This window comes from Equus quagga, chromosome 6 (assembly GCF_021613505.1).
Source record: "Equus quagga isolate Etosha38 chromosome 6, UCLA_HA_Equagga_1.0, whole genome shotgun sequence".
Lineage (NCBI taxonomy): Eukaryota > Metazoa > Chordata > Mammalia > Perissodactyla > Equidae > Equus > Equus quagga.
In genome coordinates, this window is record NC_060272.1 from 51,485,096 (window position 1) to 51,557,184 (window position 72,089).

Consider the following 72,089-nt stretch of genomic DNA (forward strand, 5'->3'; position numbering starts at 1 on the left):
TTCATAGGTATATCCGTGTGAAGGGAGGCAAAGAAATATAGTCTTCTAGCATTTCAGCTATTAGCCCACATAAAAGGGGGGTTGGAATTCTATTACTATAGGTAAAAAGGAGAAAATAGATACTTGAGAGACAATTAGGAATATAGATTCAAATCTTAGTCCTTTTCATTCCATCAGCTCCTGACAAGAAAACAGGATAAAATACAAACTGCACAGCATGGCATATTAATGTCTCCATGACTGTTCTTTTAAATCATAAAGCTGGGAGAGTGAAATAGTTTGCTACGTATTTCATTATATCAAATCACAGTACTGTTAATTTGTCTGATTCTTCTGATATAACAACCAAAATAAAAACAATAACTTAAGGTTCTGTAAAGTCCACAAACAATTGCTAACTACACAATATCTTGATTGGTAATAATTGTCATTTAAATGGAAATTTCTCCAGCTGAGTTTGTAGAGGAACTATGGTGGAGAAAAAAATATCAAAAATCATCATTCTAGGTAGGATGACTTCTAGGAAATATATTTCTCTGAGTAATTTATTAAGGCAATTTGCCATCCAGAATTATCCTTTTTCTCTGTCACACACGTGAGGAAATAAGCCATTATTTTTTAAGCAATGCTGAGATATGAGAAGCCACTTATTCTATTATTAAATATTTTACTCTGAAAGCAGAGAGTCACAAGTTTGGGAGTTGAAACAGGAGAGAGTAGATTCAACTTCTTCTTTGATAATACAGGTAGATGCAATGGGGAAAGCTGAAAATTTGTTTGGTTTGAGTGAATTTGCCTCAAGATGTCAGACTTTTTTTTTTGCTGAGGAAGATTCACCCTGAGTTAACTTTTGTGTCAATCTTCCTCTATTTTGTATGTGAGTCACCGTCAAAGCATGGCCGCCAGCAAACGGTGTAGATCCACGTCCAGGAACTGAACCCAGGCTGCTGAAGCAGAGTGTGCTGAACTTAACCACTAGGCCACAGGGCCAGCCCCAAGATCTTAGATGTTTTTACGTTGCAATTTCAGACAAGGAATCCTGAAGTGTATGTGGCACAGTTCTACTACAGAGTGGTTCTTTGTTGTAAAAGAAGGGGTCATTCTACCTTCTTGTTAGGAACATTATAAATACTCCTCCAGGAGCTAACGAGGATGCTGCTCAACATTTAGCTTGTTTCATAAGCCATAATTTGTGTTCCTTATTTACAGTGTTGTTTATTTTTAAATTATCTTCACTATGCTCTGTTTTAAGTCATTGGGGTTAGCATAAAAGCTTTAGATTTTTATGCATAATTAACAGATGAAAATTCAACATTTTTTGCTATATTTAAAATCCATTCAATACATAGTTCCAAGTTTGATCCAAATTTAAATCTTTACAGAATTCAATGGAATTCTCATATCAAAAGTACAATATTTGATTCTTTGATTCAAAGGAAATTTTATTAGTAAGTTTAAGTAAAGAAGGCTTTATAAAACAACGTAACCTCAAAAAAACCCAACTTTCACCTAGTAATCACACATTTAAAAAAGAATCAGGGCTGGGGCCAGCCGGTGGCGTATCGGTTAAGTGTGCTCATTCCTCTTTGGTGGCGCAGGGTTCCCCGGTTTGGCTCCTGGGTGTGGACATGGCACTGCTTGGCACACCATGCTGTGGTAGGCATCCCACATATAAAGTAGAGGAAGATGGGGACGGATGTTAGCTCAGGGCCAGTCTTCCTCAGCAAAAAGAGGAGGATTGGCAGCAGTTAGCTCAGGGTTAATCTTCCTCAAAAATAAATAAATAAATAAATAATCAGGGTTATTTCCAAAGATTTAACTACACTAGTTTTCTTCTTTTTTAAATAAAAAATCAAAATGTAAACAATGTCATTTCAAATAATGGGGATTGTTTAAATGCATTGATACATCTAGCTAATAGAAAATTACACAATTATTAAAACATGCTGAAGAATAGAAATATAGTTAATATTATAGATATGATCTTGATTATGTCAGTAAAAATACTATATGATGCATATGCATGGAAAAACATCTAAAAGGATATTTACCAAAATATAAACAGTGATTATCTCAAAAAAAAAAACAAGAAGGCATATAAGTTCCATCAGTCAACTAGTGCATCAGAGAAAACTGCATTCTGGCAAACTTAACTTTTATTATTTGTTAACATGTTGTGTTTCGAGGTATGGAGTATTTGGACTCTAATTACTTGCATGGATTTTGAGGTTCTCTTTTGAAAGCATTGTGTCCTTCCATCACTTCTGACTTCTTTGAATAGAAAATGGAAAATGACAAGGATAGTTTTGTTCTTAATTGATTTTTATATTTTTACATTAATAATTGTACATATTAAACACAAACTGATGTTGAAAATGCTTATAATAGAAAACAGCATTACCCTGGCTCTCTATAGCCCTGTTCCATCCCCAAAAATATATTTTGACCTTTGACTCTACTGCTTTCAACACTTTATAAAAACTATTTGGAGAGGATCTGTCTTTTGCTTCCCTATTTATTAACATTTTCAATGTGCTGACAACTATTCACTCATTATATTTTTATATTGTCAGTTGACGTTATCATTATGGTATATGCATATATCATATATATGTACTTGTGTGCATTATTTTTGAGACCCCCAATATTTCTATTTATTGGTTTACTTTCTTGCTTTGGTCAAACACATCTTTTAATAGCTTCCCTAGAAAGGGTGAATGGAGAAGAAAATTTTGATATTTTATTTGTGTGAAGTTATCTTTTTCTCTTTTCCTTGATTTGTGGTTTTTGTAATTTGAAGATTTTAAGATAAGAATTATTTGACCACAGACTTTTGAAGGCAGTGCTGTACTCAAACTTCACTCCTAATGTTTTTGAGTAATTTAATGCTATTCTTGAATATTTTACCGTTACCTTATTTTTACCCTGCAAAATTCTAAAATTGACTACTTAGCCTCAATGATCTGAAATTTCAAAATTGTGTTAAATGATCCATTTACTTTTCATTCATTGTGTTTGGACTTGGTAGGCTATTTCTGTCTGGAGTTTTATGCCCTTGAGTTCTAATAAAGGTTCTTCCAATATTTCATTGGAAATTTCCTCCTCACTAAGTTCTTTGGAACTTCTATTAGTCATATGTTGTGATTACTTCTTCAATTTTCCAACTTTTCTTCCACACTGTTAACTCTTTCTTTTCTTTTACCGTTTGGAGGATCAACTTTCACTTCCAATCTCTCTAGCTAATGAATTTTTATAAAGTTTAAGCTTTCATAATTTTAATTGCCAATTGATATTTCTTGTTTTCTCTTATTTCTTTTTATAGCGGCTGATTCTTGTTTTACAACGCAATATCTTATCCCTCTCATAAGTAATTTAATTTTCTCTGAAATTTTTCTCTGCTGAATGACTCACATGGTTTTCTTTTTCCCCCTTCATTTTAGAAGTTTTATTGTTTTTTGAAAAAAATCCATTTGTAAGATTAAATATCTGAAAATCTGATTGAAAATTTCCCGTGGGTGGATCCAGTTTGTCACGTTGTGAGATCATTTGTACTGTGTGTTTTCTATCGGGACTCCTCTCTCCACATTGTGGTTCCAGTAAGCCAGTCTTCCGAAGTCATTCTCTCTCCAGAGAGGGATGCTCTCCTCTGTTGTGACAAGATTGAGGGAGGGAATGAGTGGAAAAGAAGGAGAATGAGGGGAACGGGAAAGAATCCCATCTGCAATCTGGGTCTTTGTGAGGGCTAGGGCCACACAATTCATTATGCAGACTCAGTTATTCTCTCTTTCCCCATCCTTTACTTCTGCTCTTCTCTGAAACCTCTCACTCCAAGTTCTCAAACACATTGCTTAGGGCTGGTGGTGCAGGGGAATGTATCCAGGTCACATTCAGTGTCTTTGGGGACCTGGCCCCATTCTCCTTCTTGAATAGGCACTTGAACAATCCCTTTCTTTTCAGCACCTCTTTCTACCTCACTCTTGTCTTCCGCAGAAGTGGTCCCCTCCAATTTCTGAGATTTTCTTAATTTTTGTATTGTGAAACAATTTGTTTCTTATCTGTGTTATCCTCTGCAAGCTTCATTCACCCACTCTTGCTCTTCACGTAGGTTAAAGTTACAAATATCGTCTAGTTTCATCAAATTTGAGAAATGTGTTAGAATTATGCTTCTGGTTTATTTTATTACTTATGAACGACTTTTGAGCCTAGGAATTACATTCATATAAACAAGAATAGTTGAGTCATTTGTAAGAAGCATAATCAATAAAGTGATATTTATCTACTCCTACATTGTCTTATAGAAATTAAAACATAAAAATCACATTCCCATTCAAGAATTTTCCTCTCACTTCAAAATAAGCAAACTAAAAGTCACTTCATGAATGTACTCATACATTCTATGGCTATGTTTTTTTTTTTGAGAAAGATTAGCCCTGAGTTAACATCTGCTGCCAATCTTCCTTTTTTTTGCAGAGGAAGACTGGCCCTGAGCTAACATCCATGCCCATCTTCCTCTACTTTATATGTTGGACACCTGCCACAGCATGGCTTGACAAGTGGTGCGTAGGTCCACACTCAGGATCCGAACTGCCAAACCCTGGGCCACCAAAGTGGAATGTGTGAACTTAACTGCTGCACAACTGGGCCAGCCCCCATTCCAGGGCTATGTTTCGGTTAATGTGCCAGGCATTGTGCTGTTGGCTGGGGATTCAAGGGTGAAGAAGGTTCTTTACCATCTGGTAAGGGGTACAAACATTGAGATAGACAGTTACACACTAGTATGGACTTAGAACAGTGCCTTACGGGAACTCTTAAGAACAACATCTGTCTCAGAATTATGGGAGCAAGAAGGGGTTACCACCTATTGTAGCAAAGTATGTCTAAGATGCCATTTGAATGGTGAGTAGGAGTCAGCCCGGTTAGTTTTGGAGGGAAAAAATGTCACAGCAGAAGTGTGGAGAGACCTGAAGGAGAGAGATAGCAGAGCACATATAAGATATTAAAGTTTACTAAGGCTTGTGGGAACTGGGACTCAGAGATGAGGTGTGGAGAGAAACCTGAAGAGGTAAGCAGAGGTCAGGCTTCCAACACCTTAAAGTTAATGTGAACGTGTTTGAATAGTTACTAATGAGAATGGGGCGTTCCTCTGATTGAAGCAGATGATGTCGAGTGGAAGAAGTGTTAATAAATGTAAGGATGTTGGAATGTAATTGATGTAATCGGCCTAGGTACATTGGAGGCCTCTAATAGAATTATAACAAAGATGTTAGAAAGAATTATATAAATCAACATCATCATTTTAATAATATATGATTAGAAAATTGGGTAAAAGAAGAATATTTTTTATTTTCTCCCCATTTTTACTCTTTTTCATGTTTAATATTCAATCAATTTCTTCCTTTCACAAATTGTCAGCAGCAATTGGGGAATAACTTTGCCTGGTTAGGAGAATTTTCAGGGATCTATAGCTTAATCTATTACTTCTCTTGATCTAACTTTTAGAAAAATAATCTTGAATGGATGGTAGTGATGAGACCTCTGGAATTCACTTTCTTGTGGGTACGGTTTTCTAAGTATGCTTCCAGGAGCTTATGCTTCATTGATCATAGATCTTCTATATAAGCAGGAGTTAATGAACTATACTGTCAATAGTTATGAAACTAAAAATCAGAAGACTTTAATGATTTTAACTAATCAGAATTACCCCATTCCCTAAAATGTCATATTCAGCTTCATAATTTCGTGAAAATGCTATTTCTCTTAGTGATAATATTTAATAAAAGATGTAGAAAACAGAAATGCTTCTGACAAACAAGAAACAATTAAAAAATATTGCACCACTTAAAACACCAGACATAATCTTGATAAGGAAAATATGAATTAAGTTAAATACAGTAAATAGATTAAGTTAATATTCCATTATTATGGAATGGAACAAATTAATCCAGAAACTCTCATTTTTTATTAGGTTTGAGATCTCTGTTTCAGCATCATTTCCTTTCATGAAGTCAAGTCCATGATGAGTAGTTATAGAGGAATAGATAAATTAGTGGGAAAAAGACTTACCTTTATTTACCATCTTCTAAATGCTCAGACAGAATCAATAGGTTTTGAGAGAGTAATTGAATGTGTTTTTATGTTATCAAATTCCCAGTGGAGAAAAATGAGATCTATGGTAGTCTACATATTGTACCAATTAAAAAATTGCCAATCTCCCAAATTAGTCACTACCTATGATCACATTCTCAGCAAGCAGCAGAATCAGGTTTGGGGTCAGGTCTGACTGCCTCTTTACTCCTGTTCTTTCCACCATCCCCTGCTGCTCGAATTCTTTAAAATAATACTACAATGAGGCAGAATTTGGAAGAAAAAATTAATGGCTCTCTTTGCTTTCTGATGAACTTTCTTAATTTTGTGTGTTTTTACTGTAGTATCATTTGCACATTCGCTAACATTTGTTCTTTCATCGAAAGTATTTACTGAATAAATTAGTATAATACATTGCCCCTGCCTTAAGGAAACTTTAAGTACGACTTGAAAAGTTAATTAACAATCTGAGATGAGAATAATGTGCTATCATAAGGGTGAATATTATCAACAGCTAATGACATTGTACACATAGGAATGCTTTTGGAGCGTAGAAAAGGGCAAGGTAACTGTGCCTGATCAGGCATAAGAAAATAAATTTTAAAAAGCAGAAACTTCACAAAAGCAAATATTCTCCAACCCCTTCCGGGAACACTCTTATAGAATTAGCTGCTTAATGGTTCTGAAATACTTTTGCCTTTCATCGTTGAGCTCTCTTTGGAGTTTAATTCGTATTGCATGTGTTACAAGTTGGATTCTGACGTTTTGCACACTACTGTAATTGAAAGGTCGCCATGAACTGAAGTCCCAAAGTGTTGACACTTCAGTAAGTCTCAATGCAACACGGAGTCCACTTGCACAAACTCACCACCATCTTTAGTACAAGGATGCAGAATCACATGCTCCAATAAAATGCAACCTTCCTCACATGATCAGACAGTGGGATGCAATAGAACAGACGCAACAATTGACTGCACGTCCTAAATAGGCACATGGGGAAGCACAAACGGTAGGTGAAAGTCCAACTTTGTCAACAATATTTGCATCTATTTCACACCAAGTTTTTTTTTCAAAGATTGGCACCTGAGCTAACATCTGTTGCCAATCTTCTTTGTTTATTTTTCCTTCTTCTTCTCCCCGAAGCCCACCAGTACATCGTTGTATATTCCAGTTGTAGATCCTTCTAGTTGTGGCATGTGGGACGCCGCCTCAACATGGCCTGATGAGCGGTGCCATGTCTGCGTCCAGGATCCGAACTGACGGAACCCTGGGCCACCGAAGTGGAGTGCACGAACTTAACACCTCGGCCATGGGGCTGGCCCCTTCACGCAAATTTTATAATGCCATCAAATACTCGTAATCTTTCCCACTTCCTTTGCTAACCTATAACTTAACTTGGATAGTTAATTCACTATAAAGAATTGAATCTGGGGCAGGCCCAATGGCGCAGTGGGTTAAGTTCAAGTGCTCTGCTTCGGTGGCCTGGGATTTGCTGGTTCTGATCTTGGGCGCCGACCTATGCGCCGCTTGTCAAGCCATGCTGTGGTAGGCGTCCAATATATAAAATAGAGCAAGATGGGCACGGATGTTAGCTCAGAGCCAATCTTCCTCAGCAAAAAGAGGATTGACAGCAGATGTTAGCTCAGGGCTAATCTTCCTCAAAAAAAAAAAAAAAAGAACTGAATCTGTCAAATCATATTTTTCACACACAAAAAAGCAAATTCTATAGAAATTCAGATTTCCATGAAATAAACGACAATGAGGATAAGAAGATGAAACTGCTTTTATAAGATAGAAGAAAAGTAACTGAGATGGCTGCAGGGTGAGAATCTTTATCTATATTCTTCCCCTGATTTTTTTTTTTGTTGTTGTTCAGTTGTGTGAGTTTCTTATATACTGTGGAGATTAACCCCTTGTCAGATATATGATTTGCAAACATTGTCCCCTGATTGGTGGGTTGTCTTTTTGCTTTGATCCTAGTTTCTCTTGCCTTGCAGAAGTTCTTTAGTCTAATGAAATCCCACTTGTTTATTTTTTCTTCTGTTTCCCTTGTCTGAGAAGACATGGTATTCAAAAAGATCCTTTTAAGTTCGATGTCAAAGAGTGTACTACCTATATTATCTTCCAGGAGTTTTATGGTTTCAGGACATATCTTCAAGTCTGTGATCCATTTTGAGTGTATTTTTCTGTATGACATGAGATAGTGGTCTACTTTCATGCTTTAGCAAGTGGTTGTTCTGATTTCCCAAGACCATTTACTGAAGGGACTATCTCTTCTCCATTTTATGTTCTTGCCACCCTTGTCAAAGATTAGCTGTCCGTAGATGTGCAGTTTTATTTCTGGGCTTTCAGTTCTGTTCCATTGTTCTGTTTTGTCTGTTTTTGCACCAGTACCATGCTGTTTTGATTGCTATGACTTTGTAGTACATTTTGAAGCCAGAGATTGTGATGCCTCCAGCTTTGTTCTTTTTTCTCAGTATTGCTTTAGCAATTCAGGGTCTTTGGTTGCCCCATATGAATTTTGGGATCCTTTGTTCTATTTCCAAGAAGAATGTAACTGGGATTCTGATTGGGATTGCATTGAATCTGTATATTGCTTTGGGTAGTATGGACATTTTAACTATGTTTATTCTTCCAATCCATGTTCATGCAATCTCTTTATGTCATCATCTATTTCTTTCAATACTGTCTTAGAGTTTTCATTGTATAAGTCCTTCACCTCCTTGGTTAAATTTATTTCTAGATATTTTATCTTTTTCTTACCATTGTAAATGGAATTGTATTCTTGAGTTCTTGTTCTGTAAGTTCGTTATTAGAGTACAGAAATGCAACTGATTTTTATAAGTTGATTTTGTACGCTGCAACTGTACTATAGTTGTTAATATTTCTAATAGTTTTCCGATGGATTCTTTAGGGTTTACTATATATAAGATCATGTCATCTGCAAACAGCAAGAGTTTCACCTCTTCACTCCCTATTTAGATTCATTTTATTCCTTTCTCTTGCTTTACTGCTCTGGCCAAAACTTCCAGTACTATGTTGAATAAGAGTTGTGATAGTGGGCGTCCTTGTCTTATTCCGATTCTCGGAGGGATGGCATTCAGCTTTTCCCCACTGTGTATGATGTTGACTGTGGGTTTGTCATATATGGCCTTTATTATGTTGAGGTAATTTCCTTCTATCCCCATTTTGCTAAGAGTTTTTATCATAAATGGCTGTTGGATCTTGTTAAATGCTTTCTCTGTATCTATTGAGTTGATCATGTGGTTTTTATTGCTCACATTGTTAATGTGATGCATCATATTGATTGATTTGTGGAAGCTGAACCATCCCTGTGTCCCTGGTATAAATCCCTCTTGGTCATGATACATGATCTTTTTGATGTATTGCTGTATTCGGATTGCCAATATTTGTTGAGGATTTTTGCATCTATGTTCATCAGCAATATTGACCTGTCGTTTTCCTTTTTTGTGTTGTCCTCGTCAGGCTTTGGTATCAGAGTGATGTTGGCCTTATAGAATATGTCAGGAAGTGTTCCATCTTCCCTAATTCTTTGGAATAGCTTGAGAAGGATAGGTATTACATCCTCTCTGAAAGTTTGGTAGAATTCTTCAGGGAAGCCCTCTGGTTCTGGGCTTTTATTTTTTGGGATGCTTTTGATTACTGTTTCGATCTTTTTCCTTGTAATTGGTCTATTCAGATTATCTATTTCTTATTGATTCAGCCTGAGGAGGTTGTACGAGTCTAAGAATTTATCCATTTCCTCTAGATTGTCCATTTTCTTGGCATATAGCTTTTCTTAGTATTCTCTTGTAATCCTTTGTATTTCTGTGGTATTCACTGTGATTTCTCCTCTTTCATTTCTAATTTTATTTACCTGAGCTTTCTCTCATTTTTTCTTTGTACGTCTGGCTAGGGGGTTGTCAATTTTGTTTATCTTCTCAAAGAACTAGCTATTTGTTTCATTGACCCTTTCTACTGCTTTTTTCTTTCAATAACATTTATTTCTTCTCTGCTTTTTATTATTTCTCTCCTTCTGCTGACTTTGGGCTTTGTTTGTTCTTCTAATTCAGTTAAGTGTAGTTTGAGATTGCTTATTTGAGATTTTTCTCTTTTGTTTAGGTGAGCGTGTGTTGCAATCAATTTCCTCTTAATACAGCTTTTGCTGCATCCCATGTAGGTTGATTTGGTATGTTTTCATTTTTATTTGTCTCCAGATATTTTTTTATTTCTCCTTTAATTTCTTTAATGATCCATTGGTTGCTCAATAGCATGTTGTTTAGTCTCCAAATCTATGTCCCTTTCTCAGCTTTTTTCTTGTCATTAATTCCTAGCTTCATAGCATTGTGATCAGAAATGATGCTTGTTATTATTTCAATCTTGTTCAATTTATTGAGGCTTGCTTTGTTTCTAAACATATGGTCTATCCTTGAGAATGTTCCATGTGCACTTGAGAAAAATGTGTATTCTATTGTTTTTGGATGGAGTGTTCTATGTTTGTCTATTGAGTCCAACTGGTCTAGCTCTTCATTTAATTCGACTGTTTCCTTGTTGGTTTTCTGTCTGGATGGTCTATGCATTGATGTGAGTAGAGTGTTGATGACCCCTATTACTATTGTCTTATTATTAATATCTTCTTTAGGTTTGTTAATAGTTGCTTTATGTACTTTGGTACTCCTGAGTTGGGTGCATAGATATTTATAAGCATTACGTCTTCTTAGTGGAGTGTCCCTTTGATCATTATATGTTGCCCCTCTTTGTCTCTTTTTACCTGCCTTATATTGAAGTCTACTTTGTCTGATATAAGTATTGTGACAGCTGCTTTCTTTTGTTTGCCATTAGCTTGGAGTCTCATCTTCCATGCCTTCACTCTGAGCCTGTGTTTGTTCTAGGAACTGAGATGTGTTTTCTGGAGGCAGCATATTGTTGGGTCTTGTTCTTTAATCTATCTTGCCACTCCGTGTCTTTTTATTGGCAAATTCAATCTATTTATGTTTAAGGTGATTGTCGATAAATGAAGGCTTAATGCTGCCATTTATCACTTGTTTTCAGGTTCTCCCTCATGTCTTTTGTTTCTCCTCCTGTGTATTTTGGTCTACCAATTGAGTTATGTAGTTTGTTATGTTGTGTTTCTTTGTTTTCTCCTTATTTATTAATTGTGTCTCTGTTCTGCTTTTTTGTTTACTGGTTACCATGAGGTTCGTATTCAAAATCTTGTTGATAAATAGTCCATTTTCTGATGGCCTCTCATTTCCTTAGACTAAACTGATTCAATCCTCTTCCTCTTCCTCTCCTACGTTGTTTTTCTCACATCTTATTCCATCTTGTGTTGTGAGTTTATGATTAAAATGACAAGGTTATATTTGTTTTTGGTGTTTCTCTTCCCTTTATCTTTAATGTTATACTTAAGTATTTGTTAACCTCTTCTGATGTACAGCTACAATTTTCTGATTTTGTCTACCTATTTATCTGCTTACTCTGTGTTTTGTAACGTCTTTCTCACTTTTTTTTTTCAGGTATGAGGGCGTTCTTGAGGATTTCTTGTAAAGAGGTCTTGTGGCTACTCCCTTAGCTTTTGTTTATCTGGGAAACCTTTTATTTCTCCATCATATCTGAAGGATATTTTTGCTGGATAGAGTATTCTTTGTGGAAAGTTTTTGTCCTTCAAAGATTTGAATATGTCATTCCAGTCTCTCCTAGCCTGTAAGGTTTCTGCAGAGGAATCTGCAAAACACCTCATAGGGCTTCCTTTGTAGGTTATTTTCTTCTGTCTTACTGCACTTAGCATTTTTTCTTTGTCATTTACTTTTCCAGTTTCACTACAATATGCCTTGCATTAGATCTTTTTACATTGATATATTTAGGAGCTTTGATAGCCTCTTGCATATGGATTTCCATCTCCTTCCCCAGGTTTGGGAAGTTCTCTGTTACTATTTCCAGTCTTAATTCTTTCTCCTCCTCTATCTGGAGCATTTCAATATGTCTATCCTCGATTATGCTGACTCACTCCTCTATGATGTCTGCTCGAGCATTCAGGGAATCCGTATTTTGTTTTATCTCTTCCATTGTGTCTTTCATCTCCAATTTTTCTGATGATTCTTCTTTATAATTTCAATTTCTTTTGTCAAGTAGCTCCTGAATTAGCTGAATTGTTTCTCTACATTCTCTTTTAACTTGTTGAGTTTTTTATGATAGCTATTTTGAATTCTCTGTCATTTAGATTACATACTTCTGTGTCCTCATAACTGATTTCTGGATACTTGTCATTTTCTCTCTGATCTGGAGATGTAATATAATTGTTGATATGCTAGAAGGCATGGCTCTGTTTTTGCGCATCATAGTATTATTTGGTCACAGTTACTGCCTATTGCCATTGGGTGGGGGATCAAGAGCTGTGTAGTCTGAGCCCTCTGTGTTCCTCTGAGATCCAAGGCACTGGAGCCACCACTAGTGGGTGGGAGGGGATCAATGCTTTCTTCTGTGTGATCTTGGGGTTTTCTCACTCTGCTCTCCTAGGGGGTTGGCTTGATGAGGTCATCCCCCAAGATAGCTTTTACCCTGGTAGAGGGGTTCCCTCTAGGCTGCAAGGGCCCATGGTGATCTTTCATGTTCTGACCAACAAACGTCCCCTCCCCACTTCCTTCCTTCTTGGAGGCCATCTGATCCCAGATTGGGGCTCCTTACTTTTGGGGAGGGAGCCAAGTTTTCTCTTACCCCCTTCCACCTCCTCCAAGGGAAGGCTCCAGATTCTTCACCCTCCATCATATGACTTCATGGGTCTGTCAGACATCTTTTGTGTTGCATTTGGATGTCCTCTGTTGGAGCATGAATGTCTTTTTCATTGTATGGTGGAGGGGAGACAGTACTGGGAGAGCTCACTCCACTATGATGCTGATGTCACTCCCTATTCTCCTGTTTTTAACAGACTTTCTGGTTAGATTTCCTCATATGAAACAACCGTATCTCAGAAAAGAGAAGTGCTGAACAGAAAACAAAGATTAAGTGAGGTGGTGGACAAAAGATGAGTAAGTTTTAAAATCTTAAAAATAAAAGTTGAAAAATTTGGCCAGATAAATTCTACCAATACAGAGCTTGTCTAAATTTTTGGAAATAGACTTCATGTATTCTTCAGGCAATGACAGACATGAAGAGACTGGAGAAGTGGGGATTAGAGAGGGGGATCTGAGCCTTATTGGAAAAAAATTAGCTTCTTGGGATATATAAAAGACAGGCTGAGAAAGTTTTGAGATTCCATTGGGATGGAGTTGGTGTTATTCTTTCCTGTAATCATAAGAACTATAATTTCCACATTGAATGTTTACTCCATGCTAGGTAAAATACTAGATTATTACATTCACTATCTAATTTAATTTAGTCTTTAAAACATCCCTATGCTTAGGCATTTAACAACATTTTAGAAAGAGAGAATTGTGTCCCAGAAGGAGGAATTAACTTTTCATGCCTAACCTAAAGAGTAAACAATAGAGCTGGTATTTGAACTCAGCTCTACCCTATCCCAAATCATACACTTGCCATTCTGTGCTACAATGTTTAATAATCAATGAAATGTCAGCCAAGGCATTCTTTCCTAATGAATAGAAATTGTTCATACAATATTAAGACATACAAACATATTTGATAAATATATTATATTGCTTTCCCATTTGATTTAATTAAATGATTTTTAGTAGATATAGTTTTGGATTTTCCTTCCTGGAAATACATGCTAGTGCTTATTTTTATTCTTGATGTAAACACAAGACAGAACATGGTAGAGATGGTATAACTTTGAGACGTTTTCTTTATTCTATTAAGCTTATATTTTAAATTGTTCAATATTTCAAGGAGATTTTTTTAGGGAGACATAGATTTCACTGATTAAGTCTCTTGTTTTAATGAAAAATGCTTGTCATAAGTTCATAATTCTATATTGGAATGAACTTACAAGTTCTTTCTCATTTGAACAAAAATTAAGTGAATTTCTTCTGTCAAAATTTTGTTGTTAACTATTTATTTACATTCTCATTTTGCTTTTGCAGGACATATGCTGACACTTTGGTGTAAGCGTGGCTATCACAGGCATGAATATTGTTTGTTTCCCTTAATTTGAATCAGTTCCAGAGGCTTGGTTTAAGTTGTGCATTACTATGTTAAATATCTTCAGTTCTTGGTCTACTAAGAACACCTTCAGTCAGGACAAAGATTACTTATAACTCAGTGTAGACTGCTAGTTATCCTCATTTTGTATACCCTGCCATTTTGCCAAGCTATAGTTTGCAATTCTTGAAGAACTCCATTGGATATTAGAGAGTTTCCTGAATTGGTAAACATTCACCAACCAGATTTTAGGAATTACTGACTGGGATTACTGAGCAACTGGTGAAAATTATTCTCAAAACTACCATAATAAATAAGGAAAATTTTTCTTCTAATATGTTCAAGAGCTTAGCACCTTTATTTTCCCACTTTCTAAGACTTCATATAAATAACTAGGAGTTGCTTTCTTCATTCTTCTTTGTTTCAGTAGATTCTCTTCTACCTTCTATAGCAGTTTGTTTCCTCTATCTATATTTTGTTGTCTCCCCAGGTATCTTCCTATACTTTCAGTTGTATCTTTACCCTTTAATTTATTTTCTCTTTCATAAAATCTCTTTTCCCACATTTCCTATGATAAATTCATGTTTAACTTGTTACAAAATCTTCCTCACAATCTTATAAAATATTCAGGTTAATATGAAATCCTTTCCAATTTTCACAACACAGTGTATATTATTTAGAGGTCTAAATTGCTCTTGTCATTATTTTTTCTGGCAAAGACAGATTCTGATGCTTTAGACCCTGCCAACAAATTTTACTGCCTACTCCTAACAAAAATCCTCGACTTCTTATCTGTTGGCCTTTTTCCATATTTATTTTGAGGATTCCAATGAAACAGAAGATACTTAAATATTCTGCTTACCACCAGAGTTCTCAGAATTACTCCATTTCTTATCGATTTATTTAACTTAATTCTTCCAAATCAATCAGAAATCTCATGTTTTCGAATCAGAAAGAAGGATTCTAACATTTAATCAGAGAAATTTGTTGAAATATTTTCCAAATGTATTCCCAAAAAGGATTTTCCAACACTTTCTCATTCAATAAAGGCTTATTAGTTTTGAAACAAATATACTTAATTTCACCACTAAATATATTGTAGGATTTTACCACAGATCAATTTAGACAATTATATTCTAAAAGACACCATGATTAATAACGAACACTGTATTGCATGCTTTCTCTTTAGGCTGTTCACAGTGATGACCTATTAAGATAAGAATTTAAAATTTGACAGCATCTCCTACAGAATCTATATCCAGAGAATTAGTATCCGTTTTCTCTTCCTTAGAGCAAACATTCCGGATTTCTTTCTTTCATTTTTTTGCAGGTGGGAAGATTAGCCCTGAGCTAACATCTACTGCCAATCCTCCACTTTTTGCTGAGGAAGACTGAGCCTAAGCTAACATCTGTGCCCATCTTCCTCTATATGTGGGATGGTGACCATGGCATGGCTTGCCAAGCAGTGGCATGTCTGCACCCGGGATCTGAACCGGCGAACACCAGGTCGCCAAAGAGGAATGCATGAACTCAACTGCTGCACCACCGGGCCGGCCCAGCATCCCAGATTTCTTAACTAAGTTTTTCACATTATAATATCAGATATCATAAAAATATGACTTTTGTTTATTTTAAAATAGCATGTAAAATTATAAATTTGGAAATGGAAAAGGCATTAAATATGACCATATCCAGTTCATTATTTTATACATCATGAAACTAAGGCAGAGAGACTAAGTGATGCAAGAAAGTGAATAGCTCATTATTCAATGAACTCTGAAAATCTAGGTCACTATTTTCACACAAAACTCAATACAGTGTTCTTTCTAATTATCTTTATTTCCTTTAGCCTGTTTAAAACCAAAATTAAGTGTTTTTGTAGTTGTAAAGTATCAAGTGTTTTATTATATATCACTAGATAGAATATTGTAGTAATATTTAAAAACAGTGAATTATTAGCATGGTTTTGGGTTAATCCTTTTCAGATATGTCTTAATTGATTACCCCAAATACTTTAAATTATCAAAAAAAAATTACATGTCCTAGAAGATCATGCTTGATTTCTAAAAAGGAACTTTGAAGGATGGGTTACCTTATTTTCCATATTCCTTTTCCTATATTCCTCTTTTCAATTATTTAATGGATACTACTTGGTTATTGGCATATAAATACAGCCAATGAATACCTACCATTTACCTTGTGATGGTACCCCCTGAGAATCTCAGGAAATATGAAGCTGCCACAAGTGAACTAACAGGTGTGTTATAACTGGTATTATCTGTGATTGATATGATACTGAAGGAGGCATGCAGGGGAGAAGTGACATCAAAATCTAGTTCTGACTGAGGACTATTTATAATTAAATTTAAATTTGCACTTATAATTACATTTGTATGTATTTGTTTGCTGTCTTTAATGGGATAAAATGTGGCTAGTTAGCGCTGCCCCTTGTTTCGTTTTGGAATACACAGACCTGAGCCTTTAAGATGCTCAGCTGTCCATTGGAATCCAGATATTTAGATTCAAACTGAACATGTGTATTGAACAGATGGCACTGTGAAATTGTCCTATTTCTCTTTGCTAAACTGCCCTGAGTTTGAAGAAATAATAGATTTTAAATAGTTACACAGCTCTCACCAGAGAATGAATTCTCAATTTCAGAAGTGGTTAGTGATTATGAAATGCACTTTATTTTTTGTGGCTATGTTTTAGAGTACAAACCTCAGGAGGTGTCTCTATAAAGAATCTGCATCTTCAGGCTGTCTTAGTTTCTGAAAGAGCTGAAAATAAACTAGGTTCACTAAAAACTCACTAAAGTAGGAATTTGAGGTACAAGTGGCGGTGTTCCTGAGACTACAAGCAATATTCAAAAACTGCAATTCATATTTGGGTCCGTGTTCTGTAAATTCTCCTTCACTAAGTTTCCTTTCTTTCACATAATTTCTGTAAATAAAGCTGGGCACTGCCAGCAACAATGTAAAACTGGAGCATAATTGAGGTTTAGAGCTAACTGAAGTCACTTCTTAGCTCTTAGGATTGTTTCAGAATATGAGGATATTTGTTGATTAGAAATGATCAGTGACTAGTACTTTGACAAGACCCTGCACTCAAAGAACACAGTTTACTAAATGTTCATAAAAATACAATGACATAAAGATAACACATAGTATACACAAATATTAGATATATAATGTTTAGGTATTTTGTAGTTAGGTGAAATTCATAGTTGAAAGTGATGGTAATCTGCTTGTATGTTTTTAACCTTACCAGACACACAGACACTTCATATAATAAAGCATCTGAAAATTAAATGACAAATACGTTTGACTAAATATCTGTGCTTGAAGTATAATTCAAATTTGATAGAGACACTCTGAATTCAAGTCTTAAGGAGCTACAATATGTGTTGATTATTTTAAATATGTTGAATAAAATAAAAAGACTCTACCAGGGGTGTTAGGCTAGATTGAGATGTACAACATTGAATTATGTACGAAAAGGCTTTGGAGAAAGGAACTAAAATGGAAGCTGGAAAGGAGATAGAGAAATAAAAAAGCAGAGAGAGAAAGTGAACGGGGAGTTGGGGCTTTCTTAACGGTGTGCATGTGTGTTTGAAAAAGGAAGGGCGGTGGAACCACAGTTCCTGCTTCTCTCCGTACCAGCCCGTTTCGTAGTTCCTTCCCAAAGCTCTCTCCTGCCCAATTTATATTCTCTATGAAAAATAAGTCTCGTTAGCGTGATATGAATGCTAACAAGTACTCTGGGCACCTTACAGAAAATACCATCGAATTCAAACCTCAAGAAGAAAACCCATTTCCTATCCTCGCGTAACTCTACCAACTCTCGTCTATGTTCTTAACTGGTAGTTCACATTTTAGTTTTAATATGTGTAAAACTTTGCTGTTCTCCGACATCCCTGCAGAGCTGTTAAAGGGAAGCAAGGTTTAAATTACATGGATTTGATAGGAACTCAGGCTCAATGTATTTGGAGGCAGAATGATAAGAAAAAACTGGGAGAAGTAGAATAGGCCAGAATGCAGAAAAGATAACTACGCAATTTTTAATGACCTAGCAATAGGTCTGTATTAAATCAGTATACTCCTTTCGAATCAAGAAATGCAAAGCATGAGGAGGTGCTCCATTTCTCTCGCTTTAACAAAGATTTTTTACAGAGTAGCTCACATTTCTCAACTCCAAAATGTTTTATGTTATTTCTTGACTTCTTTTCTGGGAACATGATGAGGTAACCTAACTGTACTAGGTTATCAGAATACAAGCAAGGTATGTATATTATTGGAACATGCTAACAAAGCCATAAAACTGCAGCATAAAGCAGCAAACTGGTATTTCCTGAGTCCCTGCTTTTGCAAAGGAACCATTCCTAATTGGGAAAAAATACTCTATTCTCATATTTTTAAACAATAGAACAAATAACAAGCACAGAGACAGAATTTTTTCAATAATAACTACATGTTCTGGGTTGGTTATATGCCCTAAATCTGAAAAAAAATATATATAATTCAGCTTTGTGAACCTGGTAGGAAAAAGTCCTTGTCAAGACAAATACAGTCTCCTATTATGTGTTTGGATGCACTATTGTTATGTTTGGTTTACAGGATTAAGGAAAACTGAACAAACCTGCAAGTACCACTACTGATCCGAGAACTTGAAGATGGAATTTAATGTCGATAGGGGAATCACTGGAGGGAAAATTGGGTAAAGGCATTAAACTCTGAATTGAAGGATCCAGTGTTCTGACAGCTTTAAGAAGGTCATCTGCCAGAGCAATGAGACATCTTCCCGGCGTCTGTGGGACATGTTCCTAAAGTGTAGAGCTAATGAATAGCTGTCTTTACTTAGGACATCTGCCTACTGGGAAGATTTCAGTTTCAAGGGAAGCTGTTCAGGCTCCTTTAAAGAAGTCACTGAGCCAGGACTCCCATATGAGAGATGATACAGAGTTCAACGTCAGCCCATTTTTACAGTCCTTACACCCTTCATGCATTTATATTGCAGACTCACAATCTTCTTGCTTAAATGAGAGCACTGATTTCTTCTCTTCATGTTATAATCTTCAAATCCCAGACTCTTACAATCAGGAAAAATATTTATCCAAAATCTCCTTAATTTTTCAACTCAGATCCATGAAATTAAGATAAACTATTATGATAGTTTTCTATTGCTGCATAAAAAATTACCACAAATAGTGGTTTAAACCACACTTTTTTTTTAAAGAAGATTAGCCTTGAGCTAACATCTGCTGCCAATCCTCCTCTTTTTTTGCTGAGGAAGACTGGCCCTGAGCTAACATCCATGTACACCTTCCACTACTTTATATGTGGTACGTCTGTCACAGCATGGCTTGATGAGCGGTGCATAGGTCCTCACCTGGGATCCGAACCAGCGAACCCCGTGCCGCCAAAGCAGAACATGCAAACTTAACTGCTGCACCACTGGGCCGGCCCCTAAAACGACACATTTTTTGCATCAGTCTCTGTGGGTCAGAAGTACAAGCACAACATAGCTGGGTCCTCTGCTCAGGGTCTCACAGGCTACAATCAAGGTGTCAGTCAAGCTGGATTCTCATTTAAAAGCTACACTGGAGAAGACCTTGCTTCCAAGCTCATTCAAGTTGTTGATAGAATTCATTTTCGCACAGCTATATTCCAAGGACACCAGCTTTTTGCTGTTCCTAGAGGCTGCCTGCGGTTCTCTGCCACGTGGGACTCTCCTGCATGGCCACTTACTTTATTAAGCCACTAGGAGTGTCTCTTGCTCCAGTCTGCTAAGATCGAGTCATATATCGTAACATCCCATCACCTAGGGCAAATACTGTTAATTAGAAGAAAGTCACAGATTCTTCCCACACTCAACCAGAGAGGGTTACCCAAAGGCATAAACACATAGAGATGAAAATCCTTAGTTCTGGCATCTGGTTGGTCCTCCATAGCTGTTGAAAGTCACAGAGCAAGTTAAAGGAAAACCTTGAACAGCAGCACAGTTCTCTTGCTAAGCATATCACTATATCCTCCAGTTTTTGGCCTGTCTTCGATTTTAACTGAAAATTCTCTCATGTTACTTAGAATCAAAAGTCAAATCCCATCGCAACATATCTTAAATTATTCCCTGTTTTATGACGCTAAGGTAAATTTTTACAAATTGTTTTTTCCACCTCTAGGCTAAGGTAAAAGTATGAGACAAAGTAGGGGTAGAAAGAAAATTAAAACAAAAATAAATGTTTATTTTATGATATATATAAATATATCATATATATGTATTGTATTTCTTAACCTGTTGCAATAAACATCCTCTTTTATGGGCTCTGGAGATCACTGAAATTGCATCAGTAGAGTTTTCGCCTTGTCTCCACCAGATTTTCTCATATTCTTGTGCTATTGCAAATGAGATGCTTCATTCTAATGTTTGAATTTGAAATCTACCACCATCTAGCTGAGGGGCCTATGACAAATCCTTTAAACACTTTGAATCTCATATTTTTGTCAATAGAATGGGGCAATACTATGAATTCCATGAGGTTATTTTAAAGACTAAATAAGTTCCACTATTGAAATGTTTGTTTCATTTTTTTTTCTGCTATATTTTTCCTTGTATGTAAATTGAAATGGCTCAACTGCATTTGTACTAAATTTTCTTTTGGCTTCAGTTTTCCGTATTTCTATATGGGAATAAAGGTTGAGACCTAAGGTCTCCCCTGGGATTAATAGAGGTCTGCTGAAAGTTCTTTGACTGTACTAAGTGGCTTAAGACTTTGTTCTTACAGATTCTGGACAAAGCCAAAACAGAGGTCAGGGATTTCAGAAGTGTATCTGATAGCCTTTTCCTTTTGCAAATGGGATGACATGATTATAAGATATTCACTAATGCTTTTTTATGTTTTCAGATTCTCTTTTATTTTTGTGCAGAAATTTATTGGGTTATATATGCATTTATGTCTCTTAAGGATACATATCACTTCTAGTTCATGATCTCTTGTGTCCAAGAATACTTTAAATTATTGTGTTACATAACAGAAATTCCTTAATTTTCATTTTTAATGCTCAAAACCTTTCCTGAGTTGTTTTATTCAAATTCAATGTATTTTTCCTTAAATGTGTATCAAATATTTATATATATACATGACTTTTTTTTTGCCCACTTTCAAATTCTTTGAGCCTCTTTAGACAATTCAAATAGCCCCAATCTCAAAATCTTTGACTGATTTATCTTCCTTCTAATTTAATCTTTTATAGCCCAATCATACCTTAAGTATTTAGAGAGTTTCTTGAAATGAAAATAAAGTCTGAAGAGGTTATGGTTTAAAGTAATGAAAATTTTCTTTGAATATGATACCTCATCCCTGTTAAATCTCCTAAAAACTATTTGCTGTTTTCTGTCAACTCTGTTTTGCCTGAAAGGAAGAAAGTAATTACTATGAACAGGATTAGATTAGTTTGGGAAATATTTTCACGGCACCCCGTAAGCATTTTAGTAGACTTTGAAACTATAGCTAAAATAAATTAGCTTTATTTTCCTTCTTGATTTTGTAGCTTTCTCACTCCCAGAGAGTTATAACTTAGTGACTGGTGTTGCTTACACAAATATTGGATTTCATTGGGTGCCAGATCATACTGTTCCTTTTTAACCACGTTACTTTTCATAGATGATTTGCCCTACTATAAAATCATTAAAGGTATTCATTAAGCATGCCACTCTTTTGCAGGGGATCAATATTTCTGAAATAAAAGGCACAGTTGTTTGCATTTAATTTCAGTCCCTGTTTTCTTTTAGGATTCCGGCATTTTGTTTTTAATATGCCAGAGTAGCTCCTCGTGTAATGAGATGGCACCTTGTGTAATGAGCTCCTGTTTGTTGTTATTCCTGGCAACAGACCATACAAGGGCAAGGCCTGTTAAATACAAGTGCAGATGTGAGATGCACCTTCAACCTGCTGTGGGTGCCTATTTGAGCATAGGAAGGACAATATTTTGCCTTCTGTTAGTCTCCAGGCAGATTATAGTAGCTCCAGCTTCTCTATCTAGAGGCCTGGATCTGCTATGCTTGGTGATTCTTTCCCCTGCGGGTTGACTGATATTTTCCAATCCTCACAAACTTAAAAGCACAAAGCAGAAAACATTTACTTCTTATTATGTTAAGTCAAATAAAAAAGTAGGACCAGATTTAAGGCAGCTTAACTCAATCCAGCGTGAACTCAACTTACACCAAGCTAAAGCAGTGCAGGTTTTCCAGCCAAACAATTCACGCTTAGTCGACTGACCGATTCTTTGTTTTCACTTTAGTTAGTTTTGCCAAGTGGTATAAATAGGCTGTCTTTAATCTGAACTATCTGGAAAATGAATCCTTTTTAAAAATTTTTTTTGAACACAATTTCAATTGAGTAGATCGCAAAAATATTGAAAAAATTCAAATTACTTTAAGTTACCTATTACTAATTGACTGGCTATCATTGCCTAAGCTGAATGAGGTGCAGTATTTGGTATTTTAAAGTAAGCAGGGCAGAGGCAACAAGAGAACCTATGATGCCACAACTGAAAATGAATTTAGACAGAAAATAAAATTTCATATACGAAATAGAAATCATTTGAATTGAGAAGGAAGGAAATCCACAGGAAAATCACTATGTCATTTAAAAGTATTAAAAATGCTATTCTTTATTTTGAACATTTGACAAAATGGCAAAAAATAAAATCTGATTACAATTGGTTTTGGTCTGCTGAAAAATAGAAACAAGGAGGGAAATGGATTTTCTTTGTTCCAATAAATTTGACATCACATAGTCTCAATGCATTTTAAATATACATGCAATTTAGTAAAACACGTATTTTACTGATACTCTATTGAGGAGCGTAACATGTGAGTATTCAGCATGGATCTGAAGTAACATTTGTCACCTCTAACTCTCTGTCTCTCAAGTGGAGGCTTGGAATAGATAGATTCTAGACCCATTACAGATATGACCATAATATTATTATTACCTGTAAATATATACCCAAACACAAATAACCAAGTTGGATTCTCAATTTGATGCCATCAACGCTGCTTTCTGCATAGTAGAATGATTACATTGCTTAAAAATCCCAATGAAACCCTGAAATGAATACAACTTTATTTAATTTAGTTCTTTAACAAGCAAAACAAGCATATGCAAAAGATGCAACTTTTATAACTTTTCCCTCTAGACTTTTCCAAACTAAGGGAAAAATAGATAGCTTATTGGCTAATTTTAAACTATTGAATTTCATTCTATACACTTTAATGTTTTTGCTAACAAACGAATCAAAATAAAACTTAAGATCTTTTTGCACATGCTGCTCAAACTTCCTATTAGCATTCTTCAGGATCTTTCTGGGCTAAAAGAAGTGTTGGAAATATTGCATGGCATAGTAGCTAGCCTCTAAAAATGCAACAAATATTTTTCCATTTATTACAATATATACTTAATTATAATCTATACACAAAGTTAAAACTTGGATTATTAGAGCCTCGCATCCGATATGTGTTGAGCAATGTTCCTGAGAGGCATTATATAGACAACGGCAAATATATAAGTATATGGAATTTTGTAGAAAGGATAAGAGTGTTATTGCCAGTAATCGAAAATAAGCAATACCCTGTTCTTTTTAAAAATCTAACATTTTACAATATGAAATCATTCCTTTTCATACTATTTATTGAACGATATATAAAGTTTATCATTCCATTTTTTAAATAATTTATTTTTTTAGACTTAGAAAAATGTTAATAGAATTAGCTTTCATATTGAAAAAATATATGCAAGAATTTAATATATCTGTTAGAAGATATTTCTTTGAGAAAACCAAAGGGTTTTAGGGATTGAATAAGTAAGGTGAAGGTAAATGATATCCTACTGTTAACAATAGGGGAAACTGAGACAGAGTTCTGTTCTATTTTTGCAACTTTTCTATTAATCTAAAATTAATTCCAAAATAAGATTTCATTTTTAAAGAAGTAAATAAATAAATAAACTGAAGGTAGACAGAAGGGAAATTTACTGCATGATCACAGTGCATCAAGAATTGTGTTAGCCATCTTAAATGTATTATTTCATTTATAATATATTAACAAGACCTTTATTGAGAGATTAAAAAAAAGCATAGCAACACTAGAGATTAAAAAGAAATCGACAACATTGCAATGGCCTTGCATGACAAAAATAACAAAACAAGAACAAAACAAAAAAAAAGTCTTTTATTTTAACAAATTCAAGTATCATGATTTAGCAACATTGTTGCGTGCAAAACATCTTCCTCTGAATTCACTAATATAGCTGTTATTTTAATGTCTTCTTGATAAATTTACCATAAATGTAATGCATGGTTATGGCAGATATTTTGGAACATGCAGAAAAGAAGAAACTAAAAATCACCATAATCCTACCAGAGATAATATGTTTTCATCTTTAAGTCTTTAGTTATGCCTATGTGTACACAGAAAGAAAATGGAAATTTTACATTATATATCATTCCGTGCCCTACTTTTGTGTGTTTATTTTCTAATTACAGAAATTATACATAAAAGCATTTCATAATACTTTGTGCATTTCTCATTTCATTTTGTATAGATTTATATAATATATACATACACAGAATATTTTAACATAAACTTGATCACATAATTTTGTTTTCCAGAGTTGGAATTTTTTCATTCATTACTATAGTGGTTTATATTAATGTCTCTCTCACCCAAGAACTCTAAATTCTGTAGAGGCACACACAAAGTCTCTTTTGTTGTCATGAAATACCAAGGTCAATCCTTGCATGGCTGTAGTTTGAACACCTCTCCATAGGTCTGGAAGTTAATTTCAATTTTTCCCAGATATGTCAGTAGATTTTCTATTACATTTTTTATTTGTTTTTTTGGTTTGTTTTTCTGTTTGTTTGATACTAAAATATTTGATCTTTTCTAATCCTTTTTAAAATATATTGTAGAGTTATAATTTAGAAGAGACAGCACTGTAAGCTACTAGATGCCATCAAAGCTCATATAGATCATATCATAATCTAAAATAGAATATTCTTTTGAGAATATTCTGTATTGTTCTGTGTTCTTAGTGTTCTGTTGCAAGGAGTATTACCGAGAGAATAAATTTTAGTAGTTGTGAGAACTAAAGCAAAATATTGCTTTTTTATCTAATACCTTAAAAGAGCAATCAAGAGATATTGCTCTTGAAAGTGAAACCATATTTATCTCTATAAAAATATGCTTCTTATTGTCCTCCTGTTGTCAAGTTTCCTGTAGGAAAGCATTTGAGGCTGATCAGATTCTCCCATTGCACATTGTTAATTCTTTCTTCAGAATACTCATCACGGTTGTATTCACTTATTTATCACCTGTGTTCCCCACTAGACTGTAATTATGAAAGAACGGAGACAATGTTAAATTTTTTCAACTCTGTAAGCACTGCACCTAAAAATATGCTTGATACATAGTTATTTGTCAAGCAGAACTGAACAGAATAGTGCCATCCTTGGGTACTATACTTAATCTTCTTGATCAGTACTTCCCAGCCAGAAAAAGTAATCCCGTAAAATTGCAAAATCAGGAGGTGTAGATAGATTCGCTTACAGAATTACAACATATATCCTATAAATCTTCATATAAACCTACCATGACAGTGCCTACTGGCACACAGTTTATGCTTAATAAGTATCTATTGAGTGATGTGTGATTTATTGAATGATGATTAGATAAATAAGTAAAATACTTGAATGTGTTGGTGAATGAGACAAAACATCAATTGTGAGATATTGTCCCTTTATTGAGCCCTTTTGTCACTTGCTGGTTATGACCTTGCTCAAATTACTTAAACAAGATTTCTTCATGTGGAAAATACAAATAGTACTTGTGTCACTGGGTTGTTATGGAATTTTAATAAGATTACACCAGTGAAAGCCCCTAGCACTATGTGTGGTACATAATGAATATGAGGTAGGTATTCTGAAGATTTGGGCCACAGTAAGAAATTCTACCACTGGGGTGGATTGGAAAATTTCAGATATATTTGTTTTGTTTTCATTTGTCTTTGAGAGGAAGCAGGTTGGATTTTTTTTAAGAGTATAGAATACCTAACTTGAATAATCCCCATACATTTCATAAAGTAATATTATTCTTATGAAAACATTTAGAAAATGCTTTAAGTTACATCTTGTGGGGTTATTTTTACCTTATAAAATCTTTTTAAAAATTTGTCTTGGGGCCAGTCTCATGGCAGAGTGGTTAAGTTCACTTGCTCTGCTTTGGTGGCCTGGGGTTCGCCAGTTCTGATCCTGGGCATGGACCCAGCATCGCTCATCAGGCCATGCTGTGACAGCATCCCACATAGAAGAGCTAGAAGAACCTACAACTAGGATATAAAACTGAGTGCTGGGGGGCGTTGGGGAGAAAATCAAAATTGTCTTGCAGAGTTCTCTAATTATATGAGTTTATAATAGAATATATTATTCCTGAGTAAAGATATGTTGTTGATGCCTTTTTACTAGTAATTGAATTTTCTGCTACCTTTTCCCTCTTCAATCATCAATAATTCCTGAAGCTTACTCATTGATTTACCTATAACAGTTCGTTTAAGTGAAATTTTGAAGATCAAGGTAGGAGGGAGTATGCAGAGGTAGTATTTGACTTTAAATACATTATTTTATATTTAAAATATTTATTGTTTCAATGTCTTTTAGAGATATTTTATGCTGCTATCAATGAAAGAAAAAATATGAATTGCTGATATTTTACTATTAAGCAAGATTATTTTTAAACTTGGAAATATTTGCCTTCCTCTACCATCAAACTTCTTCAAAGAGGTGTGTGCTCACGTTCTCCACTTCTCATTCACCCCTGTGTTATTGCAATATTCCGATTTTCCTCCTAAATTTCCACTTGCTCCCTTTTTCTTCTTCATTTGGAGTTCAAATTCTGTCATTACAACCATCAAGATCCCTAGCGTCTCCAGATCACAGCGTCCTCATGCAAGAAGAGGACTTTAAGATACTTACCACATCCAGGAGTATATGATTCTATTTTATTTAAGAACCTTATTTCCTATATCACTGAAGCTTAATGTTTAACTACGTTCTCTCTTAACTAAAACCCTTCAACCTGCTGTGTCACTGAAACTCTTCAGGAGACAGAGTTGAATAAGCCACATGAAATGTCTCTCAGGTTTCTGAACATGTCTGGTATATTTTCTCTGTGCATTTAACATGAACCCAGTGAAATAAATGTGTGTGAATAAAAACCCAACCTGGCCTTCGGTCCCAGAATAAATCCACCTTTTCCTGTAAAGCTTTTGTTATTTCACTATTCAGCTAAAATAGTGCCTCATTCTTTGTAAGGTACTTGGAATACAAGGCAAATAAACTAAAGAAGGCCCCTATTCTTGTAGAACACATGGTCTGGTTCTCACTCTCAAACCCAGTTGGAAGAAACTCCTTCTCCTTTCTGTTCTCAAACTTAGTATTGGCATCTCTCTTCTGACACTTATCCATTCCTGTATTCCTTGCAGGACATTGAATATACTAGGGATTCGTGTAGCATTTGGTAAATAAAAGAAGTGTCGAATTTTATACAGTGTGTGAAATAAGAAGTAAATTGTTTAAACTGTCTGATCCTGTTAACTGTATAAACAAAACCTGAAAAAAACACAAAAGGTCACCTGTATAGACGTAGATGAGCATGATAGGATGATAAAGAGTGAGAGAGGAGGAAGACAAATTACCATGGGGCAAGCACCAGCTTATATGTGGATTTGGAGGAAGGCAGAGAAGAGAGACAGATATAGGAGTCTCCATTAGTCCCAGTATGTTTTCAAAAAGGATAATTTAGATTTGGATTTGTTAGGATCTAACATCCACAGCAGTGTGTTCCCAAGATCAGACAGAATACTTCCAGGGTGCAAAGAGACAAATCTATTTAGCTTCTAAGTAGCAAGTAACATTGAGGGAGATGTGTCAGGAGTAAGTCCTCAGGCCCATGACTGCTGTTTAGTAATGGATTTTAGTTCTTAGGAAGATTTTCGAGAATCACATAGAGTGCCAAGCCTTAGGACTAGGACACCGAGTATGTAACCGAGACAGGGACTCAGGCATTGTGAACTAAGGCAGAAACTCACCTATCAAACTCTAGTTCAAGGGTATGGATGTTTTTAGAACAAGACGTATGTCCAGCTCTGGGGTCACTGGGTGGTGTTTGGGCCCTAACAGTAGCGGGAATGGTTTGGTGCTGAGTCTGTGAAGGCTGGGCTATAGTTGCTTAAGTCCTTACTGTCAGAAGCCAAGGTTAGTGTATCAACCTGAGACTGCTGGTCGAAGTTAAGCTTTTTTTTTTAAATGATGACGTAAAAGGGATGCACATGTTACAAACAGCAGGTAAAAGAAATCTTCGATGTATATGTAATCAAAATAGGCAAATATTCCAGCTAATAACTCTTAGAAAGTGAAGCATTGTGTAAGTCCAAAGTAAAACTCATTGTCATCTAGAATAACATAGAACTATTTATATTTACAAAGTTAAACAATTTAACAAAAAAATAATTATTTTGAACAAAACATAGTTTCAATTTTGAGTATAATCATGTAAGGTAGAGTAAAACATAGTTTTGAGAAAATGGAGCAAAATGGTCCTATAGCTTAACATGTTCTAATACTTTTTCAATGATATGTGTTATGCTAGAAAATGAATAATATAGCTTTCTATTAATATCTACAACTACACCTAAGTAATTTTAAAATGATATTAATTATCATTTTCACACTCATTTTCTGTTAGTGTTTATGCTAAGAATTTTACTTACACTCTTTCACCTAATCCCTCTTATATTTATGTATTCATATATGGCAAATATTATTTTCCCTTTTAAAAAGATGAGGACTTTGAAGCTCAAACAGATTAAATAATTTGTTCAGAGTCTTGCCATTAGTGAATAGAGTTAGGTATTCACTAAGTAGCTGGTGAATTTCCAAAGTCCTGGGATTTCAAGAACGCACTACTAAAAACAGGTCATTGCGGAATACTCGCAGCATCTTAAATAGGGATGCCACAAATCTCATCAGAGGCAACAAGAGATTTTGAAAATATACCTAGAAGAACAGTTTTCAAGGTAGCACAGGCTCACTCATCAATGAAATGGTGAGGTAAAATTGGGATTTATCTTCAGAGTTGAACTATTTCAGCACATCTGCCCGGAAGCTTGAGGTTCGACTCTCATTGCAGGGGTCAACACACAGATGAGGGGATGTGTGGGTGGAGGGTAAGGCTGTTTTATAAACCTCTACCACAGGCCCCAGTAACTTACTTATACCTCTATAACTTTCCTTCAGTAGCATGGCTTAATGGTGATTTACTTTATCTACTGTGATAAAATAATTTAATCTTGCTACCTACTACGAAATTTATACTCTTTGAACAATACCTTGAAATAAGAAAGCACAAAATGTTACCTAAAAAGTGGCAAACAGTGAAGACCTTGCAAAAAATATCTAATTTGGTGAAGAACTTTTATACTTAACATAATAACTTACACTGTGACACAAAAAGCAATTTTGCACAGCTACGTACAAAATTCTGAAGACAACAGCCTATCTTCAAGTAGTAGAGAGAAACAGAAAATGCAAAAATGAACTTGTTTTAGTTTTAATTAACTTGTGGACACAGAAGAAAGGGAAAGGATAATTTTTCTACTAAATGTTAGGCTCTACTCATCAAAGGAAAATGTCCATCCTAGTCACAATGCTGGGAGTTATAGGAAGAAAAGCATTTTGTAAATATAAATAATGCTTATCTCCCTAAAATATTATTCAATGTTATGAAATATAAGCCCTTCTCCCACATGCACGTCTGGGTCCAGGAAAATAGACACTGTATTGGCTTACATACATTTCCAATTCTTTTAGTGTTTTTAAACTTCCAAGTCAAAAGATTGCTTAGAGCTGAAGACATACAAGTGTATATTTTTCAAATGACAAATGCAGTTAACTATCCTTTTCCTCAGTACTTTGAACAAAAAAAAATATTAAACAAATAAACAAAAATCCCTCTTTGCTGTTGAACATTTAATTAGATTGAGCAGCAGGCTTTCTTTAATGCTGATAACATGCATAATCATCTCCGACTCTGAATAGAAGAATTGTGGGAGTTTTATTAATTGCATAAACTATTGTTGTTTTTCTCTTCTGTCCTCATTTAACTTTACTCTCATATTGTCCAAAACACCCAAAAGTTTAGCTACATGTATCAGAATACAACAAAGTTTTCACAGTTAGCAGCCAGGTGCTTTGCTTCTGTTTTGGTTACCACGCAAGTCCAAGGAAAGTGAAAGCATTAAATTATGAATATGTATTTATAGGAAAAGGCAATTATGAGGAAGTATGCAGAACACTGACTTTGCAGTCTGAGAGAACAGGTTTGGAGGGCAAGATCTGCATTTATTAACGGTGTGGCCTCTCATAGGCTCCTTAATTTCTCTAAACCTCAGTTTCTTTATATGAAATAATGATTTAATCACACCTCAGGATTTTGGGGATTAAAAGATATGTTTAAATCACTCCACACAATGTCTGGCTTATAGAAGGCTCTCAAAATTGTTAGATTTCTTTTCCTATGATGAAGTAATATTGGAGATTACACACCGATAGATAAAACTGGGTCTCATTTTACTTCTGAAAATCGGTAGTTCATATTATGAGTAACTAATAGGAAAACCTTCTAACCAACCCTAAAAATGCTGCCAGATGATGACAGCTACCCAGCTACCATTCCTCTGTATACCCATGTGTTTTGCTTCCACTCTATTACCAAGGTTAACTCTCAAAGCAGTTATCTAAATCCGAACCCTTTTCTTGGGCACCAGATTTCAAGCTCTCTTACCCACTGAAAGTCATTCTCAGTCTCCCTTCTCTTTCTTAGCTTATCAATTCTTCTCTTACATGTTGGATCATTCCTATTGGCATACATTGTAAAACAAATTTAAAAAGTCTCCTCTTGACCCTAGTGGTGTACCTAGGACTGCAGTGGAAGCAGTTGGCTCAGAGTGCAGGCAATATTAGGTGGTGACTATATAATGTTACATATAACGTATTATACAATATGCATGTATGTGTGGTTAAAATTGGCGTATTTACTACTTATCCCTTCACAAACATTATATTTACATGGAAGTTAATTTCTAAACCTCTATGTATACAGTCTTCAGCCCACACATGAGAACTCAGGTACACACACTCGTGTTGAGGATTAATTAACAACAGTGTGGAATTATTTGAGCTTGTTTCAGATGAAATTCATGTCTGAACTCCAGTAAATTACAGTGCAAAGAAGAGAAAAAGTAATAGATTAATGCATTTCAATTACTGCAACGAATTATCTAAGAAAAGGAAAAAAGCAGATGATGTTAAGCTTCCATAAGGCTGAGAAGATGATCTGTATTTAGAATGACAGAATTGAAGTAACTGAAGTTTTAATTTTCATGTTTCTAATCATTGTGTTCTCATCGTTCACTTTGAATCTCCTGTTTATGTCAGAGCCCTGGGGTGCTCCCCTCATATTGAGAACAGGCACCAAAAGAGACTGGTATTTACTTACTTGAAGGAAGTAAATAAACAACTTTTCTTCTAGATGAGATTTAAAAGTATGGTCAAGCAAGAGGAAACAATTCACGGTTTTTTATTATACCTCTGTGGATGATCTCTTTGTTCTGTTTTTAGCTAAGCAAAGGGTTTCAAACTTCATAGAGAAAAAGCAGCTCATCTTGTTAGGCCATCTTTGAGAATTACACTTGTCAGTGATGTGAGTGGATGAGTATGAATCTTCTGAAATAGTTTTACAAGATCTGCATACAGAAAATATCTCTTGGGAGCATACTGATGATATCAAACCACACACTTAAACTTCTTCAGCTTTGCAAGAATTCATTTACTCTTAGGTTTGCTAATTGATGCATTTTTGCAAGATTGTCAGACTGTCCCAACTATTCCAAAAGAAAAATCTCTTTTTTCTCGTAAGAGTCTTAAGAATGAATTCAATATCTTATCCATAAGAGGGCCATCTTCTTCTTATCCATATTTATTATCTGGCCTTTGTACATTTTGTCACTCCAGAACATTTTGCTAGCATGATTTCATTTATCATTTATTGCCTCTCTTATCTTTTTGCTACTGGCAGGACACTCACTGAATTGTGTACCTTTTCACAGTAACACATGCTCCATGAGGCAGAGTGCCAAATATCACTCCCCAGGCTATCATCTCGTTCTCAGAATATTGATTTTCTTCTCTGAGGTTGATCCAAGAGTCCCATGATGTTGGTGGCTGTCTCCTGATCTCCCCAATGAGGAGGAGGACCCTCTAGGGTTCCAGTCATGGCAAGCTGTCCTGGCTTTAAAACCTGGCACAGGCTCTATCAGGAAAGAGAGATTAAAGTGTAACCTTGCTATTTTGTACTGTACTGCTAACACCACGGTCATCTATTTGTGGGGAAAATATGATTGTGGAAAAATCTATGCAATTTTGTAACTAGAACACTAACAGATAACTTTTAACAATAGTAAAACAAAAGACACCACTGCGGTTAACAACATATTAAATTATAACGACTTTCCCTTTAAAGCAACAACCCTTAATGATGGCTTGGTGAAAAGTGTGGAAGGAGAGGATTCAATAACTGAGCTACTTAGACAAGGACAAAATGTGCAAATACAGTGGAGAACCCCCAACAACCCTTCTAGAATAGAGTTTGTGGCAAAAGGAAGAATGGCAGATGAATAGCCTCTTAGCTAACAGGTAGAACTCCATTATTTCTGATACTCAACAGTAGTCGTCAAATGTGTGTTCAGCTGGCCTTCAGTGGGGCAAAATATGAATGCATCGGGAAAAATCACAAAGAACCAACACAGTTTCATTGCTTAAGTGTCAAAACTGACAGTTTTCCCTGATGAACCAGAGAAAGGTAAGTGGCCCTACCTTCTTTTCCACGCATCTCCCTGAAAAGAGCTGTATTTTCAGGAGTTACCATTATTGTGGGTGAGGGGATCATAATACATGTAAATATAAATTCTCCAGAAGTGAGTAAGAAACAAAGATTTGTAAGAGTTGAACTTTTACATTTTTTAATTTATATGTATTAATTCATTTAAACATTTTATATTACCTCACATATTCAACTCATGGTATTTTCAGTTTAAAGATGGCTGAATATGGGATATTTCTAAATTTTAGCAAAAGTACAAGTAGTCAGGATTATTAAGAATGATTTTATAACAAAATTAAATATGAATGAAATTTGAAATTATGGATCATTATGCTGATGTTTTCATTTTTTTGTTTTTTGAAATATTTGCAATGTTCTCTTATAATGGAAAACAAAGATTGGGAAATCAGATTTCAATAACTGATAATCCTAATTGAGAGATTTTGTGGGCCAGTAAGAATGTAATGTACTGATTTTATTTTGTTTTAAAGGTCACAACTACTCTATGCAGTGTATCCTATGATTAGCCACATTTTACAAATGAGAAAACTGAGGCTAAGAAATATCATATAAAGCTCCTATGTCTAGTCAAGGAAGTGGTAGATGCGTGATGGGAATGGCAGCAGTTTCATTCACATCCCATGCTTTTAGACAATATAACATATTAAAACGTAACTAAATACTGATTCGGAGTGTAAATAAAACACAGAGCTACAAGAACAGTTAAATGAGCTATAAAAGGCCCACAGGGAGACGATGATGACACAAAATGGCTCCAGAGAAAGAAGAAGGTACAATGCCCCAGGAAAAGAACAAACTTAGGAAGAAAAAATGTATGAAGGACACAAGGTAGAGAAACTATGTTCTCTTTCCTCTGGCACAAACAGCAAAAAATTTGGAGCCAAATGACCTTGGGATTCAGAAGAGGGGAAGGGAAAGGAAGAAAAGGAAAAGAGAGGAAAAGAAAAGAAAGGAAAGGAAAAACAAAAAGAAAAGAAAAAACAGAAGCAAAAATTATTATTGAATCATTATTGGCAGCCTTCTCCCTTTCTTCACTTTCCTCTGTTTTTCTCTGTAGGCTCCTGAGACTTTGTGATATATACCAGAATTTGGTTGATGCGTTAAACAGAAAATGCCAATCTAAGTTAAATTGATCTATGTATGAAAATGTTGAACGCAGAACATACGAGAAAGAAAAATTAAAGGGCCACTCAGACAGGGACTGGATGAACAAGAGGGAAAGTAAGAAAGAGAGATAAGAACGTCATGAGAAAAAAAGAGGCAAGATGTACCAGGTGGAATTTGGAGGAGGAAATGTGGAAGAAATATTGAGTAGACCTCTGTCAAGTTCAACGATTTTTGGCTTGAATTCTACTTGATATCGAAATCATAAAGTTACTTTCTCATTGCTTCCATTTGCCTAGTTAAAAAGAAAATCCCTTTTTTAAATGTTTAGCTTATGTCACTTTAATTTTGTTTTCTGTTTTGCTTGCGTGCGAAATATAATTGGTTCTTCATTTTGAGTGGAACTGAAATCTTGTTTTCTTTTAATAGGCAAGTTTGTTGGCTTTATTAGTTCATAACATTGATGTATTTGGTCTTAACTTTGTTTGGGTCTGCTATCATTATTATCTATATTATTTTATATTGCTGAGTTTGTGTAGCTTCCTTTGCTTTAAAAAAAAGGTTTTGGTATTTAAAAAAGTTGATATTTTTGTTCAAGTGGTTAGCTTTGTGCCTTTGCTGCATTTTTATCCACCTTTAACAGTTCCATAACCTACTATCTTTTACTAACTGGTTTGGCAGATTTTAAGCAAATCCTTTAACACTTACTTATTGCTTAATCAATGGGTTAATTCTTCCTTTCTTCTTCCTTTTCTCTACATTTTTATTTCCTCTTGATTTTTAAGCTATACCTCTTTGATTTTCTACAGATTACAATATGCATATTTAATTTATCACAGTACAAATTCTCATAATAAGAAGCTACTTCAAACAGTACAAGAACCTTTCAGGGTATAAAATTTTGACCCCCCCCCCCCCCCCCCACCAATGTGCTATCTTTAACAATGTATTTTCATTATTTTATTTTAAATGGGCAATCATATTTTAAAATAGTCAAAGATAGTGCAGAGTTGTTTTATATTTAATCAAATATTTCTCCTCTTTGAAGTTCTTCATTACTTTCCCAACTATGGGAAATCTCTTGCAATTTTCAGCATATCTGGCATCTTTTAGTGTCACTGCGAGTCTCTCTTTGCTCTCCAATCCCAGCCTCAGTTTTCTGCCCCGAGGAATTCCACCTTGTTGCCCAGACCCCAGCCTTCCTGGGCAGCTGCAGTGCACTCAGTGAAGGTCTGGAAGGCCCTGGAGATTTCTCTCGGCCCCCTGTCTCCACTTGGGGAAGGACAAGTGTGCCCTGTAAAAACTTTTTAAGTTCTGTTCCCCAGTCTCCAGGTCAAAATGGTGGCAAACATACAGGATTTTGCTTGTAAATATACTCAGGAACAGACTGAAAAGAACTGTCAGACAAGAGGCTAGTTATATCATCAACTTGCAAAATTAAGCAATCAGACTTGAATTGAGGTGAAAAAAGTAATAGCTAGCCCATGCTTACTAAAACAATGTATTCTTTGAGTATATGTTTAAACCCAAGATTTTTATACAGCAGTACTTAATTCAGAGTAGGGTGAGAAAAATGCATTTTCAGGAAAAGATGCGTAAGTGAAGAAGGCAGCCTTGTGGGAGGCAGGGTTAGCCTGACTTATGAGACCTTGTTGGCTGATATTGGAGTTCAGCAAATAATGGAAGAAACATTTGCTGCAAACTTTCTTGCCCCACACCAATGTATTGAATCAGAAACTCTTGAGGAGCGGGCTCAGCAATTTGTGTTTGAAAAAGCCCTCCAAGTGATTCAAGTATGAAGACTACGAAACTGGTACAACTTTTTAAAATTTTTTAAATGCACAACTCTTAATGTCATTAAAAATGTAATGTAGAAAATTAGTCACTACAAAGCATTCAGGGTTTAACTAAGAGCCTTTAGGTACATAGGAAGGGCTGTTCTACAGTATTTTACAGCTAATCCCTAGGAAGTAAGAAAAGAAATTCTTATTGAGTCTTCATTCTGTCCACATATCACATGAAACTGACATAAGATAATTTCTCCATTTTGGGAAACACTTGTCTCTTCCTTGAAACTCTCAGAATAAAATTATGAAAACCCTATGTGATTTAACATAGACCAATGGCAATGCCACAACCACGTGACAGCATTAAGTGATAAGTTATATAAAGATATGCTCATTTCCTGCATTGAAGGGCTCAGAGTCACAAAGGTGCCCCCTCACACATACGAATTATACTTGGTTCCTTAGGCTATTACACTTTCAACTGATAGAAGAGATGCCTTGAAAAATAAGGGCAATAGTTGCTTTTTGTTATTGCTTATGGATGATTTTATGATTTGACCAAAATCTTGGGAGTCAGTCCTATTCCTAGCTGTCAATATGTTGAAAAACAGTGTTTTATAAATATTCATAGTTTCCTAAATTTAAGAAATTAATAAAATAACCCCAAACAGGAAGTTGAATAGTAGCATTCTTAGATAATTATCCCTAAATCTATTTAACTGTACTTATTAACTCAAACCAAAGAGAGTAATTGAGGAAAACCTTTGACATATAATATAAGCTGAATAAAATTAGAGTAGTGGAGATGAATACATAGTTTCAAAAGGAGACTTTGAATTTGGAATGCTTTGATAGAAATTTCAGCCATATTGCCGACGATATTAAAAGATCATCATCTACAGAAAGGTTTGCTTAGTGCAAAATGCGAATTGGAAATAAATGTTAGAACAGACATCAAAATCTCATTCTTCTCTACCCACGTTCTAATTTACTGCCCACTTTTCAACTGTATTTCTCTGACCCATCTCATTTGGTTTACCATTCGGCTTTTTACTACCTCCTCTGCAGCCACCCTGATCCCAGCTACCATCACTGCTCACCTGGATTATTGCAGAATGATCCCCCGCCCCCAGCATTCCTTGTTCCACTCCATGCAACTATTCTGCTCCAATCACACTGGTGTCCCTGATGTTTCCAGAACACATCACACATCCTCCTGCCTCAGTGCATTTGTCTTTTCTGTTTTCTTTGGCATGTTTTTTCTTCAGATATTTGCATGCCTCCTTCTTCTTTTTCTTCTGATCTTAATCAAATATCAGTTTCCCATAAAATTACCTTTGGCCGCTATCCAAAATGGAAAGCTCCTTTTACTTTATTTTCCCCTTTATAACTTGTCGCTATCTAATTTATTCTTTAATCAATTATTTATCTTGCTTGTTGCCCGTCTCCCCAGCCCACTCCTGCACATGTAAGTTCCAGAGGTGGTAGTTCTCTTCTGTTCTGTATGGTAGACAGAGTGCCAAGAAAATGGTCCAGCACAGAGTACACACACAAATAAGCATCTATTGATTAAATGAGTGAAAATATAAAAATAGCGATACAAAAACTGGAAACAGAATATCAACATAACTTTATAGAATAAAGTTATTTTATTTTATAAAATACCCCAAGGAGACAAGCATATAAAGATAATCAAACTCATACGTAATCAAATAAATGAATATTTAAAAAAATCAGTGAGAAGAATACTCTGTACTTGGTGGGTACAGACGAAAGAGATTCTAAGATTTGCTAAAGAATGAGGAATCACTACTTGCAAAAGCAAATAAAACTTCCAATACTTTGTCATGTGTATTTTCTTGTAAGGATGCTATAGCAGATATAGAATAATTCTTTCAATCTGACATGGTCAGCAGAAAGAAGAAAAACTACAAAAACAAAATTTAAAATAGAAGATCATTGAATTATATTCTTCATTGATTTTGGAATATCCTCAGCATTATGGAAGACTGCAAAATATTTATGAGAGGGAAAAAAAAGAATTCACAGGGACTTGAAAGTTCAACAAAGCAGCCAGCAATGTGGAGCAGAAGAGCATTTTGCATGCTGGTGAAAACTGAGCTCATTAGCAAAGTGATGGCTTCGAGCTGACTCTAGGGGAGCATCCAACTAAACATCATACAGTCCTTCCTGCAGAGCCGATTGTGAAACATCCTTGGTCTCACTTTGTTGGAGATGCTCAGCACGCTTCTTGGCCTAGGGTAAGATATGAGCCAGTACAAAGGCAGGTGGAGAGGGACCAGCATTTTGAAATAAACAGAATGAAAGGCCATCATAAAAGTTGGCATAATATAAAGTAAGATCCCAAATTAAATTCCTATGTGAATCCTTTGAACACAGAATGTGCCAAAGCCATTGTTGAAGCACACTAAAACTCTCAACATACAATCCTAAATAATGTGTGTGTACACAGAAATACACACACACACACATATGTAATATATACCAATAAGACTATTTGATGCCACTAATTCTAGGAGAAATTTCCTTAAAAATTGTCATTTGTAAATTTTATGACTGGGTAAGGATGTAAAAGATATCTAGTTTTAAGCATCTGAAGTTAATTAGAATCAGGACTGGATATGGTCTAATGTTTTAAAGAGAATTCTTAATGAGTTGAATAAACAAAACAAAATTATGATTATAGTTAATTATATTTTTGTATATTAATAGTCAAATGGAAAATTTCTAACAATAATATAAATTATACGTAAATTTTAAAAAATAAAATGAGCAGAAATTGTATTATCTGTGAGATTTCCATTCTTTTTGTAATTATTTAATAGATACAAATTCCCCAAGATTATCAAATCTCAAATTTCAGAAAACTTAGTTGTAATTCTATAGCATTTATAAATATATTATTATATATGTCTAATAATATTAAATTTTAAAACTTGATATTGAATCAGATATTGCATCAGACAATACGAGAGAGGGGAGGAACAATGGAAGTAATGACCAGCCAAAATTCCAGGGGAGAGGGTAATTAGTTAGAACAGGATGGCTGGGATATCAGGATACTGAGCAAAGTAACATCATTGAGAAAGAGCTGTATGTGGGCAAACTATTTTCTAACCAGCTTATTAAAGTGGTTCAAAAGGAAGCGGATCAGTTTCACAACAGGGTCCAAAGAAAAGAAACAAACTGGACAGGAGCCTAGGCAACAACAGGAGCAGGACACTGGAAAAGGGGGGCTGTATTCTGGAGCCCTGACGCAGGAAGAGAGGTGAATGTGTACGTTTGGGCAGGAGATGGGGGTCAAGCCTTGAACGTGGATCTAGGAAGTCTACCCAAGCAGAAAGAAGCAGATCATCAGTGAGAAAGTCAGATGGTAGGAATAAGAATTCAAGACAAAGTTGGCTGGATCAGAATGCAGTACAGTAGAACCCTCCTTTATAGATCTCTGCAGATTTTTACAGACAGAAAAAAAGCACCTCTTTTGGACCTTTGTTTTTCTCCCCACCTCTCAGAAAACCTCCCCAAAGTTCTACATACAGTGTACACGGAATTAAATGCATTGGTTCTGAAGGACTATTGCGTTCTGTTTGAACCACTCTTTCCCAGTGAATTCACAGAGGAACAGTGCCGGGTACTGGCAAAGGCTTAAAGCATATATATTAAATTGCATTCATAGCCCATGAGGGCTGGTCCTTGGTCTGACCATAATTAGTTCCACCAGTGATTTTGATATTAAAATTTAGCACCTTCTCATTACATTCTCTAAGAACATTAATATTGCGACATAGCAGCTACCTTAGAGAATAGTTTTAAAACTCAATCTGACCATGACAAATTGTGGAAGTAAGCACAAACAAATCAGATAAAGCCTGAAAAAGCAGAAGCTTGTTGCTGCAGTTTTCTTATTGCAACCCACTTACTTAAAATGGTTTATCCTTATGCACATTCGTCCTTTGATTTATTAATTAACACAGTGTGAAGATTAAATAGCAGTCTCTATCACTGGGTCCCAGGAAACTGGTGTCATAGATAGAACTTTATTTTTTCTTTCAGAATGGCTCATCTAGAATTGCTTGTTAATTTGAAGGACCAACGTTTATTTCAAGCACAATTTTCAGTTTAGACAAGATGAGAAAGAACTTACCCCATGTGTTCTTTCAGACTGTTCTGAATACATGCCTCTTTTTGGTATTTTTTTTATTCAAAGAAATTGTATGCAGTATTAAAATGTATGGTTTTAAAAAATCCCACATGGTGCATCATCTGCTGTAAATTCAAACCATAGAAATGACCTTTTTCTATTCTTTATGGATGTTTGTTAAAAGTTAAAATGTACTGTATCATGAATCATTGGTGATTCCTCCATAAGAAAGACAAAACAGTCACTTAAAAGGTGTTACTATTGCAATAATGGAAAGAGGAAAATGGTTGGTCAAAATTTGGAGGCCGTCTTGGCCAGCAGTTGTTCCAGTCTTTCCAGTCAAGGACATTGTCAAAGTGTCACTGTCCACAGCTGTCTGAAGTGTCTCATATTCATTGCATTTTATTGTCAAATAAAAAACAAATTCAGACCCAGTAAGGAGAGACTTTATTTAAAAGTATTGTCACAGGGGGCTGGGAGGGCCCATTGCAATGGTGGGGGCAGGGGACGTATTGCAATAGAGAGAATCCTCTGACCATAAGAACTGCAAACACCTCAAGGGTTAGGCAAGGAGTTTTTCTTTTATAAAAAGGAGTGAATAAGGCTGGAAAGAACTGGGTGTGGGGAAGTGAGACCACAGGGTGGTCTGATGAAATAGCGGGTCAGACAATGTTTCATCCTGAGGCCAGCCTATTTCAGAGGGGAGCTGTTTAAGGAAGGGTTGTCTGCTGCTCACTTTATGAGTGGGCAAAAGTTCAGGAATCTGGTAGAAGGAGAGAATTTGAACCAAAATTTAGTTAATAAGCATTTTGTCTCAATTGGTCACTGGTGACAAATAGTTTAGCCAATCATTTATGAGGCACACAATGGGAATGTGTTGAGTCTATGAGTGCCCTGGTTATAGGTAAGCAAGTGGGGCATTCTTTAGTTTTCTCTAAGTCATATGGGAAGAGTGGTTCTTTTCAGCAAGATGTTTTCCAGAACACAAAAGGATGGGGAGATTTCTTAACCTTCGGTGTTTTCAAAGAACACCGGGCTCAGTCAAAATTCAATACCCTCAATACATCCAAGATTACATTTTTTGCAGTATCACTCTTTTTGCTGTCTAGCTACTACCATCGTAAGTATGAAATGTATTCTGAACACAAGTAAACCTTTATTATTTTCTACCTCTATAAATAAACTGGGACTTTTGTATCTTTTTGAAATAGAAAAAGAGTAATGAATATACTATGTACTTAGCTGCATTTCATAAAAATGATATGCAAACAAGTAAAGATATTGTTTATTAAAAGATTTATATACCTTCTAAACTGTCAATATGCTAAGGTGGAAATATTTCATTCTCTGACTTTCCTCAAATTTAGCATGCATGAAATGGAGAGGCACTCACGATTTACTGCTAATACTTCACCCATCTTTATCAGGGAATCTGCAAGAGATGCAGTTCAAGGTGAATGCATAAACCGGTCAGTTTCATTTTTTTCCCAGATGCAGCCTCCTACCACTTCCTACAAATGTAGAGTTTGGTAGAGAATTACCAAAAAGCTGCATTGCTGAATACACTTGCAGGCAAACTTACTAAAATGTATTTTAAATGGCTTTTTTTAGCTGAATAATTGACAGCTTCTTTCAAGTAGCAACTTATAACTTAGAAATACTCATAATTTATTCCTTGACACTTATCTAGTTCACTGAGAAAGTTTACCAGTGACCATGGATATCTGTTGGCACATGGAACAAAACCAAAGGCTGGGTTTGGAGATCAGTTCGACTGTAGCAAAATGTTCTTGGGTAGCTTTCACTCTCTTCTGGAAGAGTTCACTAACAGATGGCAACTTGTCATTGTTAATGGAGTGTTATCCTGAAAAACTTCAAGGATCCATGCAGAGCGTGACACTTTTCCCCTCCTCTTTTCAAGCCACCTCACAGAAATAGCCAATAATGACCTCTTTCTTTTCACAGATGATTCCACCTTATGTCGGCTGATTCCTTCCAAGCCACATCGTGGCTGCTCTAATCCAAATATGACAAAAGACTTTTTGTTGTTTGACAGCTAATCTATGTACTAAATAACAGAGGTATCGTGATGCAGTAGGAAGGGAATTGCAACCCAAAGGTAGGAGTCCTGAGTTCTAGCCGCAGCTCAGCGAGTCCTTGGCCGGATAACTTCTCCACTCTGGATTTCATTGTTCTCGCTGCAACACGAGCACATTGCTTTACACAGACGAAGGGCTCATTGCAGGTAAATTCGTGAGATTCCAAATTCCTTTCACATAAACAAAGAAAACATTGGTTTGTTAGCTGAATATGTGGGGTCATTTTACATTCAGTTTGTTCTATTCCACTGAAATTACATTTTCAGAGAAAACTTGACAATTTGGTTTCTAAAGTATAAATAGCCATAAAGCAACAATAAAAACACTTTCTCTTCTTGTATTTGTTTAGCACTACATGGATTTAAGAGCTCATTCACACGATAATTTTTATTCATTTCTTTAAATCCATTAGGAATGTAGCACTTTAGAGATGGAAATTTAAAGTAGTAAAAACTTGCCCAAGATCATACAACTTGAAGAGATGAGCACAGACTATAACCTAGATGATATGAGCTCCGGCCCTAAGCTTTGGTCATTTATTAAATCAGAAGTATCTATTTTATCTTATTAATGATAATTCATATTTTTATTAATATAATATTAATAATTTTATACTTTTCAATATCCAAGTATTTATATTTTCAGGTAAACTTTTTTCAGGTAAAATTTTACTTAAATCTTGGCAATAATACCCAGAAGAAAATAAAGGTAGAAAATGTGTCCAAAGTCACAGAGTTAATCAATGATAGATAAGGAAGGATAATCAATAAGAGGCAGGTGGAGGGAGGTATCCTGCTTCCTCCTCTTGGATATTCCAAATCCCACGGCACTGTTTCAATCAGCCACTCCTCTAGAAGAGAATTAAGCTGGCCATCAAATGCCTATTGAATAATTAGAAATCAATTATTTTAATCAGACAATTGTTTTACTTAAATTTGCGCTTACGTTTTCTAACCAGCCTTTTTCTTCCATTCCTCCCTCCCTCGCTCCCTCCACTCCTTGCTTTCTTAGCATTCCTTCCTTCTATTCCCCTCCCTTCATTCTGCACATTGCTTTCCACATTGCTACTTCACGCTGGTCCCATACACAGTTAAATACGTTATCTAAGAATTGTTACTCAATGAATCAAGAAATGCACATAGTATTTAACTTCCTTTGGAAAGAAGAACTAGTACTTTTGCTGGTTTTCCTTGCTGTGATCAGAAAAATGCCAATACCCTTTCTTGCAAATATGTATTTGCAATACTGTGAGAAAATTAATATTCTTATTCCATAGAATTTGTTATTTCCCTGAATGGATAGGAGGATAGCTAATGCTAATGCAGTTTAAAACTGAAATGAAATGCGAATATAATTGGAGTTTGATTTTCTGAAAGTATTTTTCTTGAATAAAAGGAATCCTTAAGGACAATACTTTTAGTTTCAGACAAGACTGCTCAAATATTACAGTCACTTTATGATACTTTACATCTTAATAAACAGCAATAAGTATGACAATTCTATTTTACATTTGCATCATATTTTATAGTTTCCAAGGCATCGGGGGGTGGAGTTGGGCCTATGAGATGAGTTTATCTCGAGTGGTAGAGGGAATGTACCCATGGACTCCACACTGACTCCGTCTATTCAAAAATCAAAATACTCATGCATACACACTGCTTTAGGACACTGATCTCAAACAAGCCAACTTCATTTTACAGATTGATTGTGTATTAACTGCTAATAAGTCATAGAGTCATAAAATGGTAAGCCAGGAAGGTACCTTGAAAGTTTGTTTTAAAAATTTCAAACGGGTAAACATCTATGATGTATCATTGAAAGAGAGATTTTAAAAAGAACAGACAAAATGATAAAAAAGCATTATGTATTAGTATACATTTCTTTTTATACTTGGCTACTACAGAAGAAAAACTCCAATATAAAAGGCAATGCCAAAAATTATTTTTAAAAATTATATAAACTTCATTAAAATTCATGGCTTTTCAAAGAAGTCTCAGAATGTGTTACATCATGTTTTCTACAATTTTGAAAAATGACTACTTTTCTGATTGCACTTATCACATATAATATGTTACCTATTTCGGTGAAAAGATATTTTTTTAAAAGATGGTTGAAAGTGGAGATTACCTTCTTGAAGGGTGATCCATGAGTGCTAGCATCCCAAAAGGAAGTCTGTTCATATAAAGCTCCATAGTTACTGATTAGTGCTTAATGCAGTTGAACTTACTCAACTGCCTAAGTTAGTGGCAGCCCCTCACCATGCCAGGGAAGTAGCTGGCACCCAGTTCAAAGGTGAATGCTGAGCTCTTAGGGCACAGCTGTATCTAAGGCTCTATCAAATGTTTAACAACCAGCTCTGGGGCTGGGTGTGGTGGTGCGTGGTTTCGAATGCGTGGTGCCAATTTCCGTGGTGTAAATATTCTCACCAAGGGTGATTTTAAGCTACCTACATGATGTCATGGAACACGGAATTGGCAGGAGATGCTCAGCAGCACACAATTACATAGTATTTTCACCGTGCAGATATGAGAGGCATAAATAAGCCCAAGAACACAGATATTAATAAAATGTAGTAGGATGATTAGGAAGTGACGAGTTTTGTGTATTTATTACCTTCGCTTTTGAAGAAATTTATTTAATTTTAAGTTTATATAATTTAACTTTTGTTAATGGCTGTGTTTGACTATTAGGTAACAAAATTTCTGAAAATTTATCAATCATCACAGTATTTGGCCCAGCTAGACCTTGGAGAGCTACCAAAAAATACAGTGGGCGTTAGAGACCTGCACACCCACTCCATCCCTTCTCAGAGAGTCCCCAGTGAACTCTGCTGCTGCTAAGGTTGCTATGTGAGTGCGGCCTGACCTTTTGCTGTTATTTTCATAACCACCTGTGAGGAAAGGCTCAGCAGAGGGTACACCATTGTCTCCTTTCTAAAGATACCTAGAAATCAAAAATCAAAAAATGTCTTTATTGAACTAAAAATGCGTGTAAAGATTACAAGCCTATCAATCTTTAAAACAGATAACATTTGGTCCTATGAAAATTCTACATGATTGAAATTAAATTTCAGTGAAGTTGCAAATTTAGACCCGAATTCTCTCACAAGAAAACTTTATTAAATGATTTCAGTGCGGTAAAAACCTTTATTAAGTGTTTTAAGTGTGACTGCTGCTAATCCACATCTATGGATAGACATCGTGAGCAAAGATTATGTCAATTTTTTCCTCTCCAGTGCAGGCAGTGTTGTATGAAATGTTAGAAATTGCAAATCTTGTGCTCATTATGTGACTATCAAAGATTACTAATGTTTAACAGCTTTTCTATATCTATGACTGGATGTATTTGGAAAGACTGAAAAATACTTTGATTAACTAGTTCTAATATAGACGATACATTTGGAAACCGTTTCTTCTGACTTTGAGTATGACTAGGAACTATTGCTGGCAAAATATCTCCCAGCCCTTCATTCTCTAGTTTGTCAACATCACAGTGAAGATATGGCTGACTATATTGGTTCTAGCCTACAGTAGTAACTATTAGAGCAGACATTTCGATTCTCTCACCCTTTATTCTCAAAATATGGTCAGGGACCAGCAGCATCACTTTGTTAGAATCACAAAATCTCAGGCTTTACCTCAGACCTACTGAATCAGCATTTGCGTTTCATCAAGGTTCCCATGAGATTCTAATGCAAATTAAAGTATAAGAGGCATCGATCCAGATAGTATCCAAGGCCACAGGGCCAGTTCCCATCACTGTTACATCTTCAGCACCTATCAGAGTGCTTGGCACTGGGATGCAGTCATAAATATTTTTGAATGAATGAATAGACATATAATATATATACTGGCATTTGTATTAAACTGAAACAGATTGTTTTCAGGTTTTACTCTGTTTTCTTTGTGAACATTGTCATAGATAGCTGAAAGATGGAATCCAGAAAAAGAAATGGAAAATCACTAACATAAAAATACCAAATTTCAAATTAATCTGGAAATATTAATAAAGAATTATAAATTATAATAAAATATTTTTCATGAAGTATTGTTTTATTTGAATTTCATTCCTTTATTTCAGACAGTATATTAAGGTATCTTTTCTTGATTTTAGTGATATTACATGATGCTCCCCCAAAACATTCCTCATTTATATTTTTTGCTAAGGAAGATTGACCCTGAGCAAACATCTGTTGCCAATCTTCCTCTTTTTGCTTGAGGAAGATTGTCACTGAGCTAATATGCATGCCAATCTTCCTCTATTTTGTATGTGGGATGCCGCCACAGCATGGCGTGACAAGTAATGTAGGTCCACACCTGGGATCTGAACCCATGAACCCTGGGCTGCTGAACTGGAGCATGTGAACTCAACCACTACGTTCCCAGGCTGGACCCTCAAAATGTTTATTTTAAGCATAATTTTATTATCTAATTCCAATGTTTTTGAAGTGCTTAACATTTGCATCCCTTGGAATCCTTCTCAAAATGCAGGTTCTTGGGTCTTACTCTGCACCTACTGAATAAAATCTCAGATATGCATTTGAAAATACTTACTTTGGGTAATTTTCCCTGCCGTTTGGGAATCATTTAATCTAATGTAAAAATATGACTTCTTAGCAGACATTTTTATGATGACAAAATACACGTACAACTATTTTTTTCTTTCTCTAGGTGGCTAACATACGTAAATAAACAAATATTAATCTAATTGGTCATGCTTTGAAGGTAATCTGGCTATGAAAGGTAGCAATTATAGTGTTCATAAAATCTACCTTCTTAAAAGCAAACTAAGAGAGAATAAGCCTCAGTTCAAAATAAATGCACAGATACTTTAGAGTGACATTGATTACAGTTTAAAATTATAGTTTGCCTGAAATTTAGATCATGCTGAGAATCATTTCAGCCAAGCCAGACTTCTGAACGGTTTTGATGACATTTGAAGAGCTAGCAAAAGAAAAGGTATCTCTTACTACTGCTAGACTGTGATCCTACTTTTCCTGTCACTTCTTTATTTTTTTCACCAAAACTACCACTAGTGCTTTATAAAATCAAAGAACCTATGTTGCCATAGTGTAGATGCACATTGATAGTCTAAAGATATAATAACTTAATCAACAGTGGTAATTGTGTAAAGTGTTTTATGGCTATTGGCTTTTTCACGATCATCTTTGTTTTGGTCTCAGATGGGAAGGACAAGGGGTGATGGCTGATCGCCTTCAAACCGTACAGAGCAGAATGTTTATTCTAAAGAATGAACAAAGTACATACATGACCAAATATATACGTATAATTATATACATGAAATATGTAAATATATCTGCATTTATGTAAACAGACCCTTTATGTTTAGTTACGATACGCATTACTTCAGAGTTATTTAACTTTAAAATTTATTTAACCGTAAATTAAAGACTTAGATTATATTTGAAAATGATGTTATTAGTAATATTTATTTATCTATAGATCCTTCTATCTACTTATTTTCTTTTAAGACTGAGAACAAAAAGTACTTGTCATGGAGAGGTTTGTTTACTTATTTATGTGGTAATAATTTGAACTTGTTAGTTAAAAACCCCATGGATTTCTCTAAAATTTATTATGTGATTATCATTCTCTACTGTACTGATCACGTTATATTATGTTCTGCATGAACAGTCTTACCAAGAGAAATTTTTACTTACTCTCTATATCACAATACCTATATTTTAGACACCTACTTAGGAGACTCAAAGGCAAAAATATGATTTTTAATACATTAAACACCAATAGCACAATTGAAGCTGCAGATTAAGTGTGCTTGAGTTGTATTAATAGAAGCTGTATTAAAAAATTTTAGATATTCACATAAGAGATGGGATAAATTTTTGTCCTTCTAAGTAAAGTCTACTTATAAGGTTCATATAAATATGTTTAAACATACTTAACTTAGTATTAAATTAAGCCGTATAAAAATATAGCTTATTTTTAATTGTAAACGAAGAGTCCTATAGTTCTACCTTTGTATAAACTTTAATTATTAATAATTGTATAACACGTAACAGTCTGTAAAGTGCTTTCTCTTACACCAGCTCAACGCTGGAAACAACTATGCTGCTATGCCCATTTCAGTCAGGAGCACACTAATTCTTAAGAAGTTAAGTGAATTGCTCAAGGGAAGTCAGTGAATAACTGAAAGATGAGGAATTAGTCAGATTTTGGTTTTTCAATATGAAGTCTGTTACTCTTGTGTTGTGTTGCGATTTCACCCATTTCATCAGAAGTATAGGGCAGACAAGTCTTCATCATCGATTTTCAACAAAAGATAGCTATTTCTAGTCATGCTCTTCTTTGTTTCACTTCCTCTCAGGGCAGTAAAAAGACAGTTGAGAGCGTATTACTAGAAGAGTCCTGGCAGTCTGTAAAGAGTTTTACAGAGCGAGTGGGCAGAAGGATTCAGACTAGGGTCTTTAGAAGCCTATGAGAATGAGCGTCTATTAGGATAAGAGAGGACTAGAAAGTGGGTTTGTAGCTTCACATCATTGCCCTTCATTTAAAAGTAGTTTAAGTTGGAGGCAGTCACTCCATCCGTGTGTTGGGTTCCTCATCTGTAAAGCATGACCCAGGGCTACTTCACTCACCTGTTAATAGTATGAAATGAGGAAGGGAAAATTGCAATAATTTAAAACCATAAAATGTTATAACATTTATATTATTTCTAATATATTATAACATATTATTTCTAATATATTATAACATATTATTTATAACATTTTATAATGATGGAACAACAATGCTGACCTAACTAGGACTCAATCCTCAGATGACTTCTCTTCTCTGTGTTCATTCACTCCCAAGGTGATCTCCTGTGTTAACATTATCTATGTGCTGCTAATTTCCAAAATATATTTCCAGTGTTCCATCTCACATGGAGTAAAATTTGAATTTGTTGTCCTCTTCTACCCCAAAACACCTCTTATCTCTTATCGTTGCCCACGCTCTCATTCTCTCCATATCCTGTTGTTTCGTGAACAACCTAAGTATTCTCCTGCCTCAGGGCCTTTGCTCTCTGCTCTGCTTCAAATGCTGTCACTCAGATGGCAACATAACTGTCCTTTGAATCTCCTCTCGCATATCACTTTACCAGAGAAGCATCCTTGAAAAGCCTACAGAAAAATATCACTTTTCTAGGGGCAGCCCCATGGCATAGTAGCTGAGTCCAGCACACTGCTTTAGAAGCCTGGGTTAATGGGTTCAGATCCTGGGCTCAGACCTACACCACTCATCAAGTCATGCTGTGGCAGCCACCCACATACAGAGTGGAGGAGGATTGGCACAGATGTTGGCTTGGGGCTAATCTTCCTCAAGTGAAAATAGGGGGATTGCCCACAGAGGTTAGCTCAGAGTGAATCTTCCTCACCAAAAAAAAAAAAAAATTATATACATATATATATATATATATCACTTTCCTCCCCTGTTCCTCTCTACCTCCATTACCCTGGTTTATTTTTCTTCATAGCACTAATCTCCATCTAGCTAGCATATGAAATACTGATTAGTTTATTTGCTTATAGTCAGTAATCTGGAATCTAGTTGTATGTAGACTTTATCCCCTGAATCTCAGTATTCACAGATCTGTCAGTTGTGTGTGATGAGAGTGAGTGACGAGAGTGAGTGACGAGAGTGAGTGTCAAGAGTGGAATTGTTTTCTGGTGTCTTCTTCTTTTAGGTCTATTTACTGATATACGAAATATTGATTGAATACTTCTGTGCTATGAAAGGTGACTATATTCATAATCAAATAAATATTATTAATAATACCACTAAAAAATTATCATATTATCCTGTTATTATATCCCAGAAATAGAGTGGAGCTTTAGATATGTTATTTCTACTCCTGCCAAGCAATTCTGCAAGGTTCACATATTTCTTTCCATCTTACAGATAACAAAACTGAGCTTCAAAAATTTTAACCAAGTTAACAAAGCTTTTAATTGTTACTATTTGAATCCAGATTAGTTTCACTCCACATGCTGTATCCGCTGCCACATGGCTTGCTATTCTATCTTCAAGCAGGAAATATTGTGAAAAGAAGATGATGTAGTTATGCTGGAATTTTCTCACTTACAAAATCTCTTACATGGGATTGTATTGATTCATAACCTCATTCATTTTAGCAATCCTTAATATATTTCTGAAATCTGTTAAAGTCAGAAAGAATCTCAGAGTTATTTACTCAGACTCTTTCATTTTATAGATCTAGAAAGTCTGCCTAAGGAATGTTTTTTCACCCAAAATCACATAACTGCTCTGATGCCCAAATCCTTCTAACTCTCTGGTCAGTATTCAGAATGTTGGGCCTTCTCCACCCCTGAGTTACACTATACGGGATCTGAAACAAAATCAACTGTTGCCAGTGACCTTTTGCATGGGTTAGTTTGGAAGAAAGTGAACAAGATTTTCACTTCAGGAGAATGGACTATATACACTGTAGGAACTGTTTTTAGTCAATCAATAATACTTTACTAGAGGAGACGGGAAATAGGGTGGGTGGGAAAGCCAGGTAGAAGAGAATGGATTATACATGATAGTAATTGCAAGCCATTGTACAGCTCAAGTGACAGGCTAATACCAATGACCCGAAAGGCTGTTTATGACTAAAGTAGCTGATGCAGAGCTCTAAGCTGTAGCAAATCATGATCACCAATCTCTTCAGAGATACGGTAGCAAATATATTACTTACACATGCCAACAATATTAATATACCAAAGCAGTAAATGCTACAAACTAGAAGTGTATGCACCTATTACACACACACAGCGCAACAAATGTAGATGTAACATGAAAAAACATAAAAATATGACATGTATACACTTAAAGACCTTTTCTTTTCATCTTAAATATCAGACATTCAATTCTAGTATTATCTGGGAAAAAGTCTCAAATAACATAATATAAATTAAGTGTGCTTCTCCTATATTTACTCACAGATTGATTGCAACCACCTCTACTTGGTCAGAGCTCAGAGTTCTGTAGCGTAAGTACCAGAGAGCTCGTTATTTTTATATGTTCAATCAGGATTTCAACAAGATGTTCTATTGAAACAAGCCTTAAGTGACTGTGAAAATCTATATTATGGTCAATTTATGTCTTGGCTTTATTCACTTATATTCCTGAAGCAAATATTCAAGAAACTTCCCAACTGTTTCCATTTTATAATTTCTTATTCTAAATGTTTTTAAAAAATAAAGAGAAATAGGAATAAAGAACTTTGCATATTATAGAGACAGAAGAGTTATAAGCAAGTATTTTCGGAAAAAAATTTCCCCTTAGCAATCATAAAGTGTAGTTGTTGCAAATTGTTTTAATATATAAAGTTTACTTCATCTATGTAAACACTTAAACTCTGTTATTGACTTCATCTTTGTTTTGTCTTACATAGCTGGAGTTTGGAATGCTGGATATGGAGTTTAGTATAAGAAATCTGAAACCCTGAACGAATATTTTTCTTTCTATGTTAAAGCAAAACAAAGATAGAAAGCAAATTTGGCTTATAATTAAACAAACACAAGTGAAAACCACAATGTCTTAGAATAGCTGATTTACGTTGTGAAACGATATTTTTGCTCTTTTGTTGTTATTATTTAGGATATATTTTGTTTTGAGTACTAGTCAATAATTCCTAATCCAACTTGGGACAAAATAAAAACAAAATCAGTATAATAAATTATTAAATAGTAATAGTTACATATTATCAAATACTAAGAGCTATGGAAAGATTTTGTCAACATTGGAACAGCTTGAAAGTAAGTTTTCTGAAGACCAATATATATAATCTCACTTTCTAGTATATTGTTGTCGGAATAAAATTGTTTGTGAGCTAGTCAAGGAATCCAATGCCCTTTTCTAATGTTTCTATGGGGGAGAATAGAATTCTGAATTTAAAAAATAAATTTAAAAATAATAATCTCTAGTATTTTTCTGCCTCCAGTCAATCTTCAACATAACACAAATTCTGTCTAAAGCGTGATTTCCTCTAAAAGAATTTTTTTATTACAAAATAAAAATTTAAAACATATATTATCCATTAAATCATGCTACTTATTTTAACATTCTTTAAAATGACCCCTTATTTCTTTTCTCATTAGCCTCTCAAGGTTTAAGACTATTAGTTGTCTTCAATAATCAATAAAATTTAATGTTTCAGGCTTAAAATAAATATTTTCCATTGAGAGGCAGTGAGGGAATGGAAAAAATAAGAATAGATTCAAGATTCATTGTAAAGGTCAAGTCAACACCTATGTTGAGTCAATATGAAGCATTTTTAGAGAAGAGGTCAATGATTACTCTAAGATTTAAAGGATGAGCAACCTCACTAGTGGTAACATACACATAAACGAAAAGGTTAGGGGATGTGGTTCATTCAGGTTTGAGAAAAGAATAAACTTGGACTTTGACATGTTGAGTTTGTCTTGTCAGTGGGCCAAATGGCAAATGGTTGGAAATGCAGTTTAGAATCTAATGGAAGAGGTCAGATGTCAAAATATATACATAGCATGCAATTCAACAATTCTTATAGAGTACTTATTCTGTGCCAGATGATTTTCTGAGGAATGGGATTCGGATATAGAATTAAATGCAGCCTATCTCTAGGGATTCTTCTGTCTTCATAAGGAGAAATAGATATATACATAACTACTTAAAAAGAGTTATATGGCAGTATTTATAATATACTATGGAAATCCATATGAAGAAGCAATTTAATTTGCCTTGGTGGCTTAGGGAAAGCCAAGGAGTTGCAGACAATAAAGTTGGAAAGCAAGTATCATCCTCTCCAGCCCTAGCTATTGCCCCTGCCTATATTGTATCAATTTGCACAAAGATAATTTAATAACAACATGAAACTTCTCTATGTATGCTACTCTCTGCAAGGCTTTCTCTTAAGACTAATTCCTTCTATCCTTATAGACTTGGCTCCATTAGTACTTTCTCATTAAGGTCTTCCTTACTCTCTTGGCTTGTGTTTCTCTTTATGAGTTTTCCTTATGAGAGTCTGAAATCACTATTATTTTAATATTATTAAACAGTAGTAAAATTATCCGTTTGCTAAATCTCTCATTAGGGTCTGAACTACTTACAGGGAATGCTGATTTTATCTTTGAGTCCCCAGAGTCTAGTATAATACTTGACCACTAGGAGATGCTCAATAAATCTTTGTGGAATAAGAAAGGGGAAATGAACAGAAGAGGAAAGTATAGTAGGAGGAATGAAGAAAGTCAGGAAGACATAGATTAAGAAATTCTCAAGACAGAGCCTAAAATTGTTAGAGTGATATAAACAGATGTAATAGTGAAATAAATGGAAATGATGTAATTGTCTAGGAAAGGAAATGTAAAAGAAAATTAAAGAGCAATCTATAGTACGTTGATTTGAGGTAAACAGGGAAATTTTTTTATTTCAATGCAAATATATGAACATATTTCAATATTGTGGGAGCTAGGGGACTCAGGGAAGAGTATAGTTAATAAATCAAATACCATTGAGATTTTTATAGAAATGAGACAAGATTTGGTTATTAAGAAGTCAAAAGTGGGATGTCAGTGAAAATGCCAGACTGGAGAAATCTAAGAGCCCAATCTTCAACAGAAACACCCTCCCCCCCAAAAAAAGCAGACTAAAAACTGTTAGAATCAACTTTGTCATAACTCTGGAAAATAATAGATGTTTTATAGCAACCAAGCAAATGCTGAGTCAAGGTAAAGTAGCTTAAGCCTGGTGGGAGAACTTTGTGACATTTTAAGACAGTTTCCTCCATTCATCCTTGTCCTCAACATGACTTTGTTCTTGAAGATAGCAGTCCATGTTCCCAGTGTGAATACCTAGTTCCAGAGGGAACAGAGCAGCCCTTGTTTCAAAAAAAAAATGTGTTTGTCTTTTTCGAACAGTCTGGGAGTTCCCTAAAGGACTGATGCAAAGCACTTGCCTTTGTTTCTCCTACTTTGGCAGCTTTTCAGGGTGGAAAAGCAGCTAAGCAGAGGATATTACTCAAAAAGGTTAAAAGAAAAATGAACAAGCCACAGCCATGTGGGTCAAAAGATTACAGATCTGGACAAACAATAGACATGCTGAAAGCCTAGGGGGAAAAGCTGAAGAGAGAATTACTTTGGGCATAAGATCTTTGAAAATTGCTTGCATATAACAGGAAAATCTGGAAAGCTAGATGCATGACCATGGAAGGAGACATGCTCAGACAAGACTTTAGAAGACCTTGGGGTTTCAAGTCCTGCTGATCTTTATGCTCAGCACAAATAGAAAGTGAATGTTAAGCCTGAATTGTAAATGTCCTAAGCATTGAAGGAGTACCTCAATACAGCAAATCTGCCACAGACAAGGAGAATATTGTTTTTTCTTTGTTGTTTGTCCCAAGCATGTAAGGCAATCTCTGTCAAATGACTAGCTGACTGCAAGCTAGAGAAACAGAGACATCAGAGACTACATGCGGCAAAAAATAAAGTCTTTTAAAAATAGTTTAGAAAAGTTGCTAAACAAACAACCCACAAACAACAGCAAGCAACTAGAACAAACTCTAAGGAGGGAGGAGAATCTGATTTCCAGAGTTACCATATTAAAATATTCAAAATACCTTGTTTTCAATATAAATTCGGAAGTACACAAAGGAACAAAAAAGTATGGGTCATTCACAGGAAAAAGAGACATTAACAGAAACATTTTCTAACAAAGGACAGAGATTGGATTTACTAAATAAATGCAGTAAGTCAACTGCCTTAAATATGCTCAGAGAACTAAAATAAATCATTAAAAAAGAAATAAAGGAAATCAAGAGAATGTTATCTCAACAAATAGAGAATATTAGTAAAAAGATATAAATTTTAACAGGAAATGAATAGAATTTCAAGAACAGAAAAGTACCATAACTGAAGTGAAAAATTCATTACAGGGGTTCAGCAACAGATTTAAGGAAGCAGAAGAAAGACTGAGCAAATGTGAATGGATGGAAAAGATATTCTATGCAACTGGTGACCAAAAGTGAGTGGGGTGGCTTGCTAATATCAGAAAAAATAGACTTTAAGTAAAAAAGCATTAAAAGAGACAAAGAAGGACATTATATAATGATAAAAGCGTTAATTTATCAAGAAAATATAATAATTTAAAACAAATCCACACCTAATTACTGAGCCCCAAATATACAAAGCAAAATTAACAGAATTGAAAGAAGAGATAGATAGCTCTGCAATAATGCTTGGTGACTTCAACATCCCACTTTCAATAATTGATAGAACAATCATACAGAAGATTTATAGGGATCCAGAGGTCTTGAATACCAGTAGAAACCAACTAAAACTAACAGACATACACAGAACACTTCACAGGAAAACATGAAAAAAAAACCACTTTCTTCTCAAGTGCACATGGAGCCTTCTCCAAAACCAGTCTCAAAAATTTTAGTAAAATAGATACCTAACAAAGTATTGTCTGTGATCACAGTGGAATGACACTAGAAATCAACAACAGACAAAAACTAGAAAATCCACAAATATGTGGAAATTAAACACCATACTCTTCAACAATCAATGAGTCAAAGAAGAAATCATAAGACAAAATAGAAAATGCCTTAAGATAAATGAAAACCAAAACATAACATACCAAAATTTATAGGATGCAGCAAAAGCGGTGCTAAGAGGGAAATTTATAGCATTAAAAGCCAATATTAAGACAGAAGAAAGATCACAAGTCAAAAACTTAATTTAAAACTTAATGAACTAGAAAAAATATAGGCAAACTAAAGCCAAGCTGGCAGAAATCAAAGAGGGGATTGCTATCAATTTTACAGAAAGAGAGGGGATTTTAAGAGAATAATTTAAGCAATTGTATATCAATAAATTGGGTAATGTAGATGAAATGGAAAAACTCATAGAAATGCATACATTACCAAAAGTGAATGAAAAAGAAATAGAAATCTGAATGGATATATAAGAAGTTAAGAGATAAAATCAGTAATAAAAAACCTCCCAACAAAGGAAAGCTCAAGACTAAATGGCTTTACTGTTGAATTCTACAAAACATTTAAACTTAAATTAACACAATTTCTTTTCAAACTCTTCCAAAAAATAGAAGATGAGAGAACCATTCCTAAATCATTCTATTAGGCCACCTTATCGTGATACCAAAGCCAGAAAAAGACATAACAAAAAAAGAAAACTACAGGCTGATGTTCTTTACAAATATAAGTGTTAAAACCCTCAACACAATACTAGCAAACTGAATCCAGAAACATATTATAAACTATTACACACCATGACCAAGTGGGATTTATTCTAAGATGCAAGGGCAGTTAAATATACAAAAATCAATAAATGAAATACATCATATTAACAGAATGAAGAAATAAGCACACATGATTATCTCAATTGATGCAGAATAAGCATTTTTACAAAACCCAACACCTTCTCATGATAAAACCACTCAACAAACAAGGAGTAGAAGGAAACTTTCTCAACCCAATCAAGGGTGCCTATAAAAAACCCACAGTTAATATAACACTCAATGGTGAAACACTAGCTTTCATGCCTTGATCAGGAACAAGACAAGGATATCTGCTTCCACGACTTCTATTTAGCATTTTACAGGACGTTCTAGCCAGGGCAATCAGGAAAGACAAAGAAATAAAGTGCTCCGACAAGGAAAGAAGTAAAACTATCTTTATACAAGATGATATATCTGTTATATAGAAAATCCTAAAGAATTCACACAAAAAACTACTAGTGCTAATAAATAAATTCAGGAGAGTTGCAGAATACAAGATCAACAGGTACACATTTTTGTATTTCTCTACACAGGCAATGAAAAATCTGAAAATGAAATGGAAAGACATCCAATGTTCATGAACTGGAAGAGTTAATATTTTAAGAAGACGATATTTCTCAAAACAATTAACATATTCATGCAATCCTTAGCGTTTTAGGAAGAAATGAAAAAGCCTATCATAAAAGTCATACTCAATTGTAAGGTTCTCTGAAAAGCCATAACAATCTTGAAAAGGAAAAACAAAGTTGGAAGACTCACACTTCCCCATTTCAAAATTTACTGCAAAGCTACAATATTCAATAATTTGTGGTACTGGTATACAGACAGACATATTTGAAATATATATAACACATATGGAATAGAATTGATAGTCCAAAAGTAAACCCTATAATTTTGTTCAAATGATTTTTGCCAACAATGCCAAGGCCATTCAGTAGAGAAAGAATAGTCTCTTCAACAAGTGATGCTGGGACCATGAGATTTCCATATGCAAAAGAGAAAAGATCGACCTTACCTTATACCATATAAAAAAATTAACTCAAATGGATCAAGGACCTAAATATGAGTTAAAACTGTAAAACTCTTAGGAGAAAATATAAGAATAAATCATCATGACCTTCTTGTGCTTGGCAATGGATTCTTGGATGTGATACCAAAAGCAAAAGTAACAACAAAAAAAATAGATAAATTGGACTTCATCAAAATTAAAAACTTTGTTCCTCAAACGACTCTATGAGATAGTGAAAAGACAGCCTAAAGATTGGGAGAAAATATTTGCAAATCACATATCTGATACGGTCTAATATTCAGAATATATTAACACTTACAACTCAACAACAAAAAGACAAACAACTCAATTAAATATTGGTTGATGAATGGCAGGCCCCATGGTTTAGTGGTTAAGTTCAGCACCTCTGCTTCAGCAGCCAGACTTACACCACTCATCAGCTATGCTGTGGTGGTGACCCACATATAAAGTTGAGGATGATTGGCACAGATTTAGCTCAGGGCTAGTCTTCTTCAGCAAAAAAATAAAAAATAAAATAAATTGGTCAACAGATTTGAATATACAATTCTCCAATGACAATATTTGAACAGTTAACAAGCACATGAAAAGATGCTCAACATCATTAATCATTAGTGATTTGCAAATCAAAACCACAATGAAATACTACTTCATACTTAATAGGATGGCTGTAATTTTCTAAAAAAAGGAAAATAAGTGTTGGCAACAATGTGGAGAAATTGGAACACTTGTTCATTGCTGGTGGGAATATAAAATTGTGCAACCTCTGTGGAAAGCAATCTAGAAGTTCTTCAATAAGTTAAACAAAACATTATCATATAACCCAGCAATTTCACTCCAAGGTATATACCCAAAAGAATTGAAAACAGTATTCAAACAAATATTTGTATACAAATGTTCATAACAACATTAATCACAATAGTCAAAAAGTGGAAACAATCCAAATGTCCATCAATGGTTGAGTGGATAAACAAAATGTGTTATAACCATATGATGGAATATTTTTTAACCATAAAAATGAATTAAGTACTACTTATACAAGCTAAATAGGGATGAACATTGAAAACATTACGCTAAGTGAAGCCAGACATGAAAAGCCACATATTGGATGATTCCATTTATTTTAAATGTTCAGAATAGGTAAATCTCCAGGTATTGAAAGTGTGTTAACGGTTGCCAGGGAATGGGAGGAGGGAGGATGGAGAATTATAGCTTAATGGGCACAGGTCTCCTTTGAGGGTGATGAGAATATTTTGGAAACAGAGATGATGATCACACAACGTTGAGAAGATATTAAATGTCACTGAATTGAACTTTCAAATGGTTAATTTATGTTATGTAGATTTTGTCTTAATAAAAAAAATCTCCAGTGAGCTCTGAGAGAGGATTTTTACAGCTAATTGGAAGCAGAAGTCAGATAACTCCAGGTCTTTGGCAAGTTACTTCAAATCTTTAAAGCTCAGTTTCATGCTTTGTAAAGTGAAAGAAATAAAAGTAATTCATAGAGATATTTTAAAGATTTAAATAAAGTAATAAACATGAAACATCACACTATACCAAAATAGTGAGTTTTTAGTGATACATATGTATCTTAAGTACTATATTATTATTGCTGCAAGAATAAAAGGAATGATGAGTGAAGAAGGACAGATAGTCGTGAAGATTCGATGGATGCAACTTTCAGTAAACTTAGTATCAGAGAAAGGAAAAAATATCATGATATAGGAAAAATTTTTTGAAGTACAACTAAGATAAAAGAATAACGATAGCCATAAGGGATAGAAAAAATCAAAAGAGAAATTGAAAATGCAAATGAGACATGAGAAAGTTAATGGAGCAAGTTTCAAGAGGAGGTAGAAGTAGATGGGATGGTAAGTTTTGAAAATGAGAAATGACAGCTCTTGTTCAGAAAAAAGGAGAGGAAAAATATCAAAGTTCCCAAGAGGCTGAGTTACCAAGAATTTGTATTGGCCCCAGCTAGTGTGGTTTTGTAACCTTCTCCAGATGACATGATTTATGAGGGAAGGTAAAAAACACAGAGCAGGAGGTATCCCACAGCCCGACATTGTCAGGATGGGCCAAGAAAAAGAGAAAAGAAATGGAGTACATTTTAGTGAATCCAAATTTTGGAAAATATAAACAATTGATTTCAAGTGGGTTAGAGAATTTAGGGAGTCAGAAATAGAGTGATGGACTAGGAAGATAAAGATGAGTTAGGGTTCTAACTCTAATAATGAGGGAGAAAAGCAGGTGTGGATGAGGTAGTAATAAGATTAGAAGAAGTCATTGTAGTCAGAGTGGGGGAATTCAGAGTTCAAATCTTGCATCTAGAAAATTCCCAAGTGATGAGGAAAATTTAAGTTAGGTGTTCTCAGTAGGTAATGGAACAAAAATTTCAGTTTAACAAATACTTACTGACTGCAAATGATGTGCCAGAAATTGTGAGACATGCTGAGAGAAAGGCATATAAGAAACAAAAACTGGGGCCGGCCTTGTGGCACAGTGGTTAAGTTCACAGGTTCTGATTCGGTGGCCCAGGGTTCATTGGTTTGGATCGCGGGTGCAGACCTACACACTGCTTGTCAAGCCATGCTGTGGCAGGCATCCCACGTATAAAGTAGAGAAAGATGGGCATGGATGTTAGCTCAGGGCCAGTCTTCCTCAGAAAAAAGAGGAGGATTGGCAGTAGATGTTAGCTCAGGGCTAATCTTCCTCAAAAAAAAAAAAAAAACAAGAAAGAAAGAAACAAAAACTACCCTCTAATAACTAAAGTCCAATAGAAAAGACATACAAATAGATGCAAAATTTCAATATACTGTGGAAAATGTTATGATAGAGGGGATATGAAAAACACTATAGGAGCATATAGGAGGGTGCACTAGGACAAGAAAAGTCTAAAATGAGTCTTACAGGATGATTTATGACTACTCAGAGTCAGAAAGGAGGTTTTCAGGCAGAATGAGCAACTATATGGAGATATGATCAGTAAGGGTGGGGAAGTGGAGCTGGATGACGGAACCACTAGAACCGCGGGACAAGAGAATCAAGTCTTCTTGGCCAGATAAATTTTCTCCATTCCCTTTGTAATATACACCAACCTGTGCCCCCAGCACAGGAAATACCTGAAACTGTTAACTTTCCTCCCCAGCGGGCTTGTTCAGAACATTGTTGTTTCCACCAGTGGAGTTACGTGCTTGGTAAGAGTCAGTTGTATTTTGTTTCGAACCTCACTTCTAACAATTATAAATGCACTAACACAATTGTTTAATTAAAGAAATAAAAATATTCATTCATAAAAAATGTCACTACAATGACAGGAATCACTAAAGAACTCTGCTGTTAAATTAGATGTGGGTAAAACAAGCAGACATCATTGGAAAAACATTAAATAATTGAAAATCCAGGTTTCCTCTCAAATGCCTTGAAGTTGTTGTAATTTAAAGAATCTGAAACTAGAAATCATAGATGCTTTTAGTTAAAGCTTATGCAATAATATTAATCAGAATTCAAACCAGCGAACTCATATTTAAAGAAAAGGACAGCTCTACATTAAAAGATAAGTAAAGGATGTATATTTAAAAGCTTTAAGTAAGATGCCTAAAATATGCATTTATTGTCAATCTTAATGCCTCCATCTTTAACTGACTTTTCTAACTGAGTATGTGCCCTCTCGTGTTGGATAAAAGATGCTTCCATTCTGCTAGTAACAGTCAAGTTTAAGGAAAGGAAGTGAGACAGGCTGGTCAGTCTTGTCCTAAAGGGACTTCGAGGGAATGCTGAGCAATGTAGCACAGTGCCCTACATAGAAATGTAATTAATAAATATTTGCTAAATGAAAAAAATATGGAGTTTAGAATTTAACTTATCGACAATGGCAAGGCATTAATAAGTTTTAGCAAGTGAGATTGTGTTTAGATGGATAGCTCTTTCTTGTAGAGTAAATAATATGTTGAGGTATGACAAAGTGGGTGGCAGAAAATGAAGGAGACTGTTATAAATACCCATGTATGATCCAATTAGGGCCTAAAGTCAATTAAATTTAGTAGGAGTTCAATTTATGTATCATACACTTAACTAACAGTTGTTACACAGCTATAATTTGTCAGATTTTAGATTTGGTGCTGAGTGTTTATTTATGAAACAGCATGGACCTTGTGTTTATATATTTTTCATCATAGTATGGAATACAGCTAAAAGTTAGCTATTGTTGTGCTATCACATATAATGATGGAGGAGGTATAGTGTGCTATGGATACCCATAAGAGGAGGATCTGATAGAATATTGCAAGTCAGGAAAGGTTTCCTAGAGGAAGTGAGCTCTATGGTCAAGTTTAAAGAAGGAATCTGATTTAACTAAGCAAAGAGAATGCAGGGAGAGGGGTATTCCAGGAAAAAGCTGTGTGAAAACTCACAGGTAAAGGAAAGCACGAATGAAATCAGCAGAATGGAGTGTATGGGTTGTCAATGGGGAGAGGAAGTAGTGGCAAGAGGTGAACATCAATATGTAAGCAGAGGTCAGATAATGAAAGGTAAAAATAGCTTTGCTAATTAGGTATTTAGGGCTCTATATTGAGGAACTTCAGGAGCCGCTGAAGTGTTTCAAACAAGTATGTGATGTGGTTAATTTCAATTTATAAAGTTCACTCTGGCTGAAGGAAAACAGATTAAATACTAGCAAGAGTATAGGCAAGCAGTTTACAAGCTATTCTCATAATCTGGGCAAGTGAAGATTGTGGCTAGAGCTGAAACATCTCTCATGAGTGGGGTAAAAGAGATATAATAGCAAAGGCGGACATTTATTGAGCACCAAGTACCATATACCAAGGAAAACGTTAAGCAGTTTTAAACTTACTAATTACTCTTTGAAATAAAGTATAATGTAGTCGTTGCTATCATCTTCATTTTATAGGCAATGATACTGAGATTTAAAGAGATTGGCTTTCCCAAGATCACACAGTAAATAAGAGTTAAAGAATACTATTATAGTTATGTTAAGGATATTTTCGTAGAGAGTAAGATGCTTACAAAACTGTTAGAAACTGGTATAGATTAGGCCATCAAGATCGGAGACAGAAAAATAGAGAAATGATCAACCAGGGATCTGCTCTCAGGCCACCACTGAAACTATAATGGGATCGAGAACCAACTGCTTTCTCCAAGAATCCTGCCGTCGCAGTTCCCTCTGGACATAGACAACTCTGGCAAACAGACACCCACAGCTATACTTCTGGGGTCAGGAAGGCAAATCAAAGCACTGCTGTCTTCCACTGCTCTGATGCATCTTATCATGGAAGAGGCTGGGGAATTGATGCTGGAATTCTACTGTGGGAAAACCTCAGAGATCCGTGGCTTTACTCGTTTCCCAGAAAATAACTCAAGGAGAAAAGAATACGGTATCTGCCAAACTTTCTTCGCTCAAACTTCATTGTGAGCCTCTAGTTGAAGGAAGCTAATCCAACACCTAACTGCAACGGAGTCAGAAAAATGTGCTTTTTAACTTTTCAACATCTCCAATATGGAGAAGGATATAGAAAGGGGTGAAGTAAGCCAACCAGAGAGGGACAAGAGGTAAGCCCGGAAGATACCTAAGGGGCTATGGTAGAAATCCGAATAAAAGATAATCATGATTTGGACCAGAATGGTGGCAGTAGAGGTGGTGAGAAGTGGATTAGTTTGGAATATATTTAGAAGGTAAAACTCCCAGGATATGCCAGTGCATGGGATGAGGAGTATGAAAGAGAGAGAATAATCCATGATACCTAATATTTTGAGCCTAGGCAAGTGGAAACTTGGAATAGCCATTTGCTGAGATGGGGAAATTTAAGAAGCGGCTTTGGATGGGGAGTAGGGAGAGCAAGCTTAGGCGTTAACTTGTAAACATTAAGTTTGAAATATCTTTTAAACATACATCTAAGGGGAGACGTCAAGGAGGCGGTCAGAAGAGTATATCTGAAGTTCAGCGTGAGTTCAGTTGCAGAAAATAAATTTGGAAGATTTCATCTCCCATAATTTTTTTAAAACATTCAATTATATGAAAAAAAACTCATGATTTTTAGGCTGCATATTTTTAAGAAATCTATCCTCTCTTTGTTTTAGCATCAGCAAGTTGTTACTACAACAATAGTATACTATTCTGTCTGACCGTGCAAACAGAATGACGTAAATAACACTGAATGCTCCATATGACTGAGTAAGACATCCCCACATTAGAATGAACCAGAATCTGGAATAACTTATTACTAAACATAATCAGAGTTATTTCCCAGGACAATATACAAATTACAGTAATCTGAAATGATTCAAATTCAGCAAAAGAAAAAAAAAGAGTTAACAAATCTCTTGGGGCAGGAAAAGTAAAGGAAGATGGTAGATTGTATGTTAAAAAAAAGTTTCACAAAAGAATCAGTCAGAAGACAAAGAAAAAGCTAGGTTTTAACAATGAATTCTGAAGAAAAGTCAAGCAAAACCACATTGATTTTATGCATATTGTCATGCAATGTTTACTAAAGGAGAGAAGGGTTTACCAGCTCTTGTGATAGATCAAAAGATTATTCTAGATCTTAATATTCTCTCTTTGGTGTTTAACATGTAAAAATAAAAGAGATTAAAGTAATTTATGGTAGATAATATGATAAAAAGTTCATAGGTCACCGTGTAGTATTTTGCGCTCTGTTGCTTTGATTTCTCTGCTGTCTCCTTTCCTTGCAGCATTATTTATTCAATCTGTTTAGTTTGCTTTACAGGCTGTGGCAGCATTCACAGGGTGGACCTATTGAACCAAGCCGTAATAGATGTAATACATCAATACATTTGAGCTGAACAGCTTTAATTAGGCCTTCCCGGTCATTTCATCAATTCAGTTGAGTACCATTGGGATTCGGATAACACGGAGCCTCCTGCGGAGCATGAGAATTACAGCACTCCAACAGGACTCCACCAGTCACAGCAAGAGGTTAGGCAATCAACAATAATTCACACAGCGAAGTGCCCCACGCCCAACCCATAAACTTACCCTTACAGTAATATCTTTGAAAGCCTAAAACCTTTAAACCCGAGTGTCAATTTGGAATGCAAACTGCCTTAAAACTCCTCAAACAGACACATAAAGCTCTTTTCCTGCTCCATAGAAGAGCAGGAGTTTACTTTGTTGCTTGACATACATATATAATCAAGATCCCGCTTCTGTAGCAGTTAGGTTGATGGACAGGATCTACGAAGATGCAAAAACTGTGCTAGGTGTACAATTTAATGTATATCATTTGCAGTTTCAATAACACAGTTGGTTTATATCTTGCATTGTACTTGTCACATACAGCCCAGATTAAATATGCTCAAAGTAACATAATACAGAAAATCTATACAAATGAATAGTACAGCAGGGCAAAACCACATATGTCTGGAAAAGGGTAGACTATTTCACGTGGAATTTTTGGATGTCTTGTCACTAATTCATACATATACATACAAAATATCTTCAAAAGGAAAAATTGGAAAAAAAAAAAAGAAACAATTGAGCAGTATGGTTGCCCAAAATCCAGGTAATAAAGACATTTAACATTTATGTATAAAGGCATCCAAATAACAATCTGATTTCATGTTTTCTCTAATATGTACAATGTGGAGACATGAACTTGTCAGAAACGCCCAATGGAGACATAGTGGAGAACAGCCAGCAAACATTCTGGGTGCAGCCCTATAAGGCGGCCAGGACAGAAAACTGACCTGCCGTGCCCTGGCTGCAAACCCGCTTCATGGAAGGCATTAGATTTTGAAAAGAGAAGGAATGGGGCCATGTGGATTAGATTGAAGGCTCCTACTCCTCAAATGCCAAGGAGCAAATCAGCAGATTAATTGGAAATACCCTATCCTGGGAGAAATGGTAATCTTCCCTGCATGTGTCCATCTTCCCTGTGCACATTCTCCACATTCCCACAACCCCTGAAACTCACTTTTTTTTTTTTTTGAGGAAGATTAGCCTTGAACTAACATCTGCTGCCAATTCTCCTCTTTTTGCTGAAGAAGACTGGCCCTGAGCTAACATCTGTGCCCTTCTACCTCTGCTTTATACGTGGGACGCCTGCCACAGCATGGCTTGTCAAGCAGTGCCATGTCCGCACGCGGGATCGAACTGGTGAACTATGGGCCGCCAAAGTGGAAAGTGCGAACTTAACTGCTGCACCAGCAGGCTGGCCCCTGAAACTCACCCTTTTATACCTGGATGAGTGAAAGTCATCTGGTGACAGGGTACTAGTAATGATGATCACAATAATAATAATTGTGATAAAAGCTAACATCTGTCAAACACTTACTGCGTTTGATGAGACCACATGGTCTAACAAGGCCTTCTCATTCATTTTCCTCCAAATAGAATCTTTCCTCAGGGTAAACATTCTGAAAGCCTGGCTGTTCTGTAGCCACATCTGCTAAACCTTGGGAGCAGAGCCTGCTCATTTCCCGGGACGGGGAGTCAAGTGGCAACCAGGCCAATTCATCATGACCATGGAAGTTTTAAGTTATCTAGGTTTACTGAAATGACAAAGAATGTAATGTTCCTTTAAAAAATTTAACCTTGTTAAAACTCTTCTAGCAAAGAAAGAAAAAAGTAGATGTACAAAATTAGAACACAGGAACTGGCAAAATAAGTGGTTTTGTTACTTTAAGAAATTAACCACATAACTGTGAGCTTAAAGGGTTACGCATTTACATTTTAAAAGAAGACTAGACATAATATAGGTTAATTTGAAATCTTCTTTCTCTCAGCCACAGACAAGAAAACGAAATTAGTCTTAATTGTGTCTTGTTTAACTTGACCATTTAAATTAGAGATTCTTTGCTAATCTAGATGCTTTTATCGTTAGCACGTTTTTTACATGGAACTGTTTTTCCTGTTTGACTTCTTTGACCCATGGAATGTTTTCAAGTGCATTTTATCTTTGGAAATGTTAAGAGTGATGCTATAATTACACTTATGGGGCTCTGAATATTTAAATCTCTACAATGTTCAACTCCACAGTGTTGATATTTTTCAGTCGTATACATTGGTAGCAAACATTGTTAGTTTATTTATTTTCATATAAGAGAAAATGATGCAGTTGGTTATAAGAGAGAGAATATAAATCTAATAGATATGAATAGTCCAAATTGATAGAAATATTAAATTAACTTGTAGAAGAATTTAACACCTCATAGTTTATAGTAATTTATAAGTTTGATGATGAATTGTCCAGACAATAAATGCTGGATTATTACACTTGGAAGAGTCACTATATCATGAAATGTAATTACAAAGTTTATTAATTCCAGTAATGAAAATATATTCTTTTAAAATGATATAAGATGGGTTTTCTAATGCACACTAATGGCTTGGAGCAAGGACAATTAGAATATATAAACCATAAGTATTGTGCAGTTAAACCAAAAATCCTCTATTCAATGTTTTCTTCTCCGACCTTTTCCAGAATGTCCTCCCCACTCCACCAGGGTTCCAGGGCACATTCATTATCACGGCTACTTATTGGACTCGACAAGAAGATTTCGACGTGGATCAACATCTACAATATGTTCTTCAGGTGATGGCTAAAATCCCACATTCTCTATGTGTGTGGAGACAGAGAGAGAGATCCTACCAAAATACTATGTGATTCTTAGTGTATAAGGAAAAACATTTGAGTGATAGTGAAAAACTGAAGTTTTCATTGTTGCTTAATCCTAAAGCAAATGAATTACTGCAGAAAAATTCTCTTAAATATAATTTTTAATAACTAATTGATATGGTTGTAGTAAAAATTTCAAAAAATAGTAAAATGCCTAGAGAAAAAAGTAAAAGTTTATCCTCTTCACTCCATATCTGTAGGAATGACCACTGCTATCAGTTTAGTGTATGTCTTTTTAGATATTTAAAATGAATATTTTATACTTAAGTAGAGTATAAATTATATAATACACATGTACATGTTGTTTTGCAATTATTTTAATTAAGAATCTTTTTTATGAGAAGTTAATGTCACCACATTTAGATTTACCTCATTCTTACTAAATATGTTAGTATCCTAATATGTGCGTATACAACTATAAATTCACCTAATTTCCAGTGTTTTTGAAAAATCTAAGGTGTTTATTTAATTTTTTACTATTTTTGCTGTTCCAAACAGTGCTACAGTGTATATCTTGGAATATAATAACTAGACATCTTTGGAATTATCTCCATGTGTTAAAATCCTGTATTTTTAATGGGTACATCTAGCTTTTATGTAATAGAGTGCCTATTATACATTAATAGATTTCCTAATTCTACTTCAAAAATCTTACACTAATTAACACTACTACAATAAGTATATGAGTCCTATTTCTTCCAAATTCTCATCATAATATGTTAATAGTGCACTTATAAAATACACTGGAGATATTTTCTCCCTGTGTGTACTTACTCTGCTTCATTTATTGTGTCTTTTCCCATATCAACTAAAAAGCTTTTTTCTGGTCAATTAATCACTATCCTCCTTTATGGCTTTGGAGTGTTATGTCACATTTTAGAGGCTGCTTTCCATTCAAAGGTTATAAAGTGTTCTCTTAGTTCCGATTATCTGGAGGCAGACTCTGAGAGGGCCTTCTAGTGTAAGTGCTTCAATAGGGAAGATGTCTCTAAAGAAAACTCTAAGGGCATGAGGGGAGCAGAACAGGGAATGGGGAGAAGCTGAGCCAAACGTGGCTTCAAGTGATGCCTCGTTAATCCTGTGTTAGAGCTCTGGAATGTGAATTATAGCATAAAGTCTCTTCTGCTTTGAGACAGGTGAGCAGAGCCTTTGTATCCCCCCATCAATAACTGGTTCCTGGCTTCCTGAGCTGGGGAGGCATAAACACAAGGAAGCTCCTGGCCAAGTGACATCATCCACTGAGAGAAGGATAATTCTGCAGAAAAGGCTAGAAGTGTGAACCATTAGCAACAGACAGTGCACGAAAGTCACCAAAACTCTGGGTAGGGCGTTGGTGCTTTTTGCTGCAGGTGCACTTGTGCATTTTCTTCAAATAGTTTTATGGATTTCTGGATATATTAGCTTTTTGTTTTTCCAAAGTTACATCTTTTGGAACATTTTAAGATGTAGCATGAAGTATTAATTTTTCTTTTTTCCCCCAAAGATAACCAGTTGTTCCAACAGCATTTCTTAAATAATGCATGTTTTTTCCAACAAATTCAGAATAAGGCATTTACCATGTATTAAATCCTCACATACATGCAAGTCGGTGTCTAGATTCTAGATTGTGGTCTACTGATCTGTTTGTCCATCACTGTGCCTATCCCATATTACCTCAAATATGTGATTTATAAGCTTGTAGGAAAAGTCCTACATTATCCTTTTTATCCACATCTGGCTATTCTGTCTTTATTCCTTTGGAATATATGTATTGCAATTAAAGCATTTATTTAGATAAAATTTGATTTACTACTCATGCTTAGGTTGGAAATGAATCACCTTAAACAGCCAACAAGCAGAATTAAAATATAAAAAATTAAAAGGTCAGTTATATGTGGTGCTAAGACCAAACGTCTGTTATCTGCACCACGCTGATAGCCCATGTGTCACACTAACATGCCTATTTCAGAGTTTGAGAATTTTAGATTTCAGCCACAGTAATATGACACTGTAGTGTGTCATAAGCCAGGACACACGTAGGAGCTCACAGATAACTCAAACTCAAACAATAGCAGGAGAAATCTCCTATGAAATGATACCATGAGCAAGAATTATAAAATAAATGGGAAAGTCCAATGCATGGAAGCCCCTACACAACAACCTGGAGAATCAGGTCTAAGGAATTGATGTTAATAGAAAAACTGATAGGGCCTATAAAATATGTATGTTTAAATATTCCACGGAAGAAAGAATGAATGAATCTACATAGACAAGACTATGAATATATAAAATAAAAATATCTAAAAGAGAACAAGATAGAAATCATGGAGATTAAAATACTACTATTCACGGGGAAAAAATTCAAATGATTAGTTAAATATTGACTAGGCACTGTGAGAGAGGGAACTATTAATTATAAAAAAGGAGAAAGGAAAAATAGCAGAATATATCATAGTAAGATTCTTTTAAAAATCATAATGTGGTGGGGCTGGCCCCGTGGCCGAGTGGTTAAGTTCGCGCGCTCCGCTGCAGGCGGCCCAGTGTTTCGTCGGTTCGAATCCTGGGCGCGGACACGGCACTGCTCGTCAGACCACGCTGAGGCAGCGTCCCACATGCCACAACTAGAGGAACCCACAACGAAGAATACACAACTATGTACCGGGGGGCTTTGGGGAGAAAAAGGAAAAAAATAAAATCTTTAAAAAAAAAAAAAAAATCATAATGTGGAAGAAAACTCAAGAGACATGGAAGATGGAGTGTAAAACTCCAGTATTGCACTAGTGTTTGTTCCAGAAGGATTGTAGAAAAAGATTGGATGAAAGGCAATGTTAAGAGTCAAAGGCTGATAAATTTCCAGAAACAAGAAAAGGTATGACTTCTTAGATTAAAAAATTCCACCTAGTGATAGGAATAGTGGTATTTCTTAATTTATACCTGGTCAACTCACAATAAAAAGAAAGACATGAAGGATAAGGGAATAATTCTAAAAGAAAACAGAAAAGTCTGACTATCTACAAAGGGTGAATTATTAGGAAACTATAGTTGGCAACTGCAGTTGACAGAGAAAATGGAAAATTACCTTGTAACTGCTAAGAAAAAATATTCTCATTTTTAAAACATATGCAACCAAATTATCAATATGAAATAAAGATGATATTTGAATAAAAGTAATTAAAAATTTTTACAGCCCCTAGAACCTCAATGAAAAGACATTATAATATTCCCATCAGCTAGACAGACATAAATTCAGAAAGGGAATGGGAAGTAGGAAAAAAGAAAGAAAGAGAGTAACAAAAGAAATCAGTAAAAGACAGTGGTAAATCTAAGATTTTACTATAAAAAATTGTGTCATATTATCAGTAATTTGGGGGTGTATTTAATAAAATAAACAATGGAAGTGATATTAACATTATTTTGGGTCATGTTTAAAAAGTAAGATGAAAATAGACTAAAACAATAACAGAGAATTTTGTGGGGCATTTAGTGAGAAGTGTGATAAAGTCCTTGCCTAATTTGAGAGGAGGCTAGAGATAATCTTCGAATTAGGCTATGTTAGAAAATATAAATGCAAATATCCATGTTAAAATATTAAGAGGTGCTATTAAAAGAATAGATACAAAGTTTATCATTTCTATCCAGTAGTAGACAATGAGAAAAATGAAAAAAAACTTGACCAACACAACACATAGTAATCCCAGGAGCAAAGAGAAAGCATAGCAAATCAAAGTCACAAAATATGATGACAGAAACACATCAAACAAATCAGAATCAAAATTTTAAAAAATGGATCAAACTTGCCAATTAAAAATCACTCATGGTGGGGGAGGGTCACTAAATCCTCACTCCTGAAGTTTCCTTCTCTTTGAAGGGACGTCCATTAATGTCAGACTTCTAGGTTCTCTTCATCCCTTTGTTCACTCTGCTTGGGGCTTTTGAGTCTGCAGCCTGGAGGTTTCCAGCTCAGCCATGTCTTCTCTTCTTTAACTTGGTGAATCTAGCTTACTTTAAGGTTTGTGTTTTCTGGTCTTTTGCCCTATGCTGGAGTTACACAGACACAGGAACTGTTAAAAGATAAACTGAGACATATTAAAAATTTTAAGAATTTGTTTGAACAAAAAAATCTATTGGAATCAGGCAGCACCAGAATGAAAGTAGTTAGAAGCACTCCGCAAACAGATGTGAGGAAGGGAAAGACTTTTACTTACTTATTTATTTTTTTTATTGCGGTAACATTGGTTTATAACATTATATAACTTTCAGGTGTACATCGTTACATATTTCAATTTCTGTGTAGATTGCATCATGCTCACCGCCCCCCCCCCAAGACTAATTGCAACTCATCACCGCACACATACGCCTAATTACCCCTTTTGCACTCCTCCCTCCTCTCTGCCCCTGTGGTAACCACCAATCAAATCTCTGTCTCTATGTGTTGTGTTTTCGTTGTTTTTAATCTTCTACTTATGAGTGAGATCATACGGTATTTGACTTTCTCCCTCTGACTTATTTCACTTAGCATGATACCCTCAAGTTCCATCCATGTTGTTGCAAATGGCTGGATTTCACCATTTCTTATGTCTGAGTAGTATTCCATTGTGAATATATACCACATCTTCTTTATCCATTCATCCCTTCATGGGCACCTAGGTTGCTTCCAAATCTTGGCTATTGTGAATAATGCTGCGATAAACATAGGGGTGCATGTATCTTTATGCATTGGTGTTTTCAAGGTCTTTGGAAAATCACCCAGCAGTGGAATAGCTGGATCATATGGTAGATCTATTCT